The 60,948-nt window shown below is 36.0% G+C and overlaps 2 protein-coding genes across 5 annotated transcripts; both read right to left on the bottom strand.

The window, feature by feature from the left end:
* Window positions 1-19,319: 19,319 nt before the first annotated feature.
* On the bottom strand, window positions 19,320-33,912 carry LOC115925266 (histone-lysine N-methyltransferase PR-Set7-like). The gene is made up of 5 exons (XM_030988908.1): window positions 33,834-33,912; window positions 30,536-30,677; window positions 24,154-24,346; window positions 22,908-22,993; window positions 19,320-19,416 (listed from the first exon to the last, which is right to left on the bottom strand). Exons 1-5 carry the CDS (start codon window positions 33,910-33,912, stop codon window positions 19,320-19,322), a joined length of 597 nt encoding a protein of 198 aa, XP_030844768.1.
* Window positions 33,913-46,446: 12,534 nt separating this feature from the next.
* Window positions 46,447-60,694, bottom strand: LOC105444743. 4 transcript variants are annotated; one of them, XM_030989678.1, is made up of 8 exons: window positions 60,410-60,694; window positions 58,518-58,775; window positions 51,678-51,941; window positions 50,609-50,827; window positions 49,472-49,762; window positions 49,039-49,149; window positions 48,124-48,205; window positions 46,447-47,584 (listed from the first exon to the last, which is right to left on the bottom strand). In XM_030989678.1, exons 1-8 carry the CDS (start codon window positions 60,498-60,500, stop codon window positions 47,488-47,490), a joined length of 1,413 nt encoding a protein of 470 aa, XP_030845538.1. In that variant the 5' UTR covers window positions 60,501-60,694; the 3' UTR covers window positions 46,447-47,487. The 4 variants fall into 4 exon arrangements, with proteins under 4 accessions (XP_030845538.1, XP_030845539.1, XP_030845540.1 ...); XM_030989679.1 differs by having other exon boundaries at window positions 48,124-48,193; window positions 60,410-60,693; XM_030989680.1 differs by lacking the exon at window positions 49,039-49,149.
* Window positions 60,695-60,948: the final 254 nt, after the last annotated feature.

Below are 60,948 nucleotides of genomic sequence, written 5' to 3' on the forward strand. Positions count from 1 at the left end.
GATGTATCATGTTCGGTTTTGATTTGATTACATATGCGCATATTAATTAGACGGACTTAGTTATTTTCACAACTTTTTCATATCTGCAGATTCGCAAAAATGGCAAAAATTACTTATTTTGTTTGCTTCTGTTTTCAAAACGGTAATAGATATATGAATTTTCTTTTTTGTATTTTTTACCACAAAGATGATATTTTAGTGTCTGATAATTTAATTTATTATTTGTGTCCAAGAAAGTGATGAATTATGTTGTCAACTTTGTCGAATTTTGCCATTTCTGCCAATTTGACCATTTCTGGCAGGTTTTTCGGTAATTTTGCGATACCAAAAAAATGGTATAATATCACAACGCATTGACCGATTTCAATTTTGTTTTGTTTTGTTTTTTGAAGCTTTCATAAAGCTTGATCATTTGCAATCATCAAATAACATGTGTTTGTTGTACTTATTTTTGGTGTGCTATATCTATTGATAGTAACCAAGCGGTCTCTTCTTTGCTGAGGAAAATGATAAAAAAATGTCATACTCATACAATCTAGATCCACTACTGATCAAGAACCCTAACACAATTAATCACAACTAAAACCTAACTCCTAATTCTTCTACTTACTATGCAGTGAATATGTATTTCAATCGTTCAATATATATTTCAGGATTATTTTTCATATTTGTGTACATATTATTTTGATATCTACCCTGGGCTTTCCAGGATAGTAGTGCTACAATTATTGAAGAGGTCACCCTGATTACTTAAAAATAAAAATCAATCAATAAATCAATCAATCAATATATCATTCAATCTTTCAATACACAGTGAATCCTAACTTGCTTGAATATCTACTATGCACATTATGCACAAGATACAGTTAACAGCTGAAAACAGAATACTGTAAGATTCGATGTTTTTATTTCTTCTTTTTCGTCAAGTTCTCAAGAATGAAAGTTGGACTGGTCGAACGAGGGCATTTGTTGAAGGCTTTTAGATGCCACATTATCAAGAAACATAAATTGGGGCGAATCAATTGTTCACATACTTAAAAGACACTAATGTCATATGGCAATACATTAATCTACATTTGCCATTCTTCACCCAGGCGAAGTAATTGCGACCCGGTAGGAAGAAATTCCTTGAACTTAGTTGTTAACCTTTTTTTGTAATGTATTAACTATTTGGATCAAACGTGCTCTTTACTCCCATTATTTCTTTGATACACCGTGGACATTATAAAAGTTCTGCAAACATTGTAGAATCAATTATCAAAGGGAAAACCAACCCTGTAATACGATTTGTATGAAATCAGAAAAATAAGAGAGTCAGAATCGTTAAGGTAATATGGAATTACTCAATCTATGCGAATCTCAAATTCACAGTTTCGTCAGTGGGTTGTGCCATAGTCGTGGACAACTACCGTTGGCCGTGTACACAAATATCACTAATTTCTGTGTTTCTCGCTTAGCGACTTCTCCTTTGTGGCACTACTGAAAATATATTATGGATAGCATATAGGTACTTTAGAACTTCAAGGCCCTTCTAAGCCATACATTTGGAAAAAAATTAAGAATCAGTCTTTTTGTGGGTTGAAACCAATGGGAAAGTTGTCCGCACATCATCACAGTGACATTACAATTTCATACAGTTTGAAGTGCACATACGTATAGTAATATCAGTTTTAACAATTCATATTTTTCTCATTTTTTGTCAGATTTTTTTCTAACTTTAACCAATCTGCTTTTGCGATTTTTCTGCTTCCTTTTAGGGTTAATGCCTATTCAGGTTGGATATTTCATTCACGATGACAGACGGCAGGAAGTTTGCAGATGAAGAACAATTCATCCCAACAATGGAGGTCACGCCAACAAAATGAGGGCAAAGTAATAAAGGCGCAGTCTTCGTCGTTGTAAGCATTATTTGGTTCATTCGAATTCCAGGCGGTGTGGTTAACTGGTGTCCCGTCAGACCAAACAAATGGACCATTAGGGTCTGGCTGATACAGTCCGATCCAACGCCCTTCACCGTTGCAGGGAGACTTTAAGAAAGGGCAAAGAAAATAAACTATCAGTATTATGAATCAATTTTGCATGAATACGTACCGATATAAAAGAAAAATAGAAACGAAAAATTTGTGTAGGTTACATGTTTTGTTTGATTAGAATCGTGCAGCTCTGGTTGAGTTCTGGAAAAGTGAAAAATAATTGTGAGGTTCTTCTCTCTTTTTATGTCAGTGTCGAAGAGTATCATTAAACAAATTGTTCCCTGAAAAAGGCGTCTATTCAAATCCTGGACAGGCAAAGAGAAGGAGGCGATAAGTGATTCATCAGGGACCAGAGATTATTATAAGATGCACAAAGTGGACTTCTCCATGTGTTTAAAAGTTCGGTGGATATTTGCGGTCAATTGAACATTGTCCTGATTACGAACTGGGTCCGTCTTATAAAGAGTTACGATTGATCCAAATCAATCGTAAGTCCTCCAATCAATCACGAGTTTGCAGTCTCCTATGTCTTATGTACATAGTTGCGATTGATATCGATCGTAAATAAGTTGCGATTGATATCAACTGTTTATAAGACGGGGCCCTGGTATATTGGTCTCTTAAAGTAGAGGTGCTGTGATCCAGAGGAAAAGTCTCCGGACAGTGAACCACTAGGTACGGGGTTCGAATCCCTGTCACAACACTGACATCCTTCGGCGAGACGTTGATCTTCATTTGCCACACTCCACCAAGGTGAGGTAGATGGGTTCCTGTTGGATTATTCCTTGAAATGCACTGTGCAGGGTATCAATTTCTAAAGTTCTTTGGAATCGCCTAGGGACGTTATATCACAATATGTTATGCGCTATACAAGAACGGATTATATAAATACATACATGTACATGTTCTCGACAGAGACTGGCGATGAATTCCTGCTCTTCTACACTATGAATAGAAACCAAGTCTGCATGGCATGACTGACCGTTGGTCTGATCCCGACAGGCATACATGGCCTGAGGAAAACTGAGTTTATTGTCGAAGCATTTGTAGCAACTTCCTTGGAAAGAGGTCCAGGACGCATCCGGGCATTTCGCTGAAATAAATCCACCAAAGAAATATTGGCTGATGCATTGTAATATGTTTTTCGAACAAAATAGTAGGGGATTGTGTGAAATATATCCCCATCTTTACAAGATATATATCTTTTATCCATTTATTTGATTCAATAATTGAAGATAAACACATTTCCTGAAATGACCACTGATTAATAATGTTATCTTTATCAGAAGATTTTCATTTCTTGATGGGACAAACCGTACATTGCAAGTAATTTTATCATTGCTTAATTTATATCCAGGGTTAAATGAAATTTAAATGTATATTTCAGATTAAACCGTTATTTTTAATGGCACAGCTAGTGTACTGTCTGTAACAAAAGTGGTTGTACATTTGCTAGTGTCTTTTGGACTTGGTGATCATGTACAACTTGCAGTTCAGAGCATCCTGGATCAAAAGATGTTTAACGATGTCTCTTAAAGGTGACACTATAATTTAACATTACATCCTTACCATTGCAAGTAATGTTATCCATACTTAATTCATATCCAGTGTTACATGAACAGTTGTAAGAGCCGACTGAGTTCATACATACTCCATTGTCAGAATCACAGACCGATGGATTTGCAGAGCATTCGTCAGTATCTAGAAAAAGTAAACATTTTTTCACCAATAGCAGTCAGGAGTTTTCTAAAGGTCTAGATGAATCATTTTTCCCTTTTAATTTGGCAAATTTTGTTTGTATCTTTATTCTTTCATAGAGTCAAACAAATAAAAATGGATGTTAAATGAAAGTGTGTAATGAAAGAAAACTACGAAATATCAACAAGAAATTGCCAATTTGTACACGAAAAAAAGGGATTATAAAGTTTACTCTCCATTGTTAATTTAGAAAGTTAAAGGTCTATTTCAGATTAAATCGTTATTATTAATGGCACAGTGTATTGTATGCACCATACAGGGATTAGTCTCTTTGACTTGATGATCATGTATAACTTGTAATCAAGAGAATTCTGGATCAAAATATTGTTAACGATGTCACTTATAGGTGACAGTTACTTTACATTACATCCTTACCATTGCAAGCAATGTTATCATTGCTTAATTCATATCCAGGGTTACATGAACAGCTGTAAGAGCCGACCGAGTTCATACATACTCCATTTTCACAGACCGATGGATTCGTAGAGCATTCGTCGGTATCTAGGAAAGGTAAACATTTGTTCACCAATAGCAGTCAAGGGTTTTTTAAAGGTCTAGATGAATCATGTTTTCCTTTTAATTTGGCAACAGTTATGTGTACGTATCTCCACTCTTTTATAGAGTAAAAATGAATGTTAAATGAAAGTGTGTTATTAAAGAAAACTACGAAGAATCAACAACAAATTATAAATAATACCCTCCATTCCTGATTGATTAAAAAAGTTAAATGTATATTTCGGATTAAATCGTTATTATTAATCGCACAGTGTATGTACCAGAAGTGGATTTAAATTTGCTATTGTCTTTTGGACTTGATGATCATATATAACTTGTAATTCATAACAACTATTGGTATGTATCTTCACTTTTTCAAAGAGTAAAACAACTAAAAATGGATGTTTAATAAATGAAAGTGTGTAATTAAAGAAAACTCCGAAATATCAACAAGAAATTGCCAATTTGTACACGAAAAGAGTGATTGTAAATTATACTCTCCATTCCGGATTGACTGAGAATTAAATGTCTATTTCAGATTAAATCGTTATTTTTAATGGCACAGTGTATTGTATGAACCAGACAGGGATTTAATTTCTTTAGTGTCTTTTGGACTTGATGATCATGTACAACTTGTAATTCAGAGCATCCTGGATCAAAAGATTTTTAAAGATGTCTCTTTAAGATGACACTTTAATTTAACATTACATCCTTACCATTGCAAGTAATGTTATCATTGCTCAGTTCATATCCAGGGTTACATGAACAGTTGTAAGAGCCGACATAGTTCAAACACACTCCATTATCAGAATCACAGACCGATGGATTCGCAGAGCATTCGTCAGTATCTAGGAAAAGTAAACAATTTTTTCACCCATAACAGTAAACAGTTTTCTAAAGGTCTAGATGAATCATTTTTTCCTTTTTAAATTGACAACAATTATTTGTATCTTCACACTTTTCATAGAGTAAAAAAGTAATGGATGTTAAATGAAAGTGTGTATGAAAGAAAAATGCAAAAAAATTAACAAGAAATTACCAATTTTGTACACAAAAAAGTGTAATAAGCGGAATAAGAATCGCACAGTGTACTGTCTGTAACAGAAGTGGATTTAAATTTTCTTTTGTCTTTTGGACTTGATGATCATGTACAACTTGTAATTTAGAGCATTCTGGATCAAAATATTGTTAAAGATGTCACTTAGAGGTGACAATAACTTGACATTACATCCTTACCATTGCAAGTAATGTTATCATTGCTTAGTTAATATCCAGGATTACATAAACAGTTGTAAGAGCCAACTGAGTTCATACATACTCCATTGTCAGAATCACAGACCGATGGATTCGCAGAGCATTCGTCAGTATCTAGGAAAAGTAATTTTTTCACCAATAGCAGTCAAGAGTTTTCTAAAGGTCTATAGATGAATCATTTCTCCCTTTTAAATTGGCAACAAATAATTTTATCTTCACTCTTCAAAGAGTAAAAAAAAATGGATGTTATATGAAAGTGTGTAATAAAAGAAAACTACAGTAAATCGACAAGAAATTGCCAACTTGTACACGAAAATAGGGATTATAAATTTTACTCTCCATTGCTAATTAAAAAAGTTAAATGTCTATTTCAGATTAAATCGTTATTATTAATCGCACAGTGTACTGTATGTACCAGACAGGGATTTAATTTTTCTAGTGTCTTTTGACTTGATGATCATGTACAACTAGTAATTCAGAGCATTCTGATTCAAAAGATGTTTAAAGATGTCTCTTAAAGGTGACACTATAATTTAACATTACATCCTTACCATTGCATGTAATGTTATCATTACTAAGTTCATATCCAGGGTTACATGAACAGTTGTAAGAGCCGACCGAGTTCAAACACACTCCATTTTCAGAATCACAGACCGATGGATTCGCAGAGCATTCGTCAGTATCTAGGAAAAGTAAACATTTTTTCATCAATAGCAGTCAAGAGTTTTCTAAAGTTCTAGATGAATCATTTTTTCCTTTTTAAATTGGCAACAATTATTTGTATCATCACTCTTTCATAGAGTAAACAAAATAAACATGGATGTTAAATGAAAGTGTGTAATGAAAGAAAACTACGAAATATCGAAAAGAAATTGCCAGCTTGTACACGAAAATAGGGATTATAAATTTTACTCTCCATTGCTAATTTAAAAAGTTTAATGTCTATTTCAGATTAAATCGTTATTATTAATGGCACAGTGTATTGTATGCACCAGACAGGGATTAGTCTCTTTGACTTGATGATCATGTACAACTTGACTTTACATGAACAGTTATATATATATATTTTTTTTTTATAATCCATTAATAAAATAAATATAACATTTTGAAGCAAAATTAATACACCAACCTCAATTAATATCAAGTGTTGAGCTTTCACGTTGTGATATGCACTTTCACTTTACCGTTAGAATGTCTGTTTTTAATACGAAAATAGGAAAAATCGAGAAAGTAGCCATTTAAATGTTAATGAACGTGTTCATCTGTGAGACATTCTTGTTTAACAATGCAAACAAAGAATGAGAAACAATGAGGATTGAGCTCTGTATGATTTTGACAAGCACGGCCAACATGCTTCTCTTTTCCACCCAAGATCTTGAACAAGCCAAAGGATACCTCCAATGCTCATCAACATTTGTATGGCCAAATGCCTCATTTTTGCAATTAACCCTCATATACTCGTTTATTGTTAAATGGCTATGCTCACTCATGCATGAATGGTATGATTCCAGTTGCATATCATAAATGAATGACAAATATTTATTATAAATTGTATATATATTTTTAAATACTAACTATAATTAGTGTCCTCTTTTTCTCCTTTTTTGTTGTTGTTGCTGTGTGTACAGTATTTAAAAAAATAAATGTCATGCCTACCAATCACACAAGTTGGACCGTAAAAGCTTGTTAGACAAGTACAGGTAATGCCATCGAGTGTCTCCTTGCAGGTTCCTCCATTTTGGCATGGAGTAGAAAGGCAGTCTGTTTGTGAAAGATAGGTGATTGAGAGAGACAGAGAGAGAGAGAAAGAGAGACAGAGAGGAGAGACAGACAGACAAAAAGAGAAAAAGGGGGAGGAAGATAGAGAAAGAGAGCAAGATGGTGAGGTAGAGCGAGAACGAGAGAGAAATATTGAAAGAAGGAAAGAAATAAGATGACAGAAAGACATATAAAAGAATAAAAAATAGATAGAGAAGGGAGTGACAAAGAAAGAGATAAATAGAGTGATGTAGGATGCACATTGAGTAAGAAAATGAATATAAAACAAATATCAATATAAATATTGTTGCAAATCCGTGACGGTTGGTAAAGGTACACACAGACTGCTCAGGGGCGGATCCAGGAATGTCTTCCCGGGGGAGCACATGGGGGGGGGGGGGGGAAGAGGACATATATATTTTTGTGTTTGTTTCCTAAAAAATCGCAACGACTCAGCCAGCCGCTGAATAAGCGGGGGGGGGGGATTAGAGGACATATATATATATCTTTTTGGCCGGGGGCACGTGCCCCCTGTGCTCCCCCTGGATCCGTCCCTGCTGCTTTTGTTACAACCATCTTGATGCTCGCAGTTGCAATTCATTAAAAAAAGAAAACAAAAAAGGCCCGGCGGTTATTTCTTTGTAAAGGAATAAATCCGAGTTCCCACTTACTACACCTGGGTCAAGTTTGGTTAATGCAGGACTTAGTGCTGCGGCAGGGGTTCGAACCCTGTACCTTGTGGAGTTGTGATTTACAGTCCGGAGATTAAATCAATGGACCACAACACCTTTAGAGCAGAGCCGTGAACACAATGAATTAAAAGAAAAACAACTCTGAAGTCATTGCGTCATAGGAGCTTTAAAGACTCACATGGCAGTTTGCAGATGAGATGATTTGCAGCAATTCTCTTCATCTCTGGCCACCAGACGTCCTCGTTGGTTACTGATTTTGTTTCCAAGGCAACGATGTCTCCGTTTGGAAGTATGATGGTGCCGCATCTCGGCTCAGCTAGAGTGACCATTTTCAAAACTGAAAATTGATGCATACACGATAGGTGTCAAGATTCAGGATTGGTAAAAATATATCTTCGCAGCCGGATGGCTGAATCGTGACAATGTTTTACATAATTATATTTTAAAAACATACACTATACAAAATCAAGGAATACATATAGTGTGAGTCCAAAAAAAATTTACACCTAGAAAATTGCTAATTATTTTATAAATCATCTATGAACAGTAACTTATTATACATCCTATGAAAGAGTGTTTTATCCCGAATCATTTAGTATCATTTTTGTGTGGTATGTGTTCACGCTTGGATGAACAAGAGGCATTGTTTGCGAGAGTGCAAAAACGGAATTGCGCCAAAGTTGCTTATGTGATATGTTTGAATGAAACCATTGGGTTAGGGTATTAATTCGGTCATTGCAGATCCAAATAATATCCCTAACAAAGTTAATCATGCCACACATATCAAATGTCGAATATAAAATATCAACGAACATTTATGCACGAGCGCGTGTGTGTGTGTGTGAGACTTTGCTTCTGCAAAAAGCATATGCAATGCATCTCATTTGATACATTCAATTCATTCTCTCACTTTAATCCCAACATATGCCTACATACTGTAGGCATCACTTTGACGCAAGTCGAATTTTGCACTCTCGCAAACAATGCCTCCTGTTCATCCAAGCGTGAACACATACCACACAAAAATTATACCAAATGATTTGGGATAAAACGTTCTTTCATAAGATGTATAATAATCTTCTGTTCATAGATGATTTATAAAATAATTAGCAATTTTCTAGGTGTAACCTCTTTTTTTTACTCACACGGTATATAATTATAATAATAATAATAATATGTCTCGTTTACCCAGGGTAAAATCCTTGCATATTTAACCAATTCCTATGTGAATACATTTACTTTATTTTATTAAGTTGAATAAAAAATGTGATTTAAGCGGATTAATCTAAACACAAAAATAAAAGAACATGTGCTTATTAGTTTAAGACAAGATAGGTTATTTCTTTACAATGACACAAATGAAATGAGGAAATGGCCCTCAACCAATCCTTAAAGTAGCCACACGAAAAATCAAAAGTGTTTTTAATTGATGCAAAACTCATATCATGGCGAAGGGGAAGCCTTGCTGATCAAATACGACAACTCTTTTCTTCAAAATATGTTTGGGGCCCGCAGTAATCAACTCTCAAAAATCTTAGTTTTGGGATCCAGATTTTCTGCCTTAATCAGCGGTCATTTATAGAGCGTCAATATTTGTGACGTCACATACGGGACACGGCTGGTTAGCTGCAGACTGCTACACGGCACTGAGCTGTTTGTCCAGTGTGAGGTCACTATTCAGAGCTCGCTACGCTCGTGTGTTTGGCTTACGTTCGGGGCGCTTGGGGGTCTAAGAAGGGTCTTGGAAAATTGCATTTTACGCCTTTCCATGATATCTATATGATTTCTCAGCAAATTATTCGTGTTTTTCAAGAGAAAATCTTTCCATCCATATGTAATGTGTTCTAATTATCAGTTGTTAGTGAATTTTCTTTGTGTAGCTCCTTTAAACCTCCTTTACAGTCTTTTCGAAAAGACTGTAAATATATTAACTTTAATAAGAGCAATTACATTACCCTATATATTTACCTATTAATCCCGCTGAGATCACGTAATATCTCATTCACGAATTTTAGTAGGTTACGCACAGGGCTTTTTCAGATAAAGTAGAGTTCTGGTAATGTGATTGCATTGTGACAGAAACTGTGTTGGGTATCAGTATTGGTGCATCCCCAAAATGGATTCCAAAATGGAAGCTAAGCGAAACAACTGTTTATGTAAAAAAAAAAATACATCAACAGCTACGCCACGATTTTTAACATTTCGGTTTAATTACCACTTGTTCTTTTTGATGATTCCTCGATCCCCCCCCCTCCCCCACGCCCTGTTTTGATGTGTCCAATGGCAAAGGTTCTACCAGTATACCACGTAGCTTTGCTAAACACTCGGCATGCAGTATAAAGGTCTGATATGACCCCAAACTTTGCAATATTTTTTGTTTAAAGGAAAACTGAAGAACAAAAGATATTTGTGGCATTTTCTTATTTCCCACCTATTCGAGGGGAGCTGGGACACTTTGTCCCACATTACACCAGTTACGTGTTCGTTAGAAATGGCAAGTTCAACCATTCTTAATCCATGGACATGTTTAATGAAAAAATATTAATTATGCTTTAGAAAGTGTTATAAACATTCATAAGTCAATTCCTGATGACAGATTGTTCAAAATACTTCGGACAAACTCTTGTTTGACAGATAAATCATTGTTAAAAAACTTCGGACTAACTCTAATGTTATTGTAAATCTGTATTGTTGTGAGAAAAAAAAAATGACATAACTGCTTGTCACTTTATCTAATATTTCTGCAAAGGGTATGCATATCACTAGGTCAGTTTTAAAGGTAAAGACCAGTTTATGTTCATGCGATTGCATTGTGAAAGAAACATTGTGGAATCGATCAGAAAAGGTTGATCATCTAGCATATAAGTATTGGTGTGTACTGCAAGGTTCTAGAATCATCAAAATGATAAGAAATATGGCCCAGTCTTCGTAAAGTTACAAGCACTGTACACAGAAAGATGTATATGGGACTATACGCACACGTGCGTGACACGTGCGTTTATCTCTCACAGACCATGTAGATAAACTAATTTACCAAATATATCAATTAGTAGGCGGTTTCCCGGCAAATTTTTTATCATCATGTATTAGCCAAAACATATTCTTTCACATGATTGGTAATAAAAGCTTCCATTTCATTTTTTGAAATTGGGGCGTTTCCAATACTGGTCTTTACCTTTAAAGTGATTTATTACCTCTCATATTTCCAACAATTACTTTAGAAAAATCGCCAATAGAAATGGTGGTCTCTCTCTCTCTCTTTTTCCCTCTTTACCTTTTCCTCACTCCCTCTAAATATGTACTTTAATATAAATATGCAATTTCTCAATAACTGTTTTTTGGGGGGGGGTTGAGTATATGAGTTTTATTGGAGAGAGTGTGCGTATGTGCGTGTGTACTCACTAGAAATCGTGTTCGGATTACGTTACACAAAAGATTTCATAGCACCTTAGAAAAGCCAACCATGGTAGCGTCACTCAGATGATGCGATATTGTGTGGGGAGCGTGAGTGCGCACATACATACACGCCTATTATGTCCGAGGACCATGGTAAACTACCTTCTTTTGAGGACAGGTGTTATCTAGCTCTAATGGACATAATGGTGAAAAGACTCCTTAAAAAAGAGAATGCTTTTAAGGACGCTCACAAAATTGAATGCGTTTTTTTTAAGTTTAAACATTTATCATAGACCTATACATCAGAGGACATGATTCTTGTTTTGGTATACGTCTGAGGTGGCTTTCTCTAATGTTAAAATGTCATATTTCAGCATTCGACAGAGGTCAACCACGCACACTTACGTTTATCTCACTTTATCATGCGAATAATCTAGATGTACTAACAAATGCAAGATTTCTATATAATGCCAAAATCTACATTTTAAAAACATTTATACATTGTAAACCTAGTTTAGGCCTATACAACATAATGCCCTCACAGGGACCGCGAAACAGAGGAGGGAGGGATTGCAACCCCACACTTTTTCAGAAAATGCGTGCAAACATTCTGGCCGAGTGAGAAAATTGGTATACACAATTATGAGGACTTTCACACAGGTATTTCACACATACCAAGTTTGCACAAATTTATGATGACTTTGTACCGAATAGCTAACACATCTCAATTTTTTTGGACATACATTAACACGGATCAAGTTTGCACAACTTACTGAGGAAATTGCATTATATAGGAAACACAAATCAAGTTTGCAGCAACATACGAGACTTTATCTGCTTATTTTGCACAGGTATTTCACACAGATCAAGATTGCGTAAACTTAGGAGGACATTGTATTGAATAGGTAACACAGCTCAAGTTTACATAAATGTACGAGGACAACATGCGTTACAAATGTAACACAGTCTTTGTTTGTATAAACTTATGAGGACATATCAACACAGATAAAGTTTCTGTAAACTTATGAGGACATCACACAAATCAAGTTTGCAGCAACACACGAGGACTTATTGCACAGGTATTTCACACATACCAAGTTTGCGCAATGTTATGAGGACATTGTATTGAATAGGTAACACAGCTCAAGTTTGCATAAATGTACGAGGATAACATGTGTTGCAAATGAAACACAGTCTTTGTTTGTATAAACTTATGAGGACATATAAACTTTATCTTTTTATTTTGCACAGGTATTTCACACAGATCAAGATTGCGTAAACTTATGAGGACATTGTATTGAATAGGTAACACAGCTCAAGTTTGCATAAATGTACGAGGACAACATGTGTTGCAAATGAAACACAGTCTTTGTTTGTATAAACTTATGAGGACATATAAACTTTATCTGTTTATTTTGCACAGGTATTTATCTCTTTTAGCGATCATGAGGAGTTTATCTCAACAAGGTTCCACTTTACATCATTCAGATACAAGCAAATTTAAACACTTCAAGTACACATGTAGATCATTTTCAAAGATTTGTTTTTAATAAAACTCAACACTGACAACAGGAACTTGACATACATGCAGTTAGTCATTCATAATGCATAAATAACTTTTCTCTTACATGTACAAAATCTCAGAAATCACCTCTTCATTTTTCTTAAATGATAATCTACACAAAGTCTGATCATTGTGATCATTTATCGATCATGAAACACAGAATTTTCAAAATGAATATAATCACTAAGATTGTCAAAAATCCTTAAATTAGCAGCATGTTTCTGCATTTGTTAATGTGATATTGAAAGATTTGGTCCACACTTGTGGTCGATTGTGCAGACATTCAGTAATAAAAAGAAACGTCAATTTTAAGCATTTTCTGGAGGTAACCCCCCCCCCACACACACACACACACACACACACACACACACACACACATTTGCTTCGTATGACCATGATTACATGGTACTTTGCCATAAGGTTGTTTTGTTTTTTTTTTACTTTTTTTAAAAACTTTAACAAAATATTTTCCTTCTCCACATATGGAAACGTTTGCTTGTATTTGTCTCATAAAAGAAGTTGAACACAAACTGACTCCCACACGGTGTTGAGTGCTCAGGGGTCACCGGCCACTGGCTTCATCGGGCAGGTAGTTCCATTATGTGAATGGGTAAATTAACTATTACAAAATGAGGGGACACATTACATTGTACAATAGGCACACACATTGTTTTTAATGTGTAGAACATACTCTTTTATTAACTTACTTATTGCATGAAACTATAAAACCAAAATGCATTTTGTATTCTAACAATTGGAGTACAATTAAGAATAACAGGTGAATGAAATACATAAACACCACAAACACCTGGGGAGGAAGCATTCATAAATTTGAATCATTTCTATGATAAACGACTCCGATGAAACTATAAAACCAAAATGTAATTTGCGTTCTGGCAATTGGAGTACAAAGAATGATAGCAGGTGAATGAAATGCTTCGACAACACAAACACCTGGGAAGGAAGCGTCCATAAATTTGAATCATTTAGTTGATAAACGACTCCGTATGTGGACGTTTGGTGGAGCAGAAAGCAGTGAATTCTTAACAACACGAACCCATTTAACAGAATGTCGGAACGTAAATTAAAACAGTAAAATGGCTCTTATTTTAAAATAACTCATTAAATAAATACCCCAACTTCAGTGGTATTAGACAAAATATGTTATATCTTACTAATAATTAAAAAAAGATGTATAAACATTGTGAAAGTGTAGCATTTTACGATAAAAGACACCGATTTAGCGAAGATGACGTCATTTATGCGCTTGCATCAGGGAATTCAAGGTCAAAAGGTCAATTCAGACGCTGATAAGTTATTGGTCAAGCCTTTTTGTTTCCTTTATTCCGACAAAATTATACAATCAATCAAAACAAGTTTAATACCAGAAGAAAGCTAACGATTAGTATTTTCATTAACCGTTTGCCCCAAAGTCGTTTGACCACAGTGAAACGAGTGAGAGCTTACGAGAGCGGCCAAAGTGTGATTAAAACTCGCTATTTGCTCTTCTCCAACGCAAAAAGAGACGACATTGTGCTGGATAAATGTATTTTTTCCGACAAAAGTACAGAAAATTTGCATATGGTCTTTTTATATTATACTTTATGAAATGTTACCCGAGTGACTTCCGGGCGCCCCAATGCTGGAAAGAAACGCACATTTTAGAAAACTTCACTTTTTCATGGAAAAATGCTTATTTGTTCTATGCACGCAAGTTAGATTGAGCGGATGAGACAACGTTTCCATATGTTTTAGGACATGGACCTGTGACAAATAAACCCCTTTCAAAGGGAGGTTTCCTCCTGGAATATCGTGTAAATATGGAATATTTATTTTGATCTCTTACACATAACTTGGGATAGAAATCAAATAGGTCAGGAAAAAATATTAATTTCAAGTAATGCACAGTACAGCTATAAAATGTGGATGGAGTATTCTGCACATGTGCACACTTTCCACCTTTATACACTTTGCTTATAAAAGAAATGCTGACACACACGCATATTCTCTTTGTTATAATACATTGCAGTCCATGCTGTAAGATGCAGATTGAATGTCAATCACATCCATATTTCTTATAAAGGAATGTTTATGTTTGTTTTATTTCAGCAATGAATTTATTGTATCGTTTTTTTCTTCTCAAGTGCAATTTCCGATTGTGTGTAGAAAGTTTGTTCATGGTTTGACAATTCAACAGCAGTTATACAAATTACCATTCTTGCAGCTATAATTTTTATCAAGGTGATCCATATTAATTACAAACCTTTTTGCTTTGTATTATCTGACATTTATAGAAATTATTTGAATGTTTGCATAGTATACAATTGAATTATTATCATTTTATTCATTTATTTGTTTTTGCTTGTGATTGAATCAAACCTCATGATTTGCATGGAGTGCAATAAATCATATTTATATACATACATGTGTGTGTGTACACTTTTCTTCATTGAGGTAAGATGGATTCAATGGGATTTTAGTTTGTTTTGTTTAATAATGTTATAAACCCTGTATTTAATCTTAGTCCAGGGTAGTGTTGCAAGTTCAGGATACTTATTTCTACATTCCTCACATTCTTCTTTCCCTGGAATTCGGAATGTCCTGTAATTTCTTTTGAAAAATGTGTCTACAGCATGGTGTTGTGCTGCTGTCCAGGTAATGCGTTCCGTTGTAAATGAAAAGAGATTTTATAGGAGAGTGAAAAGAAAGCATGTGCATATTTGATAACCTAAGGACAACTTCATGTGATGCAAAAAGTCATCTAAATCAAGAAATTTTCACAATTCCTTCTAAAGTACATTGTCACATATCCAACATGTACATGCAATTAACCCTAATCCCATTGGGATATTTCGATCACTTCAGTCCATGGGGGGGGGGGGGTTATTGGGTCCCCCCTTCTGATCTCGGCCGTTGATCGCGCAATCGCGCCGAAATTCGGCATGCACATAGCTTGTGATGTTAACTCTTAGATTGCGTAGTTACATTATATTCTACTTGCATGCAGATTTTTGCAGTGATCGTGCAACCAGTAGCCAAGATCTGAAGATGGGAGGGGGGGAGGGGGGAGTTAAATCAACCTCTGGCAAAAGAAGACCCCCAAAACCCGGCTAAATTAGGGTTTAAATAGGACTACAAGCAAAGTTTGAACTACATGCTATTATTACCTTTTGACCTTTTTGCAACAGGATGGCTACTTTTTGGCTCCATAGACCCAGGAGGTCCATCCCTCTCATCTGAGAGCTCTGGAGAGAGAGAGAGAGAGAGCGAGAGAGAGAGAGAGAACAACACTATTTTCTGGATTAACTAGATGAATCCTCGACCGCACGCAGTCGGAATTTATGCCTCCGCCATCACGTGATCAGAATTATCTTTCCCATTTATATCACGCAATCAGAAATAAATATTTAACTGAATAAGATTAACACATGACTTCCTTTATACTGCATACTAATAATAGCAAGAACATGAATTGAACATTCATGTTTTCAATGACATATGTGACCGATGGCCTCATAAATCTAAAATCTAATCAGACCCTTGTCCTTCCCATATCCTCGCATGATAAAAGTTATTTGTCAAACAAATTATGAGCTATTGCGAGAAAAGGCCATTTCCGTGTATAAAATGACCTATGTGACCTTTGACCTCATGGCCTATGGATAATTGTACTTCCCTTCTGCATAAAGGACCAAGGTTTCAAGTTGATAAGCTAAACCATGGTCTGTTTTCCTGTATTCAATGACCCCTGTGACCTTTTACCTAATAGATCCATAAATCTTATCAGATCATTATCCCTCCTATATGAATACATGACCAATGTTTCAAGTTCATACGTTAAACGTATTATAAGTTTTAGCGAGAACAGACTATTTTCATGTATAAAATGACCGCTGTGACCTTTGACCTTATGACTCCAGAATTTGCTTGGATCAGTGTGCTTTTCATTTGCACACACGACCAAGGTTTCAAGCTGATATGTCAAACTGCTCTTAAGTTATCCCTAGAAAAAGCCATTTTTATGTATTTCATGACTTCTATGACCTTTGACCTTTGACCTCATGACCCTAAACATTTGCATGGATCATTGGGCTTCCCATCTGCATACATGACCAAGGTTTAAAGTTGATATGTGGAATCGTTCTTGAGTTATCACAAGACAAGTGCATTTTCATGTATTCAATGGCCTCTGTGACCTTTGACCTTTGACCTCATGACTCCAAAATCTAATCAGATCATTGTCCCTCCCATAAGCATACATGACAAAAGTTTCAAGTTGATACCTTTATTGGTTCTAAAGTTATCGCGAGAACGAAAACGGGACGGACGGACAACCCGAAAACATAATGCCTCCGGCACCACCTTCGGTGGGCGGAGGCATAAAAATATACCAAAGTAAAGATGATTATAATACCCCATCCTCCATGTGTGTACTGAATCTCCTGACCATTGCTCAATATGAGGAAGTAATTTGATCTGCAATATTTCTACTTGATTTATTGCCATGTGCTGTAACCATGGCATCATAGTTTCTGGCACATGAAAACAGGGCGTTTTACATTCACAAGACCTATATGTGTGTGAAATATTAAAAGCATCTCTAAAAAACAAGAAGTGCTTTGATCAGCAAAATTTGAAACAGATGGACCAACGGACCAAGTGGCCGACCTATACAACTTTTGTTTGGCGGTGGTGTTAAAATAAAAAAAAAATCACATAATATAAACTAGCAAAAGCAGAACGCACCTAGCAGTCTGGCTTGCATCATGCAATGCATTGCAGCATTCTTTGTGACATGGGAATATCAGATAATTTTTAAATATCCCTTTCAATATCCCTATAATTTTCATTGAATTTACATAAAAATGGCACACTATGTCTCGTTCTGCTATTCAGAGAGAAAGAAATTGTGTTTTTAATGCAGTATAGGGCTTGATTGAACAGCTTTGTGAGGACATTAATCTGTGAATGTAACATAACTTGTTTCCATAAATGTGTGAGGACAATTGCAGTGCAAAAAAGTTCTTGTTTGGACTAATATTACATGAGACATAAAACTAATATGCATGAATGTCTGAGGACATCACACGGAAATGTAACACGGAACTTGTTTCCATAAAGGCATAAAGACATCGGGCAACAAATTCTGGCACAGAAATATGTAACGACTTTGTATATAAATGTGGACATTCCATTGTCCAATTTATAACTTCTCTTTCATTCTTCTTTTCTGTCTCAATTGTATTATTTTCTTTTTTTGCACTCCTTTCAATAGCCAATTAGAAATCGTGTATCCTCTCCCAGAAACTAAGTGGACTATTTGTCCATGTACTTCATTGTAGTATTGCAAATTATGCACATTATCAAGTTTCTAATACATTTTCTCTGCTTTTAACTTCTTCAAAGTTGAAATAGGAGATTCGGGAACTGGTTACCTCTTGATCTCTTTGCAATTCTATGGCTCTTAGTTCGATCTCTCTTAACTGGGGGCTCTGAAAAAAAAAATTACGAGACAAAGTACAATCTAATAGGCAACTAAATCACTCCACACAACTAGGGGTAAATGTAGTTGATGAATTTAGAAAGAGAAAATATACAGAGAATGGCTTTAGATATATAATTAGCAGAATTTTTTAATCAACCAAAAAGTGCTTTGAAAAAATTGGACGATGAATTGTGTCTCCATGATCCCCTTTTGATTTTCAAAAACTTGGCAGCAAAAGAAGCATATTAAGACTCTTAACTAAAAACTCATATAACGGCATACCATGAAATATCTCAGTATAAACTGTATAATTGTTTATCCTTCTATTTCTTTGAATTATGTTAACAGAAAATTAAGGATTTACCTGCACACACACATATATAAAGTAAAAGTCATCAGAGATCATATGATCAAAATAGCAATGTTGCACTAAAGCATATCTTCACCTGTCCATCTATAACTCCCAACAAAGCAAGCTTTCCTCATAAGATGTCAGGCATTTTCTGACTTTTATCCAGGGCTAGAAACTACAATTTTGGTTAAGACCAAACTATTCAACACCTTTACAAGCACATGCATGTAACTTTATTATTCTAATAAAAATGGGACGTGAAAATTAACATGAAGATTTTGGTTGTTAGTATAGAAATAGATTCACATGCAATGACTAAAAAATGAAAACAAAATACTAATAGATGTATTTTTTAGGTAAATCCAAACTTCTTATAATTGGAACATTATGAGGTTACAGTTGTTTAAAAATTGATGCCAGATGCAATGAAAGAGGAAATACATGTATAGGATGGTATACAATTAGATACATGAAAGAAACTCATGTATTTATGACTTGTCACCTTCTTGAATATCCCCATCTGGGGTGTGCCCTTCTTCAGGGGTGTCCACTTCTTGACTATCTCCATCAGGGGTGTCCACTTCTTGACTATCTACATCAGGGGTGTCATCTTCTTGAATATCTCCATCAGGGTTGTTATCGTCTTCACAAACTTCTGCAGTGAAAAGAGAGGCGAGAGGCTTGGGTGCCTGGCCGGTTTGAACATAAACAGTTGACTTCAAAAAGGTCCATCTACTTGGAGGATAAAATCTGGGTTTCTAGATACCCCCATCTTTCTATTTCCTCATCGAATGGCCAGGACTTTATTATTTTTTGTTCTTACTACATAGGGCTTCATGACCATAATGCTAGGAACACGCAGGTTCCTAGAAAGAATACTTCCAGCATATTTAACCCTAATCCCATTGGGATATTTTGATCCCTTGAGTCAATGGGGGGAGGGGGGTGTAGCTTATTTGGCCCCCCCCCCCTTCTGATCTCGGCCGTTGATCGCGTGATCGCGCGGAAATTCGGCATGCACATAGCCTGTGATGTTAACTCCTAGATTGCATAGTTACATTTTTGAAAAATCCACTCATTATGCTAATTAAGCATTAATTATGCGTGAATTCTATTACGCAGAAATAATCACCTACTGAAGCTCAAAATGTGCTGATTTTTGGTCTAGATACTCCTACTAATGTTGCAGACAGATTATCATGAAAACATTTCTAACAAAATTATTATGTATTTTATTGTTTTTTGAATTTCTTATGTATTTCTTTGTTTTTTCAACTTTATTATTTCTATTGTGTTTTTTTTATAGAAATTGTCGGTGACATTATTAGGGTCATACTATAATAAAAAGTACATTTTTAATCCATTTCATCCAGTTAAATGAAAAATAGACCAGGATTTATGAATATTGACTGAAAACACAATTTGCATAAATCACGTTTTTGAATCATATTTGGCTTGACGAATTTTTTTCAAATGCGCGTAGCATCGGTACCGCATACCTGGTTGTCACAAATTTGGTCTCAAAAGTTGCGCGAGACTTGAAACAAAAAAGTCACAAACAATCATGGCGCGAGCTTTTCGCGTTTCAAACTTCTCACGAAAAATGTCGAGGGGGGGCCTAACCCCCCCCCCCCATAGGATTAGGGTTAATCCTAAAAAAAGACTGGGCTATTTTTGGTCTCTAAGAAAACTGGGGGGGGGGGAGCATAAAGTGCCCCAAGTCTGTTTACATGTGACACATGTGTTTTCACAAATAACTCTCTCTGAAAGGTAAGCAGATCTGAAACTAGATGAATACTCGACCGCGCACGGTCAAGATTTATGCCTACGCCATCACGTGATCAGAAAGATATTACCCCTTATACAACGCGATCAGAAATATTTGGGTGATTTTTATAAGTTTTTGGGGCCCTGTGACCATTGACCTTTGAAATCCTGAAACCAAAATTTAATCATCTTCCTATGCTTATACATACTTGAGCCAGGTAGAAAGCTGTTCAATTGTTCTGAAGTTATCGTGGTAACAAGCTATTTTGGATGATTTCCCGGCCAAATTCGCGAGTTTGTCATTCGAATTCATTTACTTTGCATTTAACTTAGCGCAGATCGGCTTTGCCATGCCAATTATCATTCAATTTTTCCGATTTTGTATTTAATTTAGGATTTTGGTCGAAGGATTTCATAGATCTGTCATTCAATTTAGAAACTGCTCAACTAGCATTCAAATTAATCGTCACTTGTCGAGGCGTCATTTTTATCATTCAAATTAACACCTGTCATTCGTATTCGAATTATGTTTATTCAAGTTAGGAATGTTAGGGGGAAGAAATGCAACACACGTTTACAGCTTTAAAAACATGCAATTAAATACATGATTTGCCATTGGGGTCTTTTCTGTTATTCAATTTATTAATTTTGAGGACAAAGCATATGTTTGTAGTCAGACATTAGGTAAAGAAGGGGCGAAATCAAGGGATATGGCATCTCTGAACGGACATGTTCATATACCCCGGACAAGTGGGGATACAAAAACACCTACCCCAGTCACAATATTGTACCCTTCCTCCATAATGAAATTGTGATAAATTTATGATGAAACACAAGACAAACAACTTCCTTACATGAAAATTTACACAAATATTGAGACCATCAAGTCCGTAGATGTAAGTCTTTTTTTTTCAACAATCAAACTTAAAGGCTGATGAATATCTGATAAATCTAAAAGTATATAAAGAGTATAAATGCAAGAAAATAAAATAGGATGAAATATACATGAAAAACGATCTTCAAACAAAAGAATGAGCTATAAAAAGTGTTTAATAAACGAGAAATGTATATTGACCATTAATTTTAGTGCACAAAGTGCTAATTTGAATGCTACAAATGAATTAGAATGCTTGAAGTACACCGTCGCGATGTCAGAAAATCGTGTTGCGCTAAATCGAATGACCAAATAGCGAAAGAAGCACTTTGTTCATTAATTGGAATGAAACATACATAGATTCTAACGAAAACTTCATAGATTTGAAATCTAGAAAAAGGAATATAAACCCAAGATATATCCGACAGCACTAAAACCGTCGAATTTGAACGCAAGACAAATGAATTTGAATGACAAACTCGCGAATTTGGCCGGGAAATCCTATATTTTAAAAGTTTTTCTTGGCCCTGTGACCTTTGACCAACTGAACCACAAATCTAATCAGTTCATCCTGACATGCAGACACATGCAAATTTATACATAAAATCAAACTTTTTGCTCTATTTCACTAAATAAAGCTCCTAGAAAGCTGATTTTTGTGTAAATATTCTTTATATGATTCCTTACAATTCTACTTGTAAACAAAATTGCAATGAGAATCAATTTCCTATGTTTTATACTGTTTTATGAATTTCTTTGTTTTTTCGACCTTTTGTTTTTTATTGTTTTTTAGATGGAATGTGTTGCAGAACATTTTGGAAGCATATTTATGCTAAAATAATTCATTTCAGCCAATAAAAGAGAAGGTATTCATATATTTATGATTTCTTACTGAAAACACATTTTACATAGACTTTGTACACAAAATCACGTTTTTGAGCCATTTTCGGTCTGACATGCATGCACTAAAGGTGAGCGGCGGCGTAACCATATGCCCGATTTTCGCGAAAATGGTCTTAAAAGTTGCACAAGACTTGATAGTAAAAAATCAGCGAGTCACGCGGTGAAAAAATTTCGCATGGCAGAGCGGTTGCGATGAAATTTGTCGAGGGGGGGGGCAGTTGGAAAAGGGTTAAGCCATGGAATAAGCTATGGAAAAATAGGTGTCATCTTAAACAGAAAGAAAAAAAAATCAATTATACGCGATGTTGAACAGGTAAGTTTTTAGATTCTGTTTAAATATTTCGGCAGAACTACTGTCTTTGATGGCTTGTGGGAGAGAATTCCATGTGGATGGCCCAGCATGCGTGAACATTCTTTCCCCCCACTTAGTTTTGACCTTAGGGATAATCAAGAGACCGGAATTTTGGGAATGTAAGGTTCTAGAAGGAATGTACTGGTGTATCAGAGAAGTGTTATACTGAGGAGCAGATCCATGTGTGCAATGATATATAAGGAGGAGAATCTTGAAGATAATGCGCTGTTCAACAGGTAACCAATGGAGTGATTTGAGGACAGGAGTGATATGATCGTGCTTACGGGAGAAGGATACTACCCGAGCGGCCGCATTCTGTAGTTTTTGGAATTTTGCAAGATGGTATGTTCTTTTCCTTTTCCAGACTGGGCTACAATACATGAGAGAAAAACATGAAACATTACATCATTGCCACCTTTTTTTGTTTACTCCTTTTCTTTCCATTTATTTTCTTGTATTTTTAAAACTTTTCTTTTCATTTTTTTCCCTTTTTATATTTCACCTTGTCCCCATTTTTGTTCCTTTCTTTTCTGTTCTGCCCAAATACGCCAGTGCAAATAAGGCATCTACAGGCATCATAAACATTGTAACAATTCGATAGTAACACTTGTTTGCATAAATCTGTTAGATTACACTGCAATGCAACAATGAACTTGTTTCCAGAAGTGTTTGAGAACATTACATGTACGCTGCAAATTTGACATAGAAATTGTTTACATATTCAAGAGAGGACGTGCATGTTTTAATACTAAGCAATTTCAACACACTAATTGAGGATCTCTATACTTACCGAAGATGGTATGTTCTTTTCCTTTTTCAGACTGGGCTACAATACATGAGAGAAAGACATGAAACATTTCATCATTGCCATCTTTTTTGTTTACCCCTTTTCTTTCCATTTATTTTCTTGCATTTTTAAAACTTTCCTTTTCTTTTCTTTTCCCTTTTTATATTTCACCTTGTCCCCATTTTTATTCCTTTTCTTTTCTGTTCTGGCCGAATACGGAAGTGCAAATAAGGCATCTACAGGTATGGTATTATACATGTATGTATCATAAACATAGTAACGACTCCATAGTAAAGATGATTATTACGCTCACCATTCCCATCATTTTTTTTTTGAGGGGGGGGGGCCAATTTGAGGATAAAAGGTATCAGAACCATGTTTGGCAAACATTTTTTTGTCCTTCTTTTATTTTCTTAGCTAACAAGGCACTTCAAATTACTTTTTAATTTGAAAACAATTAATAAATCATCATTAACAGAAAATTTTCCTGAAGGTTTTTGTTTTTTCTGAGTGTTTATTCTGAAATGTGGATCTGTCTTTCAATGTGAGGTCTAATTATATAGCAAAATTTAGTCATTTACAAAAATTGAGGTACACTTCTATCTTTTATCACATTATAATAATCTTGAATGTCAAAGGTCTAATAGCACTAGGTTACTTCATAAGCAAGCTTCCCATTAAGATTCACCTTTTACCAAGTGCATACATTAGAATATAAGCAAACAAGAACATGTTCCATTTACCTGCCGCCAAGGTAAATTCTTTACTCCATAGTCGTATGTTAGTTCCACACCTTCTTTAAGGTCCACCAAAGCAAACAAGCACAAATGTGGGGATTTATTATCAAATGCAACCTTTTTCATGATGCTATTTGGATGCACATGATCATCGTTGACCCACCTAGCGAGGCAAGAATTGCTATCTGATGCATCAATCCTGGAGAGAGTGAACAAACCAAGAATAAGATCTATAGTACACAGTACTGGAAGTTCTCAACTCACTTAGGCCAAGAAAAAAAAATTGTTTGGTCGCCCAAGAATGCCACTTTTGAAAAATAGTGTCGGTCGGTCGGACATTTTTTTTAATTTTTTTTTTTATTTATTTTTAGTTTTGACATCTTATATGAAAAATTGGACCAAAACCTCTGGCCTCTAACTTGCCAGGACCCTAGAAATCCCCCCAAATTAAATTATTCACCAGAAACAGATGGCTATTGCTGTCTGTTGGAAAATAATTACTGAGGGGCCAAGAAATTCCAGTAGACTATTTTTAATGACTCTTTGAAAAACACATTTCATATGTATTTTTGGCCATGTGTTTTGAACTCACCATCCCAAAATGTTGGTTTTTTTAACGCTTTTTCACATTTCATTGTCTATAAATGTTAATATCTTTCCTAAAAAATAGGGTAATAGTCTTGAATTTGGTAGCATTCTAAAGCTAATTATTAAACAGAACTATCACATCTGCAAATATAAACTCGTTCGCGCGTAAAATAACGACGCTACGTAAGATAGAATGACACATGGCGAAGTCGGTTGGGGGGGGGGGGGGGGGAGCGGTACACAGTATATCTATGGGAGCGACATGCGAAACAGTTTAACGTAAATAACTTTGGCAAACATGGGGCTATTTTGGTCTCATATTGAAGGTAATGATGCCTGCTACATTATGTATACACTTATTATTGATAAGTATTATTTTTCTTGAATTATGTGATAAAAATGTCACATTCCACCATACTAACACACACAAACTCTATGGAGTCAATGCATTTTAAGGGTTTTTCGCTTTAAACGTTCATAATTTCGGTATACAAGGGGCTAGACCTATGGTTTTGGTCTTGAATTAAAGGTAATTAAGTGTGCTTTTATTTGCTTGTGTTTATTATTTTTATTTTGTTAGTAATCACTTTTTTGTAAATTTAACCTCCAAATTGACAATTTTGTGTGCTGAGAATTTGCGTATATTTGCATATTAATATTCTATTATAGAATAGAGATACCCCATACAATTCGATATCATCTGAAAAGGAATTTCCTGAACAATTCAAATATGATGAGAAACTAACAGTCAGGGTAAAGGAATTGCAGATCTAGATATATTTTGAAATGTATTTTTGGAATCATCACACTTCAAATATTTTCAATCATAACATTTTACAACTCCACCCTATCCCATTTTCAATGGCATTTTTGAAATTCTCAGGGTATTTCCTTTCAGAAAATGTATACTTTTGCAGGGAAAGAGTTAATATTTTTAAAGTTATTGGCATTTTTATGCTGAAAGGTGCGTGACTGTCAGCTTTAATTTTGGGGGATGGTAACACAAAAGGAGGCGAGTTCAAAACGCATGGCCATTTATGAATTTCTATGTGAATGAAAAGTTTTAAAACAAATTAAAAAAATATAAATAATCAGGTCGGGCTAATTTCAAAGAATTGGTCGGTGGAGGGCAACCAAACAATAGATGACCTTTGACCTCAACATCTTTATCACTTCATGTCTGGTATTACCTGAGGATCATTTGTTCGAAGTGTGAACGAATTTATCAACAAGTAGAAAAACAAGAGCAAGTTGAACAAAACCAACAGACAGGAAAAGTGATTACTAGTAGGAGTGGGCTATCCAGGGGTGAAAAATTCTTTTTTGGTCATTTTGTTTTTGCAACTTTTTTTGTATTCCATTTAATACTCTATCTCAACATGGAATAACAATTTTTTTGGCTTGGGGTCCAACCAAAATCCAAAATGGCCGCCACTTTGCCCCCAGATCACACTTTCAGCTATAACTTTGTGATTTGTACGTCTTTTTGTTTGGATTTGGTGTCTTACCCTATGTTTGTAATCTGTAAGTGCATTAAAAAGTGGTAAAATCTATCAGGTACATGCCTAGTGCTAGCATCCGTTATGAACAATGGATTGGGCTAATTTGCATAAATAAGCATATTTATCGAAAATATATCCTCAATTTCTCTAGCATTGCTGAAGACAAAATTTGGCTTTCTACTGGATAAATGACAGGTTTCCGACAAGCTCACTGGTACAATCTTCCCCTAAAATGCCCGGGATATATTCAGTCCAATGTGGTCGTTGCCATATTTCATATCCAATACGAGCACGCATAGGTGGTCCACTCGGAAAGTTTCATCCCCATTGTCGTTCAAGAAGAACACTTTTTTCCTGATCAAGTTTCTGTAAACTTACGAGCATTGATATATAGGAAACACAAATCAAGTTTGCAGCAACACATGAGGACTTTATATTGCAAAGGTATTTCACACAGATCAAGATTGCGCAAAGTTATGAGGACATTGTATTGAATAGGTAACACAGCTCAAATTTCCATAAATGGTCATTTTCAAACATAAGTGGACATTTTGTTTAATTGTCAATTGGCCTTATTTCAAAACTTATGATATTTTGGGGCAATTTTCTTTCACGTACCATGTGAATACAATATGAATTTTCATTTTTCACAAAATTTGTGGATGTCCGCCTTCTCCTTATAGGAGAAATGAAAACTGCACAAAAAATTGTACATGTGGGACTGGGCTTCACAAAATGTTGGATGTCGCTTCTCTCACAGTATTTAGGGGAGAATCATTTATCACTGAGACGAGATGATTTATTACGACTATATATTTTAGAAAGGTACACTACTAGTACACAAGTACCAGCAGTCATGGAAGTGTCGGAGGTTTAGTTGGGCACGAATAAAATTATCACTGATAGCAGTCCAAAAACCATGTCCAAAATTTGTCGTGTCTCTCACGCCCCTTTTTGTACGGTAGTCGTAATTTTTCTAAGAAATACAGAATTCAACTCAAACTGGTAGTAGAATGAGACCATCCTACAATTTACCAAATATGATAGGTATGATCCACTATTCATTTCCAAGTGGAATGATACAGGCCCTTTTGTCTCTCAAAATGTCGCGTCTCACACGTTTGAAAATGACCAAATGTACGAGGACAACATACGTTGCAAATGTAACACAGTCTTTGTTTAAACTTAATTATGAGGACATATTAACACAGGTAAAGTTTCTGTAAAATTATGAGGACATTACATGTACACATATCAGGTTTGCAGCAACACACAAGGACTTATTGCACAGTTATTTCACACTTATCAAGTTTGCGCAAACTTATGAGGACATTGTATTGAATAGGTAACACAGCTCAAGTTTGCATAAATGAACGAGGACAACGTGTGTTGCAAATGAAACACCTGTAGTCCTTTTTTGTATAAACTTATGAGGACATATCAACACATAATTTATATAGGAAACACAAATCAAGTTTGCAGCAACATACGAGACTTTATCTGTTTATATTGCAAAGGTATTTCACACATTTGCACAAACTTATGAGGACATTGTATTCGATAGGTGACACAGCTCAAATTTGCATAAATGTACGAGGGCAACATGCATTGCAAATGAATTATATATGAAACAAATTTGAAAGGAGGACTTGATATTGCACATACGAGACTTTATCTGTTTATATTGCACCGGTATTTCACACAGATCAAGATTCTGCAAACAATGTAACACAGCTCAAGTTTGCATAAATGTACAAGGACAATATACGTTGCAAATAAAACACAGGTAAAGTTTCTGTAAACTTATGAGGACGTTACACAAATCAAGTTTGCACCAACACAGGTATTTCACACATACCAAGTTTGCGCAATTTTATGGGGACATTGTATTGAATATGTAACACAGCTCAAATTTGCATAAATGTACAAGGACAACATGCGTTGCAAATGAATTATACATTGACATTTAATTATATATGAAACAAATTTGATAGAAAGACTCGATATTGCACAGGTATTTCACACAGACCAAGTTTGCGCAAACTTATGAGGACATGGTATTTGTGTAAATGTATGAAGAAAATGCCATGCAAAAGTAGCACAGTCCAGGGGTTTATAAAACATGCAATTAAACTTACGATAAATATTAATCGCAAGTCTATGGCAAATTATGTACCATATCGAGATACGATTTATTGCAAAATTAATCGTATCTCTCTATGTTACAGGCTGCAGATTTGCAAAGTCCCCATGAGTTGCTGCAAACTTGATTTGTGTTTCTTGCAACGTATATTCACTTTTCTAAGAAGTTAAGCAGGAGCCGCGGAACGTTTTGAAAGAGGGGGGGGGGCTGCCACAATTGGGGCTGTGTATAATACCATTTTTACACACTCCCATAGGCTTGCACGTGTTAACTGAAAAAAGTGGGTAAAAAAAGTAGGTAACACAGCTCAAGTTTGCATAAATCTATGAGGACAACATACGTTGCAAATGAAACACAGTCTTTGTTTGTATAAAACTATGAGGACATATTAACACAGATAAAGTTTGCGCACATTTATGAGGACATTGTATTGTAAGACAGCTCAAGTTTGCATAAATGTACGAGGACAACATGCGCTGCAAAAGTAACACAGTCTAGGTTTGTATAAACGTATGAGAACATATTAACTTAGATCAAGTTTGCACAATCCTCCATTTCTCTAGCATTGCTGAAACCAAATTTGGCTTTCTACTTGATAAATAATAGGTTTCTGTCAAGGTCATGCACTGGTACGATCTTCCCCTAAAATGCCCTGGATATATTCAGTCCCATGTGGTCGCTACCATATTTCATATCCAGTACGAGCACGCGTATACATGTCAGTGTTGTAGTCAAGGCATGACCCCCTCAAGGCAAGGCCAAGGCCAAGGCCTGAAACCCCAAGACCAAGTTCAAGGCAAAGGCATTGAAAAAAACAGGCCTTAAGGCCAAGCATCAAGGCACCACAACACTGATACATGTAGGTCATGTCATCCTCATGGTCATTCATGTAGAACACTGTTGCAAGGACTATATGGAGGAAACAGTGGTAGAAGGAAAGACTGGAAATCTTGTAGGATGCCAGAGAAGCTGAGAATAGAATATTTCACTCTCCTGAAACTCAACAACCACTCGATTTTATTATGGATGAGAGAGGGGAACTAAAAGATGATATAATTGTTTTCTTCTTGAATGACAATGGGGATGAAACTTTCCAAGTAGACCACCTATGCGTGCTCGTACTGGATAAGAAATATGGCAGCGACCACATGGGACATTGTTATTATTATAACAATTATAAATATTCTAGTTTCAGCTTCTCTGGCATCCTACAATATCTCCAGTTTTTCCTCCTACCACTTTTTCCTCCATATAGTCCTTGCAACATTATTCTACATGAATGACCATGGGGATGAAGCTCTACAAGTGGACCACCTAATGTGGGCTGGTACTGGATATGAAATATGGCAGCAACAACATTGGACTGATGACATTCATGTTACTAGAGGAAGATTGTACTAGTTATGCCCGAAAATCTAGTTTGGGGGTAAATCGGTAGCCATTTTCTATTTTCAGAGCTACAAACCTAAAAGCGGAATCTTCACTTTTTTGGTCCTTTTACGTTTGATGGGGCGGTACCAAATTGAAAAGATGCCAGTGAATGATTCTAAATAGAATGTATTTCAATATTTCAATATTCACTGGCATTTCGTGCTTGTGACTCGGATATGCAAGGTGCTCTAAATTTTTGGCTGTAATTCACAAAGGCACACCGCTCAATCTTGAGAAATTCTTGCGTCTTGCTTTCTTAATGTTAATACCAGCTAATAATAAAGAGTTATGAGAAGACGGGTGGATGGATAATGGTATTGTTGTGTTCAGATAGTAATCAACATCTAAATATTTGATACCCCCTAATTAAATGCAAAAGACAAAAATTCCGCTTTTTGGTTGGCAGGTATGGAGTTTGGCCCGGCGTACATTTTTGTCAGACCCTAAGCCAAAATATTTTGTCATTTCATGCTGTTGCAAAAAGAAAATCAAGAATCATCCATTTATAGCCCACTCCTATTACTAGGTCTCTGCCAGAACATCGTTCAGGCGAGACAAAAACTGCATTAGCAGACACTTTCACGATTTTGCTGATATTTTTAAAACATAATATAATAATATTTCATAATATGCTTTATGTAGTCTTCGACTACATGTATAAAGCATGCAAATGTTAGTCAGCATAAACTGAAGAAACAGGATTTTACTCATTAAAATCACTCACCGATACTCGGTACTTTTATGCGAGAAGTGGAAAACGTAATCCGCATTCTCATCATCCTGATCATCAGCAATGGACAATATTCCACGATATTCCAGGAGAAAATCTCCCTTTAAAAAGGGTTTATTTGTCACAAGTCCATGTCCTAAAAGTGGAGAAGGAAAATATTTTGTTAAAGTTTAAAAAAAAAGTTTAAAAAAAAAACCTTATGGCAGAGTACCATGTAATCATGGTCATACAAAGCAAAGGTGTGTGTGTGTGTGGGGGGGGGGGGTTACCTCCAAAAAATGCTTAAAATTGACGTTTCTTTTTATTACTGAATGTCAGCACAATCGACCACAGGTGTGGACCAAATCTTTCAATATCACATTAACAAATGCAGAAACATGCTGCTAATTTAAGGATTTTTGACAATCTTAGTGATTATATTCATTTTGAAAATTCTGTGTTTAATGATCAATAAATGATCACAATGATCAGACTTTGTGTAGATCTTTTTTCTTCTCTCTTTCTGCTTGTACAATGCTGCTATCTGTGAACCATATTTTTCAGAGCCTTGAATCAAAAGGTATTTAACCAAAATACAAAAAGTCTTCCTAAAGGTTTAACTAGCCTTGATCTCATGACTTGCACATCAAAGGACTAGTTCAATACATCCACTACTAAACTGCATAATCTATGTGTACAGTACCTATGTCATCGTTGATAAAAAAAAAAATTTTAAATCCCTCCTGATCTTCTCCAAGGCCGCACCACCTCTCCGCTATATGGTAGGGTGAGATGCGGCGGTTACGTCTCTGACTCTGTCAAAAGAGGATCATGAAATGCTCTACATGAACATCTAGTTATACAGTGTATGTCAACTGTAAAGTAACATATCATATGTCACCCCCCCCCCCCCTTTTTTTTTGTTCCTCTTTAACTTAGAATTAATAAAGAACTCCAGGCCCAAATAACTGGATTCATAAAAAGGAAAAAAAAATATTCCCTACAAAATGGTACAAAAATCATGAAAAGATGGAAGTTATGATTCGGAAAACACTTCTTGACCAGTCAATATGAATATCAATTTGAGTGAATTGATGATGTCATCAGGTCACACAAATCATAAAGATGAAATCAAGAAAAAATAAAAATTTTGGCAAATGTAGTTGAACATATAACCCTGAAATATGTCATAGTAGACATAATTTCCCATTTTGAGAGATCTATAGAGAGAAAACAGATTTACTTTATTTTGCATGAAAATGAGATTTTTCTCATTTTCTGTAATCGAATCGTGTAGGAAATTGTGATGGTATAACATCATCTCTTCACTAAAATGAATATTCATACAGTGCCAGTCACAATTTTTCTTCTACCTGTTAATCCATGGAGGGACAGAGCATTTAGGAAATAAAAAAATAATCTTCAATCAATATTTAAATTGGCAACATGTATTTTTTCCCCTCTATTAAATGATAAAAAATAAATGAATTTAGATATAATAGCATCAAAAAGAGATTTTTTTGTGATAAAAAATTGGAACGAAAACGGCCAATGCTAACGCAGAAGTAGTGATTTATAAATTTTCTTTGCAAATTACCAATTTAAGGATCGCAGTGATTTGCTACATTCAAACTGCCCTAACTCAGGAACGCAAAATCACATTGCACTGGAAAGAGGCTCAAAATACTCAGTGTATTTTTCTCTAATTATGTTGCTAAACGCTCAGCTTTCTGGAATGTGGAGATACTGCCAAAAAGGTGACACTGCATGTACCTCTATGGGTTAAACCTGCAAAAGGCTTTATCACAACAGAATCACAGTAGGATCACTAAACCATATCTATTGAATTCAGCCCTTGCAGGTTAGGTATATAGAAGAAGAATTGTGACTTATTGTTTTCTAAAAATATGGGAAACTAAAAAAAAAATCATAAGTACCTTATTTCTTATCACATTTTCATTACTTTTTTACCCCGGAAGATTTTTCTGGAACCTTTTTATAAAATTCAGTTATTTTTTGGTCTGGAGTTCATTTTTAAAGAGTTCTTTCAAATGTCTGATTTATTCCAGCTGCCGGGGAGGGGAGGGGGGTGGTTAAATTTTATGTACTGGGGCTATTTTTCCCCTGTTCACTGCAAATTAAATTCTTAAAACTATGCCCATCCATGTGTAAAAAGCTGTCACAAAATATAGATTTGGTCTAAATATTTGCATTAAAGTAAAAACACTTGATACACATGCATTGATTTTCCAAATAATTGAGCTAACAAAAATACCTAATTTTTGAAAAGGGTTTCCCCATTTGATGGACTAATACAAAGCTTAAATTTGTTTGTAATTTAACAAAAAACATCCATGGAACAAGACAGACTGGGTTTTTCAAAGAAACCAGATGATGTCTCAAAATACTCAAAGCGGTGAAGATCCAGTGAGGATATTAACAGCTTGTTACCAATCTTCCATAAATTGCATGTATCATTTAAACCCCAAGTATAGTTTATTTATTTATTTATTTATTTGTTTTATTTTAGTAGGGTTGCCTAATCAGTGATCAAGGCACTGTTTTTCACTGGGGCCCTACAACAAAAAATACACATACATGAAAAATACAAAGGTAAAGTATACATACATAAAATAGTAACATTGGGCTGCAAAATTAAATTAAACTAATGATCAGCATTTTGGGAATTAACTTTAACAGAATACCAAAAATGTTTAACAAATTGTGAGATGGTTTGTGAATTCTTAACAAAATTGGGTAAACTGTTCCACATAACAGAACTAGAATGAACATAACTTGATCTTCCAATTTCAGTTTTTACCGGTAAGAGTTTAACAGAATTATTTCTTGAAGAACGTGTATTATGAGAATGAATATTAGATAACTTAGAGAACAAATTACATATATATTGTGGAGCTAGGTCATTAACAGCCTGAAAAACCATCTTACATTGGTGAAATTTCCATTGGTCGAAAATGGAGACCCACTTTAGTCTATTCAAAACTTGTGAGGTTGGGGTGCACGTTGGTACACCCAAAACCAAACGACACATTCTTTGATGTTGTTTTATAAGTATACTTTTTACATTTAAATGACAATTTGACCACGCGTTGGAACAATACTCAAATAATGGCAATATCAAAGCATATGCTAACAATTTCAAACCGACGAACGGTAAGTATTTTTTTTGATCTACCTAGTAAAGCTATCCTTTTGTACAGTTTTGGTTGCAAAGAAACTTGGTTATCAAATTTTGACTCAAAGGCCAGTTAAAATTTAAGATAGCATGATGAAAGATATTGCGTTGAAAAACCTTGTGGAACAATCTCCCATCCAAAGTCATAAATTGCTGCAATGTCAATTCCTTCAAGTCTGATCTTGAAAAAAGGCATGATCTACTAAATTTAAATATGCTACATGACCCAGATGAGGCTTTCTCTCATGTACAGCAGTGACACTCCTGCGCATGCACCATCAATCACTAGTGTGCTCAAAGAATAAATTAGAGTAACACATTTAAGAAGTTACAAAGGGGCAAATATTGTTTAACATGTACTTTATGCCCAACAAAGGCCAAAATCAATGAAGGACTTTAAAAAAAAAAAATTCCGGGGGGAGAGGGGGGGTGTACAGACGCTTAACAAAAATAAAGTGTGAATTTGTACTTTTCATCTCTCAAAATACCAACAACAAAAAATTAAGTTAAAAATGGAAGTAGACTTATCCCCACAAATATCTGCTACCCGACAAACAGACAAAAGATGTCAAACCCCATAGTATAATAGGACCCTTATGGTGTATGATAAAAATGAAGACCAAAGGAATGAGTTATTTGCAATGGGGATTTCAGTGATCTGTTAGCAGTTTAATGGTTCAAAATAAATACAATGAAATAGCATATGGAATCACTCACCATATTATTTTGGAATATCAGTACATGCAGGGAGAGAATCCCGATACCATATGCGTGGTGATGATAAGACATAGATGAACAATGATACAACAGCAACAAGAATACCAGAAGTTACAAGCAAAATATCACAAAAAATACAATCAATACCACAATCAACATGGAGAGGATGAACAGAATATACAACTGAACATCAACTCGAAGAGATGGAGAACACAGGGAGGTGTGAGATGGTGAAGACATATGAAACATAGAACAGGTATGAGAAGAGGGTGGGGAAGGAGGAGAATGAAGGGGAATATTAAATGATAAAGAATCTGATGTAGATGGAGATGATGCAGATAACGAAGAAGTAGAAAAAGAAGCCAAGGATTCTGAAGGAGAAGATGGTGGAGATGGAGGAAAAACAACAAGGGAAAGATTAAATGACAAGGAATCTGATGTAGATGGAGGTGATAGAGATAAAGATGAAGAAAAAGAGGATTCTGGAGTGGGTGGAGGTGCTGGAATATTTGACCAGGAGTCCAGATGGGAAGTCTATTGGGAGAAAAGCAGGTAGAAGCCACAATCAAAATGAAAAAGCCATAGATCTGATTGGATATACAGCCCTCAAAAAAGTTTGTGGAATGATTACTGATCTATGAATGGTAAAACTTGTATTATTGGAATGCTTCATTATTGTTCGTTACAATGGATTGGGCTAATTTGCATAAATAAGCATATTTATCGAAAATATATCCTCAATTTCTCTAGCATTGCTGAAGACAAAATTTGGCTTTCTACTGGATAAATGACAGGTTTCCGACAAGCTCACTGGTACAATCTTCCCCTAAAATGCCCTGGATATATTCAGTCCAATGTGGTCGTTGCCATATTTCATATCCAATACGAGCACGCATAGGTGGTCCACTCGGAAAGTTTCATCCCCATTGTCGTTCAAGAAGAACACTTTTTTCCTGATCAAGTTTCTGTAAACTTACGAGCATTGATATATAGGAAACGCAAATCAAGTTTGCAGCAACACATGAGGACTTTATATTGCAAAGGTATTTCACACAGATCAAGATTGCGCAAAGTTATAAGGACATTGTATTGAATAGGTAACACAGCTCAAATTTCCATAAATGGTCATTTTCAAACATAAGTGGACATTTTGTTTAATTGTCAATTGGCCTTATTTCAAAACTTATGATATTTTTGGGCAATTTTCTTTCACGTACCATGTGAATACAATATGAATTTTCATTTTTCACAACATTTTTGGATGTCCGCCTTCTCCTTATAGGAGAAATGAAAGCTGCACAAAAAATTGTACATGTGGGACTGGGCTTCACAAAATGTTAGAAAATTCTATATTTCTCCTCTCTTGCATTATTTCATCAATTAAATTTGCATACGGTAGGCTAGTAGCACATTGAAACAATACTAAATTTCTTACCTTTGCCATCGGCATCGTTCCAATAAGGGCCAAATCGTGAAATAAGCCACCGTTCTAGTCCCGCGCGCACGATCGGTCATCGACGACACGGTCGAGTCTCGCGCTTCTAATACAACGCGCCAGCTAGCTGCGCTGCATTTTTGCAAGCTCGCGCGCGCTAGCTCACAACGATCAATCCCGAGGATCTGTGTGTCCGCAGGGGGCGCTCTTAACATTTCAAGACACACACGACGATATACCAACGGGAGTGTTAAGTGTGTCGATTCTTTTCTTTTCGAACATCCGAGGACAGGCCTTATTTAAGGTCAGATGCACCCTCGGACGTAGAATATCCTTTTGCACGTCTATTACTCCCGAGGACAGCATGTTACGTCCTCGGAAGTAAATTTCGTCCTTGGACAAAAGGTGTGTTTTCTTGCAGTTGGTCTCGGACGATCGATAATGCGCACGCGTGTATGTGTTGTGCGCGTGTTGGATAGAGAGAAAGAGAGAGAGAACATACAAGGTTGCAAGGGTGTAAAAGCCTAAAAAAAACTAAACAGTTTACTAGAATGACAAAAATATCTTGTGTTATAACGGTGTTTTTACATGAACAAAACGTCCAGAACCTTTAAATAGAATGCATTAAAATATAAAGTTGAACGGTTACTTTTTGCAAAAAGAGAAAACCGTTTGTTATTAAATCTTGAATTGATTATTATGGAAATGACACACTTTACTTTGAAACTAGGATTTAGTAAAGGTCTGAAGGAACTTTAAAATAGTATTCTTTTCTTCTTAACAATGATATTCCTGATCGAGTTTTACTATGAATAAGCTCATTTTTCTATTTAAAAAAAGAGGAGAAAGGGAAAGAATATAAAGCCTTTATATTGTATAGGAGGGTAACGCATGTATATCATATCCAAAAGAAAATAATAAGATCAACTATATATACTTACTCGAAAGCACGAAGCAAGTTCGCATAAGTTGTCTTCTAACGAATCCACTTTTCATCTTTGACAATGCACAGCCTTATTATAATCAATCAATCAATCAAAAGATATTTGATATAGCGCTTTTTCCTTCCGTTTACAAAGCGCTGCAGATTCACACCGCTCCACAATGTTTGGGCCACTTATATAGTTATAAACAAAAGTTAGTCACTTCTCAGCGATCAGTTAAATACAATGTAGGCTGGTAATAAAGTATTTTCTAACAGAATAGATGTGACCAACAGATGAGGCCGTCTGCACGGCAGCAACAACAGATACCAGATATTTTGCTCGACTCTGTTTCAGAATTCGACAAACTAGAATGACGAATGACGAACAAGGAACATTTGACAGGGATAAACATATTCTGACTGAGAGAGAGACACACACACACAGACAGAGTGTGTGTGTGTACGTGTGCGTGTGTGTGTATGGGTGTGTGTGTGTGTGTGTGTGTGTGCATGTGTGTGTGTGCGTGTCGTGTGTCGCACGGTGGGAGGGTGATTTATTTTATGTTACAACTGATTTCATTTTTTGCTCATCAATCATACAATCTATGTATTGAAAATGTATTTAATTATGTCGTTATGAAAAACAACTGTATTTCTAAAAATAATTTGTATTGACTAGGAATGAATAAAAAAAAAAAATATTGAAATAATTGTATTTAAAAGAGCAACTGCCAATGCCAACACCAGCACAATTTCGAAATCGTTATAAATGTGATTTACAGGTCACGAATTCGTTACATTTATTATATTGATATGGAATAATAACCGTGAAACAAGATGCCCAAATCACATCTTCAGTCTGCCTTGCGTGTGGAGGTTCTCTTGTACGCACTTGGTAGTAAATCATAATTTTAGCACCACACTCATTATAACCAACCACTGCTCCTGTATGAAAAAAATAAACAGTGGTAATGTGAGCAATCACCAGTTTCAATTTTCTAACATATTTAATCTACTTGACATTATGACCACCAGCAACACAGCTATCATGCAGTCGCAATAATGATTCAGTTCTGTGGATTAAAATAATTGATGAAGTAAGTTTGACAGCGGGTAACAGTTGTTTTACTGGTTATAAATCAAAAGAAATAATGGCAATAACTAGCTCTTTTTTGCATACATGAAGTAAATACAATTTCCGTTTTTGCCGCTGCTCGGGACTCGGATACTTCCTAAAGCTTGTACTTCCAGTTTTAAACACATGCCTTTCATTAGTCAAACAGAATTTTCATTGAATAATTAAAAGCACATGATGGTTGTGTGTACGAACAAATGTATGACATATCACCTACCATCCCAGTATAGCTTCCTGATTGAGCTGCAAAAAAATCAAGTGACACCAAATAAAGTCCATCTCGTGGTGCTTTCGTCAAAGTTATCAGAGTCATATCTCGGGGCGCCTCAAGATACGTCTCGAGGTCTCGGGGGAAACAGAGACTGATATTTTCTTTAACCCTCGAATAACTTTTTAAAAGACCCAAAAGGAGAGAGGCAGGGTGGATAAAGATGTTACTCCATGTTATTTTGATAAGCAACTGTGGAATTATGTATGAAATAAATATAAGAAACAAGAAATGTAAGCGAAAACACATCTTGGACAATAATGCACATAACACAAATATCAATAGGGATGTTTTGAATTACGCTTTTTATGTAACAAAAAAAAAAAAAAAACGGGTGAATTAAAATGCATTTTTCTTAAAAGCGTTCAGAAACACATTGTTTTAAACGTACCGACCCTGCTCTTATTGATGTCCTGTTAACGCGCCCTAGACAGTGCGTATACAAAAGTACACTTTGAAAATATTATCCAATATTTTAATTTCATGATTTTTTTTCTCATGATATTCTCGGTGGGCGTCTCTTTAATCGGATGGCATTATTTTACGCTTGACTAGAGCTAATTTCGAAAAACGAACAAAAATTGTTTTGCGCTGATGTTTCGGCCTTGGATTGGATCTAAGTTCAAAACAGGCAGTTATTGCATGCGTTGAGCTAAGTATCAATAATTCATTTGAGCGATCATTTGATCTTAAACCCTATACCTAACTGTGCATATCCCCAGAGGCATATCTAGAAATTAAAAAATGAGAGGGGCGGCATCCTCCCGAAACAGAGGTTCATGAAATGTATCTGGCCAGCCACTTTCTTGTACCCCCATTGCAAGTTGCGTGTTTTCCCTGGCCCTTGAAGGGGAAGCTACGTCAGTAGCTCCACCAGATGATTGATACGCCATTGCCCCATCTCCACCACCACCTCCATCATTGCAGGTGATCGCTTTCCAGCACAGATCATCTGCATCAGTAGTCAATTTTTGTCTGGATAGTGTGGGGATGACTGAAAGCAGGCAAAGGAAGAGATCCTACAATTTGCATCTTTCCTTTATTTAAATTTCGATCATCACAAGATCCAAGAAACAATTTGTTGCATGGTGAATTAGAAATTCAGGAAAGGAAAAATATTGATTGAAAGAGGTAATGCCTTGTTTTCTGCAATTAAACATGGATGTGACATATACATATCGAGATGCCTTTCACTCTATGTTTTTCACATGCTTCAGACAACGACGCATAATGAAAATTAGATGAACGAGATGTGACAAACCAAGGAAACATAATAGTTGTTTAAAATTGAGAGTTTATCTCTCATTTATGAACATTTAAAAATGTGTGTACATCTTCTGTGATTCTGTCCAAATTAATGATGAAGACAAAAATGGAAATTCAGTGAAGTAAACAATGAATTATCTGCAATATGTAATGTGTGCGTGCGTGCACGCTCGAGAGTGTGTGTCCATGCGTGTGTGCGCGTGTTTGCGTATGTGCGTGCTTGTGTCGCGTGGTGGCAGGGTGTGATGGTAGTAGTGTGTTTAGTAGGATGGGGTTATTTATTTTATGTAACCTCTGATTTCATTTTTTGTTCATCAATCGTACAATCTTTGTATTGAAAATGTATTGAATTATGTCAAGATAAAAAACAACTGTATTTCTAAATATAATTTGTATTGATTACGAATGAATTTAAACAAAATTATGGAAAGAATTGTATTTAAAAGAGCAACTGCCAATGCCAATACCAGCACAAAATCGAAATTGTTATTAATGTAATTTACAGGTCTCGAATTCGTTGCATTTATTATATTGACATGGGATAATAACCTGAAACAAGATGCCCAAATCACATCTTCAGTTTGCCTTGCGTGTGAAAGTTCTCTTGTACGCACTTGGTAGTAAATCATAATTATAACACCCCACTCTTTATTCCCAATCACTGCTCCTGTATGTAATAACGAAACAGTGGTATTGTGAGCACCCACCAATTTCAATTTGTTAACATATTTAATCTACTTGACATTATGACCACCAGCAACACAGCTATCATGCAATCGTAATAAGGGTTCAGTTCTGTGGTTTTAAATGATTGATGAAGTACGTTTGACAGCGGGTAACAGTTGTTTTACTGGTTATAAATCAAAACAAATAATGGCAATAATTAGCTCTTTTTGCATACATGAAGTGAATTGAATTTTTGTTTTTGCCGCTGCTCGGGACTCGGATATTTCCTAGAGTTTATACTTACAGTTTAAGACAAATGCCTTTCATTAGTCAAACGGAATTTTCATTGAATATTTAAAAGCACATGACGGTTGTGTGTACAAATAAATGTATGACATATCACCTACCATCCAGTATAGCCTCCTGATTGAGCCGCCAAAGGGATTACCCAACCAAATACAGTTTCAATGAAAAATTCGAGTGACACCAAATAAAGTCCATCTCATGGTGCTTTTGTCAACGTTATCAGAGTCCTATCCCGGGGCGCCTCGAAATACGTATCGAGGTCTCGAGGGAAACAGAGACTGATTTGTTCCTTTAACTCTCGGATAACTTTTCACAAGACCCAAAAGGAGAGAGACGGGGTAGGGCAAGATTGTACTCCACCGTTATTTTGAAAAGCAACTGCCAAAATAAACATTAAAAAAGACATTTAAGCAAACACATTTTGGACAATAATGCACATAACACAAATGTCAATGGGGATGTTTTAAATCATGCTTTTTATGTAGGGCCTACCAAAAGACACCAACGAGACAAATTAAAATGCAGTGTTTTAAATGTGCCGTCCCTGCAGTGCGTATACAAAAGTACACGATTTGAAAATATTATTCAAAATTATAATTGCATGATATGTGCATGATTTTTTTTATGATGACATTATCGGTGTGGGTCTCTTTAATCGGATGGCATTATTTTACGCTAGACTGAGCTAATTTCTAAATAAATAACGGAAATTGGTTTCCGCAGATGTTACGGCCTTGGATTGAATCTAAATTCTCTAGATAAAGTGCAGGCTCTCTGCCAATGCCAATACCAGCAGAAAATAGAAATCTATATAAATGGAATAAGTAGGTGTCGAATGTTTTGTTTTTATTATGTAGACCTGGGATATTTATCGTGATACAAGATCCCAAAATCCCATCTTCAGTCGGCGTTGCGTGTGAAAGTTCTTTTGTACACACTTGGCAGTAAATCATTATTGTAACACCACACTCTTTATTTCCTATCACAAGTTCGGTCTCGTCGTCTCGGTCTTGTGAATTGTTAGAAAAAGTTTTCAGAAAGTCCGCGAGACCGTTATTGTGGGTTTAATGTGCTACCGGTCTCTTGGGCTGTCTATCTAGTGGAATGAAGCCTTCAGAATATTACTAGAAATTGGCGGGGGGGGGGGAGAGTTCTAGACATTACTTTTCAGTAGGGGGTGGAAGAGGGGGTCGGGAGCAGCTGGTGTTTATCTTTCCCGGTCCTAGTTTGAGTTTTAGTTGTTTGATTTTCTTTTTTAAATAACAACAATAACAACAAGTAAAACATAATGTATCAATCATCATTACATAATTATAAAATTATAACACAAGATAAATAACATTACATATGAATAAGCTAAACACTGTTTTACAAAATATGTTATATACAAAATAATGAAAGAAACGATTATGTGTACACTTTCGTTGTTAAAGGGGGTACTAGAAGTTAGCACAAGTGCTAATCTAGTCTGGTTCACTGTGTTTTGCAAGAATTGTTGGTACTATACTATATTACATATAATATAACATAAACTATATAATGAAAGTAAACAAGAACATAGAAAAGTCATTTAGAAGTTTTCCTTACTAAATATATAAACATGTAAGTCAAATGTATGTCGATTTTCGTATCAGAACAAAACGAGAATTTTTTTTCTTTCTAATGTGATGATCTTTGCGTATTCGCCATTTCAAGAAGTCTTAACTTTTGTTTTACTCAAATTATTTAGATGATTTAGACGATGAAATATAAAGACCGGTAGTGGTACAATTGCGGTTCAAGGGTTTTGGGTGCAAAATATCCGTTTAATATTGTTTAAATATTTCCTTTAGAGGTTTAGATGGCAATACTTCAACCTAAATTCGCAAAAAGCACAAATATATGCCCAAATGTTCAGTGTTGAAGTGGATTCGCGATATCTATCCAGGCCGGATCAATATGATAATTTACCAAATATTTCAATTAGTAGGCGGTTTCCCGCCAAAATTTGTATCATCACTGATTAGTCTAAGCATGTTCTTTCACATGATTGGTAATAAGAGCTTCCGTTTCATTTTTTGAGAGGGGACCGTTTCCAAAACTGGTCTATATCTTTAATGTTAGTTGTTGTTATTGTATTTTGAAATACGTGTTCTATCAGAGGAGTAATTATCCTTTTAATTTTCCTGAAGGAAAGTTGCAAGACTATCTTGTTCAGGGGTTTAAATATCCGACTCTCCTTGCAGCACGTTGACTGCATATTGCCGTGTGTGTGTGTATGAAGTGACTATGTGTGTATGAACACGTGTGTTTCGTTTGTTTTGATGAAATATTATTATTGTAGATAATTTCTTAGCTGTATGATGTACACAACAATCATGACTGATCTTTGTCAGTGTTTTCCTGAAAACATCTCCAGTGGCATATCCAAACCTTAGCCTCAGGAGGGGCAAAACATTTCCAACTGTTTTCCATATACCTTTAGTACGGAAGGTCTTGGTTTGCGTTACCATGAAAGGGGGGGGGGCATCATCCAAAATGACTTTACTGAGGAAGAAAGTGCGAGTTCGTTGACCAATATCTTGCCTACATTTCATGCATTGTTTCGTTTTACAGAGATTCGATACCTGCTTGCTACCATGCTTTTTCCTGGTTTATAACCTATACGAAGGCGCGAGTTGCAGGAAATGAGTAAGGGCATACGGTGTATTGGAATTGAAATGAAAGTGCATAATTCTTAGTTTTGTTTGTCTTATCTGAAGAGATATCTGTCATGAGGAAGGATGTCAATCACAGACGAGGAGGAACAATCAACAATGAGGTTCTAATTGCTATTATTTCATCTGATGTAAAGAGAATTAGTATAATTCCTTTTTTCTTTTACAGCTTTATCTGGCTAATCACAGATCTGTTTGCATAGTATAGCTATTTTGAAATCTATGTACTGATTATATTAACGCTGTACATGTATGTACATTGTTTTTATGACAATTATAAATAGCTGAATGAATGAATAAATATGAAAATAAATTACGTTAAATAATTCAATATCATTGATGCTTTTAGAGACCTTTTAATTTGAAGCGGATCAAATTGATTGAAGCTGCTCCTGTATTAAATAAAGAAAAAGTGGTAATGTGAGCAATCACCAAACTCAATTTCAAACAGATTTATTCTACTTGACATTATGACCACCAGCAACACAGCTATCATGTAATCGTAATAAGGATTCAGTTTTGTGGATTAAAATGATTGATGAAGTAATTTTGACAGCGGGTAACAACATTTTGACTGGTTATAAATCAAAACAAACAATGGCAATAATAAGCTCTTTTTGGCATACATGAAGTGAATTAATTCTTTATTTTTGCCGCTGCTCGGAACTCGTATATTTCCAAGAACATTCAATTGAAATAATACTCTTGGGGGAACAAAACACCTGAACCTGTGCTCACGAAAATTATTTTATCTACAACAACATAAAAAAAAGGATAAACAAAATAATGATGAATAGGTTTTTAAAAAAATCTAAAGAACAATAAAGAGATTTTGTATTGACAGTTAAAATCGATGTGACGTCACACATTGGCGAGAAGCACACATGTACACTGAGTGCAGCGCGAGCTTGTTACGAGTAATGCGAGTATATTACGAGTGTAGGCGAGTTCACCTCGAATTACAACGAATCGGGTAAATTTTTTGAACATGTTCAAAAGTTTGGAGCTGCTCGCGACTTCGGGGAGAGTCGTGGAATGTTGTAAAGAGTTACGCTAAGCCATACCGAATCGTTCGCGAGTTATTGCGAGTGCCTCTTTGAGGCAACTCACCACAACTCGCCATAACTCGCTAATTTAACGCATTGAATTTCTAGTTATGTATGTTTAATAAATATGATCGAAATTTACATACATTATGAAGTAGGCGTAATTAATAGCTGATTCGTAGATCATCTGATATCTTGCTATATAATTATTGAATACATTACGTCTAGAAATAAACATCAACGTCATATCGAATGGGATTCATTTTTTGTTAAAAACAACACAATGTTTATTACTTTTACAAAATACTTGTATATAAGAACAGTTTTACAAAATATTGCAAAGTGTTGAAAACAGCTGTATAACAGTATAGACGCACCACTTCAGCAGATTTAAAGCTTGTTCAGATATGGTGCATTAAACCGCCACCCTCAAACATACAAAGCCACGCTTCTATTTTGTTTTAATTTTTTTAAACGTGTGAATGAATGGTGTTAAATATGGTGTATTTAAACGTGTTCGTATTCACTGACCTCTGTGGTAAGAGATAAAGACATGTGAAGCCTATCTACTTTACGTGCTAATACAAAAAAAAGCCTCGGATTTGCAACGTCATATCTGCCTTAGGAGATATTTTTATATTATTTTATTTTATTTATTTTCCACTCAAATATCCACAAATTATTGATGGCGAAGAACTAACAAAGATGAGATACGGAATGAGAAGTGAATAAGAAAACAAACTAAATTACTGATAAACCACATTCAACGTACAAAATAATCTAATAAACCATATACGCGGATACAGTCATCATAAACTATTAAAAGAGATCATAACAATACCAGTTGCATTTTCGTCTCGTATCTATAGGTGCATGATTATTTCATGTTCTGGTATAACTTCTCTTCGAAAAGAAGAGTCAATTTGCTTTAAAATCTATAATATTAAAATATGCCGAATTGTGATGCATTGAAGAATTTCTAGGTTTTAGGAATATATATAGGCATGTCATAATAACTCTTCATAATACATTTAAATACATACAAAAATGTTTAAAATGATTAAATGTTATAAAGATAATGAAAATGATAGTACTGTTATAAAATCACACATTTGACGATCCATCCTTTTCAGGAGACATTAAAAAAAAAGGAATATTAATCCAAACTGACATGAAAAGCATGACAAAGCTTACAAATTGTCGTTCACCTTCACCATAATTCAACCTTCTCTTTCAAGAAGCTAAAGTTCCAATATTCACAAAACCACCAACTCAATATTATATTGAATATTCGGGGTGCTTAGATATGAAATTTGTTATTTTTTTCACGACAAAGAGTGACAGATATTTAGAAACTGAGGAGTGGATGCTCAGATAACAGTTGTCAGCCCTCTCCTCCCTCCTCCCCTTTGCGAGAACGTGCCCGTATATGGCGCGCCAATTGACCAATAACCCAGATAAACATTGTTCATCGTCGATAAACAGTGTTTATAGAGAGAAACTGTGTTTATCAGTCGATATACAGAGTTTCTCACGATAAACACTGTTTATCGCTCGATAAACATTGTTTTTCGCTCGATAAACATTGTTCATCGGCGATAAACAGTGTTTATCTGGGTTATTGGTCAAATGGCGCGCCATACCCGTACGCCAATACCTATGTCGCACTTGCCGCAATCACGGCTCCCATTGCCAACGAATAGGGACTTTTAAATTTGCACGAAGACAATATGGATGAGTGGTGAAGTGTGACGTCAGCAAAAATCTTTTTTTAGAATTTCTCAATTTTTTCTTCATTTTTCGAAAGAGCATCAAAAATAATGTCCGAATGTCGAAAACCAATTGAATATATTAAGTATTGGTTGAGATATGAACATCTGAATAAATATGTGTCCTATAGGAACCGTGTTAGTGCTCAGGTTCATTACATTACGAGTCAGAGCAATATAACACTGAGTTCCTATAGGACATCTACTTATTCAGATGGTCATATCTCAGCCAATACTTAACATATTCAATTGGTTTTTCACATTCGGACACTATTTTTGATGCTTTTTTTGGAAAATGAAGAAGAAAAAAATAGAAATTCTGAAATATATTTTTATGATGTCACAGCTTCGGTACTCAGAAATACCCCCAATACCCATATACTGCCACTTTTCACCTAGAATAATCTACATTTACAAAGTCAAATGAAAATCCACACAGCAACAAGTGTCAATATGCCTGTTAAAATCATGAGGAAGAATCATTATGTGACCTCAATTCAATTCAATTCAATTCAATAATGGTTTATTATTTAATTTCAAAGTACATGCATCATAATTGTCATTTTACATGAAAAGCAGCAGAAGCTGGATTATTCATGTTTACATGCTGACATAATAATAAAGTGACATGTTGCATTTTTAAATATTTACACGTTAAAAAGATTGTTAAAAATACATTCAAAATATAACAAAAGAAAGATTTATACTTTCGTTTAGAATGAATACATTGGGTTTTAAGACTAAACACGACTAAGGTGAAGACTAGTACTGTGTTTGAAAATTAACATGTAGTTAAAAAAGCATTTAATTATGGTTAATTAGATTGATCAAATATGGTAAAGGGCTATTTTTGAAGCGATTGGTTTTGCATTTGAAATTATGATATGTAGGAGTCTGACGTAATGACATTCTAATTTTTGTTGTTGAAGGTAGCCAGTTCTGGCATGCTGGGTGAGTTGCTAAAGATTTTGCAAATTGTATACACAGTACTAGTCTTCTTTCCTCAAGTGTACTTAAATTGCATACTTGACATGCATGTGAATATGACATAAAATTAGAGCCTATAATAATTTTGCAAACCCTCCGTTGTATTCGTACTCATGAATACACATCAATTATATTTATTTGCAACAGACTTGTCATACGGTGTCGAAATGTTAAGCGTTCAGTACGTTACGTCATAGTCAATAATTACAATTTTAAATCAATTCGATTGACTGAAATGCACCTTAATCACTTTGCGGATTCATTATGAATTTCTTAGGAGGACCATGCATGCATGGGCACAAGACTGTTAAAATGTCTGCCAAGCACAATAATGAAGTGTTGTTATTTTTGTGAGGTTGTTTTAATTTTACTGATTCAAACAATCAATCTACTGCAGGATAAACAATCCGGAATGAATATTATTATAGCCATGATCTCTCGCCAAAAGATCCACAGAGCTCAATAGTAGCTTTAAATTGGCAGTCGCATACGGGATCGCCGGGGTCTTCTTTCCCTCGTTGGCCGAGATGCATAAAGTACGGAGGAAATTGGCTGCTAAACATCTGAAGTCTTCGTGCTAGAACTCTGTTTTCCATCGGTTCGACTGACTTTTATCTTCCGTCTTTCCTTACTTTTCTTGTAGTAGTAAACACTGTTGAGAGGAATGATATGATACTACAACAGGCGCCACAGTAACATCAAAAACGTGCATGTATCAACGTGCTGATATCACCAGCTGGCTAAATTTATGAGATACAGTACCGTATTTGTATCTTCTCGTAGGATTTAAGAAGCCTTTAATCTACATGGGTCGTATTGTCTCTGGTATCAATGACGTATTCATTCAATTTCAGTTTGAGCATTGATTTTTTTTTTTTCGGTTAATTGAAGTATGTTTTTATTTATTTTATTTTTTATTTTTTTTGATTAACGGCAACTGCGCGCAACAAAATGACTTGCGTGTATTATTCACTTAGCTGTTTTAATAGAATTACAATTTTTTTTAAATAACTATTAAAACAAAAAAAGGCGTTTTTGTTTAAATTAACGGCAACTGCGCGTAACAAATGACTTGCGTGTATTCAATAAGCTGAATTACAATTTTGTAAAAATAACTATAAAAAAAGGCGTGGCCTACCGCTGCATATCTGAACTAGGCTTTAGTTGTCATTTTCTTTTTGTTTTACTTACCTAAACCCGATCACAAAGACGACTAACAGCACAACAGCGCACGGGACTATCACACTGACGGCTAACTCGGCTGTGGAGAAGCCTGCATGAGGATAAAGTATTTATAAGGACAGAATTTAATGAACAATGTGGTAGTTTCATGCATGTAGATATTTAAAAAGGCTGGGGAGTGACAACATTTTTAAAACGGTAAATTTTTAACAAAATTGTAACATGCGGCAGTCAACACGCACCACAGAGGTTAAATCCAGTTTATCAAAAGCGTTTAAAGAGCGTCAACACTACTGGGCAATAAGGGATTAGACCACACAGCGAGGTCACTGACAGGTGGCTATCTTAAACTCAGCTCTCAACTAACATAAGAAAAAGAGGATCATGGGGGACCAACAGGCACCGATTGGGGAAGTTTTCTATATAGAGAGAGCAAGTAGCTACAAGTAGGACAGTGGGGCTTTAAAATATACCGTTTCATGATTTTGAAAATATTGTCACTCGTCGGCCCCTTTAAATTCTGATTTTATATTTTGAGCTTTTAGAGAGTGAGTTAATGCACGTTAAAATGGGACAACTCATGGACTTATCTTCTATTCATTTCAGTTGATATAAAACGTTTACTTTCTTTCGAAATTATGCACAATATTTAACCACTATTATTGTACAAGGAATTATACAAAATGATATTATATTATTTAAACGAGCAACAATTAAGAGTTTAAATCCCAGTTTATCAAAACAGAACATTTTAGCATTTTGCATTAAATTCAGTTTCTTGCTTTGCCATCATATTTTCTCCATGGCAACATAACTCAACAACCCAATAAATCAAGCTTTCTATGGAAGTTCCTATTTGTGGCAAAATTACCATCAACGGCAAGCTTCATGCGATGGGGACCTGTTTAAACTCTTTTCGCTTACCCGAACTTTTGCTATCACCACGAGGCTCAGGGGCATAGGTTACGGGAGCACCAACATTGTCTGATACATTGGCAGAATATTGGATAACATTGGTCGAACTCTCTGTGATATCTGCCGGGCAGGTAACGTTGGGTTTTTCATACAGATTTAAAAATAATGACAATAATAATAATAATTATAATAATCATAATGATAATAATAAGATAATAGTATAACTTGCATTGATATTACGCTATCTAATACAACTTTATTAAAGCGTTTACAAAATTTAACTTCAAATCAGCACAAAAAGGAGATATTTCACAGAGATAATCATCAGCCTCATGGTGCTACTACTAACTAACGACAATTTTTTTTTATAATGATATCATAAAAAATATAATTATACTATAGGTTGTTGATGATGATGACACTAACAATAAAAATAACTTACCCGAACGTCCGTTTGTAGACGGCCTCTCCTCTACTTGTATCACAGTCAAGCACGTCTTGTTAAAGACAGTATCATCAATGAAGATCGTGAGGATGTACGTTCCTAAAGACAGGGTATTATTCTCCGTGCCATTAAACAGGACAGCAACCGTGACGTCACCATAGAACTGATATGTCGAATCCATCAGGGTTAGATCATCTTTTGTTATAGGTGGGTATTGGCAGGTCGCGTCTGCAGAGTCGAGTTGGATAGTTTCTTGAGGAGGAATATATTCCACTGGTAATTCGCTAACTGAAGATTTAAGATGAACAAATGATAATTAAACATAATTCGAACTTCATTGAGACTTCGTCGAAAATGATCGTGTGGTTATTATTAAAAATTTACCGTTTTGTATTAAGGCTGGTTAAATACGATTTGCTATAGTATATGGTATAGTATAAGAAATGAAAGTTTCCGTGTGAACAGGAATGCGGTCGCAGGGGCGGATCCAGCCGGCGGCAGGGGAGGGGGCCCAATTCGTGAAAAAATATTTAGCGGCGAAACAGACAGCCGGTGAATAAGCGAGGGGGGAGCACTTTTTTGGGGCCCCGGAAATTTGAGAATTCGCACCCCCCCCCCCCCCCTTGAGGCCCAGGGGAGGGGGCCCGTCACCAAATACAGATACAATTCACGTGTTGTTTTTTTTCTATTTTGTTTTTCTTAGGGGAGGGGGCCCCCTCCCTGGATCCGCCACAATGCGGTCGGATTGACCGCATTAATCTGTTCCCAAAATCTCCGGTAAAGGGGTTCTTTTCACGCAACAAAGTCCGGCCCGTATTGACTTATACACATTGGAGATAGAGTGTGCTTTCACAATTCCGGCCCGTATTGACTTTACACACTGGAGATAGGGGGTGCTTGCAAAGGGATGGAACAAGAATGCGCGTACCATATGCTAACACTTAGTGGGGGGTGGGGGGGGGGTCCCTCAAGCCCCGGAGTGATGGGGTAGGGCCGGGGGCGGAAGTCAATTGCCATTCATTTACACGTAACATATAAAACAATAAATCACCGCGCGGCGGTTTACCGCACCATATCTCAGCAAGCCTACATTCAAATAATTTATGCGAGTGAGTTTAAATACATATAACTTACTGCTGACTTGGACCACGAAGCTACAGGTGTCATTAAGCCCAGCCTGATCACGGGCCACAACAGACACCGCAGTAACACCAGGATTAAATCTGCTACCAGGCTCAGGGGAATAGGTTACGGAAGCACCGACATTGTCAGATACATTAGCAGAATATTGGATGACATTGGTCGAACTCTCTGTGATATCTGCCGGGCAGGTCACGTTGGGTTTTTCTATATCTATTTAGATTCAATGATAATAATGATTATAATAATAAAAATATAACTGGCATTTATAGTAGACTCCACATAATATACAACTTTATTACAGCGTTTTTTTAAATAAATGACACGTGATATTTAATTGAACTTCAAATAAGTACAGAAAGGAGATATGATATTACACATAAATAATCATCGCGATGTACTAACTAATGTAGCAATCACAAGAATTTAATTCAAAATGATGATATGGATCATAATCATATTACCAATGATGAGGTTGTTGAAAATAACAATTATACTTCTACTACTATACTACTACTACTACTACTATTAATAAATAAATACAATAACAAATGATGATAAAAAAAGACAAATAGCGATAAGATATTACCATTAATAATTGTATCATGAATATAGTTATAATATAGCAAACAAAAGCAACACTCATGACACCAATAATGACCACAATAATAACAATAATAGCAATATAACGATAACAATAATAATAATCGTAATCACAATCAAAATTGTTTAACATAATGATGGTAAGTATATTAATGATAGAAATAACATTGAAAGTGAGTATAATTTATTGTTATGACCATCATTACCATTATATTACAGGGGCGGATATAGCTTTTTGCTAAGGGGGGTTTGACCCAATGACGATGCGGCGAGGCGAAATTTTTGGGGTGCTATTTTGAAACCACTTAAGTGATGTTTTCCTGGCATCTATACGTGTTTCTATGCACATCACATTTTTATTACCCCCCCCCCCCCCCCCCCCGTAGATCCGCCAATGTATTGTCATTATGATGATTATCATTAAGATAAGTCAGACATTTTCTTAGTTCAAACAACCTACCCTGTACAACAATATACCCTATGCACGTCTTACTCAGCACCTCATCCGAAATCAAGACTGTGTCTAGATGGGTACCGACATCTAGCTTGCTACCAATGGCCGTTGTAGGATCCACAGAAACTGCATCTCCGTGGTATCTGTACCCGGAAGTGGACTTTGTGACGTCACTGGCCTCTATGGAAGGGGTGTAAGAATATGTGGGCAGTCCCATGTCAGTGGCGACCGTTCTGTTCAGGTCTGGGCAATTCACTGGTAGCTCAGTCACTATACAGAGGAAGGAAAACAAATCGAGTTATTCATTTACTTGGGAGCAAGTTAGACGGGGTGGTTTTGAAATAGAGGTCCGAGCTAGAAGAGTAGATAGAAGCTATTATCTTTTGGGGTAGTAGCTCATCAGGGGCTTAGGGCTCTTGTATTGATTTTCTACATTGGCCCCCCCCCCCAACTCAGTGTTATTTAGGGTACGCATATGCTCGTTCCCTCTTTTTGAAAGCACCCCCTATCTGAGGACTGCCAACATTTCCGAACCCCCCTTTCGCGGGCTTTTCGCGGGCTTTTCCTGCCTTGGAGACCCCCCTAAATCAGGAAAAATGCTCAATGTACCCCCCTAAATTCGGAATAATTTCTCAGGAGTCCAAAGAGATGAGAGAAAAAAAGAAAAAACACCCCCTTTTTAAAGAAATCTCCGGTGAAAAGTCAAATACACCCCTTTTTTTTTTACAATTCTCGGGCCGGAATTTGTCGCACGAAAAGTACCCCTTTACCGGACATTTTGGCAACACGCATTAGGAAAACATCTCATTTGAGCTCTGCTCACCAGTTCACCACTTTTCCTGGTGCTACCATAATCTGATAGGAGCACTGACCACTGATAAAGGGATTACCAGTAGGGTCCATGGGGAGAGAGACAGCGGTCAATCTTAGCTTAGTTACTGATAAAGGGATTACCAGCTGGTATCTGATATCCAGTCCAGATTCATAGTCTTCTCATCGCAGACCCTACACCTATATTTATAATAGGCCTGGATTCAGTGTGTCTAAAGTCTCACTTCATATTATTTTTTTTATAGCAAGTACTAGCTACTTTCTTTTACGTATAGAAGAGAACATTGATGTGCTTGGCAATGGAAAAATGCAGAAGGAAAATATAAAGGGAGGATAAAATAGGGAAAGACGGGTGATAATAAGGAAAGATGGAAATGGAGGGAAAGAAGGAAGAGAAAATAAAGAATAGCATAAGGAAAGATGGAAAAAGAAGATAAAAAGTTTAAAAAGAAATACATAAGGAAAGATGGAAACAGAAGATAAAGAAGGTTAGAAAAAAAATAAATACATAGAGAGAATAAAACAAGGTGAAAATAGAGGAATACATAAGGAAAGATGAAAAGATAAAATTAGGAGAAAATAAAGAATAACATAAGGAAAGATGGAAAAGGAAGATAAAAGAAGGTTTAAAAAGAAATACACAGGGAAAGATGGAAACAGAAGATAATGAAGGTTAGAAATAAAGAAATACATGAGAAAAGATAGAGAGAATAAAACAAGGTGAAAATAGAGGAATACATAAGGAAAGATGAAAATTAGAAAGACGGAGAAAATAAAGAAGGGCATAAGGAAAGATGGCTAAAGAAGATAAAATTAGGAGAAAATAAAGAAATATATAATGAAAATTAGAAAAGAGATGTTGAAAGAAGAAGAAAAATAAAGAATAATATCAGCCGAAAGGTATATAGAACAAAGGTGATAATAGTGAAAAACATGAGGAAAGATGGAAAGGAAACATGGAAAGGAAACATTGAGAAGATAAAGAAGTTAATTGGACAAATAAACTTTTAAAAAACCACCAACCAACATGCGTTAACTGGACCAAACTTTGATTGGTCATGTTGCTGCATAATAAGGGCGACTTGAAATAATCGCACTGTCACAAGTATTTTAGTTTTTCTGCATAAATATAATCATTACCTTAAAACATAAAGGTTAGATGTCTTATGTATTGAACCAAATCTTTAATAGGCAAGCTTGCCCAGTACCTCTTTGATCAAATGACACGGCGAATTTTTAAGAACACTAAAAGAAAATACACTGAAAAACGGCCGCTCAGAGTGCCGGGCGCATTCACGATACTGCATGTGGCAAGTTTTTTTCCGAATTGGGTGGTGGAGTAACGCCTTTAACATAGGCTATATTTGTCGACCTCACCCGACTTTCAAATGGAGAATCTCACTTTTCGGTGAACGGGGACCGAAATACCCCACTTGCGTGTCTGGTATTACAGACCGCTTTCTTTCCCGATATCTTCGCGTACACCAAGCTTCGTGAGAATGAGCAATCTCAGAATCTGGATGAATGTTGTCCTTGTAGTGTGAGGTTCATGAGTAATTATTGTTATAAACTCCGACATATAGTATGGATAATAATGTTTGTCAAGTTTATTGCGGACTTTGTCATCCTCATAAAAGTATTAGATCAAGTAAAAAGGCTTCAATTAAAATAGTTAAAAATGACCAGAAATCATTTCGATGTTAAGATATTTTTGACGCACTTCTCGTCATGATATTGAATTTATAACATACAACGAAACGAGGACATCATAATCATAAAGACGTTCGTTGTGCAGATATGTATTTGCTTATTAATACATACAGTGACAAAAAGAATAATGCGCTATAATCATGAGCAAAAAACCAAGAGGTTTCGGAGAATGGTAAAAAATCATCCGAGCAGTCAATTAGGCAATTCTTCAACAATCTTAAGTATCCAAAAGTGAAAAGGTTTAACTGTCGTAAATAAAAATGAGCTTGTCATAGAGATTTATCATACAAGTGAGCATCGAAATGTTTCTTTAATGAACTGCTATAAAATTTTGAAACCAAATACTCTTGTGCTGAAATTTCATATCCTCAGTATATCGAGAAGCATAATGTTCCATTATGGTTGCATCAACTATTGTAAAATAGATTAAGTCCTTCGATGTCTTGTAATGCCCTAATCACTCAGCTAATTATTATCTTTCTAAAGGATTGTAGATTTGAGAGTTTCTGTTTCTTTCGTGTGACATGCAATGGACATTCAATCATCACAGCTTGATGTGTTGTGGGGAAATAAATATTGTATCCTATACGTGTACAGATCATATTAAATCAAATAAAAGTTTGATGAAATTCAATTCTTATCTTGCCAGAATCATCATTTTTTTAAATACCGTCTTTATAACGAATTCCAAGAAATATGCCGTCTGCCTAAACAACCACCCCCCCCCCCCCCCTATTTCAAATTTGACGTCTGAGCCCCGGCCACTCCCTATTTTCAAATCCTTGATCTGCCGTTTGGGGGGGGGGGCAAGAAATAGGCAAGGAAAGTTGAGTAGACCTTCAGATTACGCACTGAATAAATGTAACGAAAACAATATTTACAACATTCTATTCTTGCTTTAATACCTCAAAAATATTTAACGGTCAAACCAACAAAATGTATGTTTTCCCGGCCTTTCCTTATAGGCCTAGGCCTACACCATTTTTCTAAACGCGTTCAAGTTTATTTCGTCTATGCGAATAAATTTGGTGGCGGAGTAACGCCTTTAACAGAGGCTATATTTGTCGACCTTACCCGACTTTCAAATGGAGAATCTCACTTTTCGGTGAACGGGGACCGAAATACCCCACTTGCGTGTCTGGTATTACAGACCGCTTTCTTTCCCCGATATCTTCGCGTACACCAAGCTTCGTGAGAATGAGCAATCTCAGAATCTGGATGAATGTTGTCCTTGTAGTGTGAGGTTCATGAGTAATTATTGTTATAAACTCCGACATATAGTATGGATGATAATGTTTGTCAAGTTTATTGCGGACTTTGTCATCCTCATAAAAGTATTAGATCAAGTAAAAAGGCTTCAATTAAAATAGTTAAAAATGACCAGAAATCATTTCGATGTTAAGATATTTTTGACGCACTTCTCGTCATGATATTGAATTTATAACATACAACGAAACGAGGACATCACAATCATAAAGACGTTCGTTGTGCAGATATGTATTTGCTTATTAATATACAGTGACAAAAAGAATAATGCGCTATAATCATGAGCAAAAAACCAAGAGGTTTCGGAGAATGGTAAAAAATCATCCGAGCAGTCAATTAGGCAATTCTTCAACAATCTTAAGTATCAAAAAGCGAAAAGGTTTAACTGTCGTGATAAAAATGAGCTTGTCATAGAGATTTATTATACAGGTGAGTATCGAAATGTTTCTTTAATGAACTGCTATAAAATTTTGAAACCAAATACTCTTGTGCTGAAATTTCATATCCTCAGTATCGAGAAGCATAATGTTCCATTATGGTTGCATCAACTATTGTAAAATAGATTAAGTCCTTCGATGTCTTGTAATGCCCTAATCACTCAGCTAATTATTATCTTTCTAAAGGATTGTAGATTTGAGAGTTTCTGTTTCTTTCGTGTTACATGCAATGGACATTCAATCATCACGGCTTGATGTGTTGTGGGAAATAAATATTGTATCCTATACGTGTACAGATCATATTAAATCAAATAAAAGTTTGATGAAATTCAATTTTTATCTTGCCAGAATCATCATTTTTTTAAATACCGTCTTTATAACGAATTCCAAGAAATATGCCGTCTGCCTAAACAACCACCCCCCCCCCTATTTCAAATTTGACGTCTGAGCCCCGGCCACTCCCTATTTTCAAATCCTTGATCTGCCGTTTGGGGGGGGGGGGCAAGAAATAGGCAAAGAAAGTTGAGTAGACCTTCAGATTACGCACTGAATAAATGTAACGAAAACAATATTTACAACGTTCTATTCTTGCTTTAATACCTCAAAAATATTTAACGGTCAAACCAACAAAATGTATGTTTTCCCGGCCTTTCCTTATAGGCCTAGGCCTACACCATTTTTCTAAACGCGTTCGAGTTTATTTCGTCTATGCGAATAAATTTGGTGGCGGAGTAACGCCTTTAACAGAGGCTATATTTGTCGACCTTACCCGACTTTCAAATGGAGAATCTCACTTTTCGGTGAACGGGGACCGAAATACCCCACTTGCGTGTCTGGTATTACAGACCGCTTTCTTTCCCGATATCTTCGCGTACACCAAGCTTCGTGAGAATGAGCAATCTCAGAATCTGGATGAATGTTGTCCTTGTAGTGTGAGGTTCATGAGTAATTATTGTTATAAACTCCGACATATAGTATGGATGATAATGTTTGTCAAGTTTATTGCGGACTATGTCATCCTCATAAAAGTATTAGATCAAGTAAAAAGGCTTCAATTAAAATAGTTAAACATGACCAGAAATCATTTTGATGTTAAGATATTTTTGACAATTTTAGACAATATCATATTTAATTGTGTCCATGTACTATATCGAACTAGACAATTATGATGAAACTTGAAAGGAACATAATTATAACCAGGAAGTTCCTGATATAACTATGCTTATAAAGTGAAGCAAGGAAGATGAAACTGGCATCTCCCATGTATACTGGTAGCTATGAGAATGGACAAAATCCGAACCTATATGAGACTGCGAATAAGACTAGAACATCATGGAGGAGTTCCAAGCAGTACTTATCAAGGTTGGGCTGGTGATGTCCTGGCAAAGTTTGTTTACACTGCAGATTAGGGACTCTAACTCTCTCTTGCTCCGTGGTGAGCTTACCACCAAAATGCACCCCACTTTCGGGTCCAAAGTGGGGTGAAGTTTAAATGGACTGTTTTCGTCATGCGCATGCGGTCATTTCGAAACCTGAGTGGGGGGCCGGGCATTGGCCTCGCGAAATATTTGAGGGCTTGAAGTTTTTTTTTTAAGGGGTGGAGCTTCAGCTGCCCAGAACCCCCCCCCCCCCCCCCTCCCCCCAGCAACAAAAAATCCCTTTAGAACTGCTACTTCAAATAAGGTCTAAAATTACATTAATTGTATGCACAAACTTTTGAAATTGAATGCATTACATCCAGTCACACGGTCACACCCTCCACACCAACCCCCAAAATGCCAAATGCGGTCATAATAAATATCAAACTAGAACGCAAAACGGAACTGATAACTATAAAATCAGCTCGCAATATTTTATCTGACGCACACAATGGATGACATATCTAGGTTAATTCCCGTACCGGCTCATTGGTTTCATAAAGTGTTAGGCCAAAAAATACTCTTTTGTTCAACCGTTCTCTCACTCAGTTTGCCAAATATACAATTTAGAATACTGCTGCTGGTAATTGTTAACCTCCCCAACAATCCAGTCATATGTCTGGTTCTTAAAGTACTCCATTGTTTTATTGTGTTCGTGGCACTGTTCAATATAACAATATTTCTTTGGTGAATCGCTACAAACCTGCCAGACCTTTACGTTCTCAAAACTCTGGATTGCTTCTTTTTCCCAAACTTAATACAAAGCGGGGGAGAAACCCCCCCCCCCTCACACCCCCTCTCAGTATTATTAAGGGTACGCGTGCATGTTCCCTCTCTTTGAAAACACCCCCTAAGTCCGGTGTGTAAAGTCAATACGGGCAGATTTTTTTTGGTGTGTATTACGAGCCGGACTTTTGTTGCGTGAAAAGTACCTCTTTACCGGACATTTTGGGAACATGAATGCGGTCTCTCCGACCCCGGAAGCGTTTTTTTCTTCTGCGGCACAGATTGGGGCTTTAAAAAAGGGTCTTGATTTAACCCTGACCCTAACCCTAACCCTAAACTTTCCCATAGGCTCAACACGCACCTAACCCCGATTTGTGCCGCCGAAAAAAATAACGCACCCCGGAGCTGGGGGGGGGGGAGCCTTTGCTCGTGGGCTATTGATCCATTTCGATACTTACGCGTATTTTCCACGTAGAAAAGACATGTCGCCTCGTTATCAAATATGTCGACCGCGTACATCGTCACCGGGGTGCGTCCGGGCGGGAACAGATCTCCGCTTGGTCCTTTGGTTACGTTATAAGTAACCCCACTGGGATCAGGGTTTGAATCCTCGTACGTGTATTCAACACCCGCATTCAGTCCAAGAAAACTGTTCGGTAAAAAGGGCCTCGTTGTGACGTCAGTACACGTCACATTCGGTGGAGTGGTATCTGGATCTAAATTGAGAAGAAAAAAAATAATAATGAATTTTCCGGGGGCATAATAATGCCTTTATTTGTGTCCTAACAATAACATTTATATTGACTGGATATTTATTTGTTATACATATATTGAGCAACTGCGAACAATTAAAGCTTATCTGTACTATTTTATAGGAGGGATTAGACCACCCTGCAAGGTCACTGGACAGGTGGTTATCTCATCAACTCAGCTCTCAATTAACATAAGAAAAAGAGGATCATGGGGGACCAATGGTCACCGATTAGGCATTGTTTTCTATATAGAGGGAGCAAGTAGCTACACGTAGGACAGTGTGGCTTTAATAGCCAATTCACATCAACATATACTTTTAGGCAGCTGCATGGTCACACCAGCATTCCCTGCAAGGGGTGTCGCAAATAGACCAATCAAATTGGTTTGCTCAGATGATGTTATGTATCCCCAATCTATTTATTCAAAAAAGTGGGTAAACATGTCTAACATAACATAATGTAACACACAAGGCAATGGTATGAAAGTGTATGAACGTTATGCCGTATTAACATAAGTTGCCACATGTTAGGGATGGTCCCATGAACATTGAAAGGAGATATTCACAATATATAGTCATTGACTACTGTAACAATAATTATTTCTTTAAAAACAACAAGAATTTAGAATTCGTCATCCCGTTTGAGAAGGAACGCACAAGGAAAGCAAACGAGGCAAAGTTTGATTTTAATTTGGATTTTAATTGGATGTGTTCCTTGCGTCAGTGTCTTCTTCCTTGCTATAATACTTTCTGGTATTGATTTTCTGGTTAAATATTTCTGGACCTTTAAAGCATATCTGCACACGTTTGGCCAGGAAGGATTAGACCTCCTTGCATGGTCACTGACAGGTGGTTAGGCCTATCTCATCAAATCAGCGCTCAGTTAACATAAGAAAAAGGGGACAATGAGGGACCAACGGGTACCGATAAGGCATTGTTCGCTATATAACAGAACCCTTATATCAATGGCTGTGAATAGAGCAATCTAGCCATCGATTTATTTTATTTTTGATTTGGATAATTATTGTTTACGTTCACATGTGTATTTAATATGTATATGCATGTACATGTATGTAATCAACCAATACACGGTGTACTGTATTTTAACAAGAAGAATAAAAAATAAATGTGATTGTAAAATTTCAGACGGTTCCAAAGTTGAAAAAGAAACTCTTAGAGCAGGTTATGATAACAATAATAATAATAAAAACTTTACTTATAAAGCGCTTACCACCGAAGTCTCTAAGCGCTGTAACAATGATGGATAACCGCACAATAAAGACAGTTTCTATTCAACTCCAAATACACTTTGACTCATAAATTTGGAATGTTTTTTGTTTAAACCTCTTTTCGGGAAAAGAAATGATTATGAAAATAATGATTTATATCTTTTAGGAACTATAGAGTTATCTCTCTGTGACTTTTTAGATTGATCAATACATTTTATGAGAATCTTAAACCTTTATCTATCGAGAATATACTAGCCTAATGATGTAGTCAGAATCATTGTATAAAAAAAGGTTATACAAAGTTATCCCAACTTCATTGAAGAAAAAATCTTTTACTCCAAATATAAAGTTGACTATCCCTTTAACTTACCTTCTCCTTGTGCGATATGAACCGTGAATGCCATGAGCGCCACCGTAAACAACCAAGCTGGCATACCACACCATCTTCCGCTACCATCCATTCTGTGCAACTCTGGAAGTTATAAACTTTGCAAGTTAGACCTCTATGTCCAGATTGTCATTGAGTTTTGTCGATGTATTCACAATGGTTCAGAGTGACATGCATCTCATTGTATGTATCATATGTGAATGATATGTAATACAAATATTGCGGATCGCGTGCACCAGCCTGCATGTGTGAAGATCTATATTTGACGTAAACACCATACATGGTTATTGTTCAATAGTGCAGCTAGGGATTTTTATGCGGGTTATGTCCATAAAAGGATGACTGAATGTGAAGTTCACAGCGATTACATGCATGGGGAGCGGTACATTATTAAGGTGGATTAAGGTTTGGCGGGTTGGTTGAGGGGGTGCGCCACTCCCCCCCCCCCCCCCCGCAACCCACATCTGACGTAATTATCCTAAGAAAGAAAATGTACCCATCCCTTTTTCCTTGTTGTGCTC

This window comes from Strongylocentrotus purpuratus, unplaced genomic scaffold (assembly GCF_000002235.5).
Source record: "Strongylocentrotus purpuratus isolate Spur 01 unplaced genomic scaffold, Spur_5.0 spur5_scaffold_18, whole genome shotgun sequence".
Classification (NCBI taxonomy): domain Eukaryota; kingdom Metazoa; phylum Echinodermata; class Echinoidea; order Camarodonta; family Strongylocentrotidae; genus Strongylocentrotus; species Strongylocentrotus purpuratus.

Bases quoted from the DNA above. Each gene is read 5' to 3' on its own strand.
- LOC115925266 (XM_030988908.1), bottom strand. From the start codon at position 33,912: ATGCCTTTTTTCAAGATCAGACTTGAAGGAATTGACATTGCAGCAATT. The intron at 24,347-30,535 runs GTGAGTGATTTT...CACTCTCTCCAG, and splicing joins CATAAAAGTACCGAGTATCG to GATTGATGCATCAGATAGCA. The intron at 22,994-24,153 runs GTAAATGGAACA...CATGTATTGTAG, and splicing joins AGAATTTACCTTGGCGGCAG to CCCAGTCTGGAAAAGGAAAA.
- LOC105444743 (XM_030989678.1), bottom strand. From the start codon at position 60,500: ATGGATGGTAGCGGAAGATGGTGTGGTATGCCAGCTTGGTTGTTTACG. The intron at 49,150-49,471 runs GTAAGTTATTTT...CCTGCCCGGCAG, and splicing joins GTCTACAAACGGACGTTCGG to ATATCACAGAGAGTTCGACC. The intron at 47,585-48,123 runs GTAAGTAAAACA...TCCTCTCAACAG, and splicing joins GTCTTTGTGATCGGGTTTAG to TGTTTACTACTACAAGAAAA.